At 41.2% G+C, this 72089-nt stretch overlaps 1 long non-coding RNA gene across 1 annotated transcript; it reads left to right on the plus strand.

Moving 5' to 3' along the window:
* Positions 1–544: 544 nt before the first annotated feature.
* On the plus strand, positions 545–39630 carry LOC123650590. The gene is made up of 3 exons (XR_006739424.1): positions 545–667; positions 30704–30839; positions 39564–39630. It is a non-coding gene; the product is annotated as an uncharacterized LOC123650590 (long non-coding RNA).
* The last annotated feature ends 32459 nt before the right edge of the window (positions 39631–72089 follow it).

Below are 72089 nucleotides of genomic sequence, written 5' to 3' on the forward strand. Positions count from 1 at the left end.
CAAGGAGAGTGGGCGGTTACTTCTGGTCTTCTCTGGAAAGCAAGAAAGGCCACCCTCCCATCTCCTCACTTACCCGGTATGTCCTCTGCTTGTTGACCTCAGTGCCTGACAGAGCCGCCACTGCAGTCCACTACTGGGATGAAGTCAGTTCTCAGTGGAACACCAGCTCCTCTGAGTACCACATATAAAAGGACTGTGCATGCAAATATGAATACATTTATTTTCTTTACTTTGGCACTTTTTAGACTGAACTCTTCTAATACTCTCTTGAGAATCTCAAAGAGGGAACTGGAGTGTATAGTGTACAATATTTCCTAAACATCTTTGCTCAAAGACCCTCTATTTTGTTTTATTTTGTTTGGAGGAGATGTTCATCAGAACATCCCTCAATAGGCCTTGGAGGAAGCCATTCTTTCCCCAGAAGACCCCTGCAAAGTAGCATATTACTTGGGGAAAGTACTGCATTATTGTCGTCTCTCTTCCTTCCAGAAAGCACTGGAGATACGGAGGTGAGAAGAGTGGGAATGCAAAGTGAAGAGACCAAGAATGAGAAGAAAGGAGGAAAGAAGAGTGTTGGACCAGTTGAGAAACTAGGATGAGGGAAGCGGCAATGACTGAGTGAAAGACCAGACACAGAACTTGGTAACCAAGGCAGAAGGCAGAAAAGGTCAGGATGGGTCCCTCTCCTAAATTAAGAACACACCCCTCTAACACTCTTGGGTTTTGTGGCTCTTACCTACTAAACACAAGAAAAATGGTTAATTGAGAGAGACAAGGAATTTCTTTTTCTTTTTAGTGCTAGACAATAAGAAAAAAAATGGTCCTTATGTAAGGGACATTGAATAATATAATGGGTAGTCGTCAACAGCAAATTTTCAAAAGATGCAGAAACATTCTTCATATGGCTGTTTCATCTATTGACACCCAACAAAAGCCAAGGACAGTATGAAATCAGAGCTCTTTTTGGGAATGTCTACAGTTAACTAAAGTCACACAGCCTGACACATCTCTTAGGTGATCTCAACTCACACAGGGATGGACAGGGCCTGGGGACTCTGGGAGGGACAGCTAGCAAGTTAACCCAGTGGAAACCACCGATGTGCACAGAATAGTTATCACCTTAGTTAACTGCTACTAGAGAAAGCTGAGAATAGGGTTCTGAGTGAAAGGTCTGTGAAGACAGGGCTGGAGCTGGAGCACTGGGGGAGTGTTAGTGGGAGGGTAGTGCTGTTTACTCTGAAAAAACACAAAGTACTTATAGAGGGAAAGGAGAGTACTAATAGGTTTCCTGGGTTCCTAACAAGAGAAACCACAGAAAATGGGCTATGAGTCATGCATGGGAATTTTGAGGCCACCATTAATAGCCTAATGTAGACTGTCATTTTTCTAAGGTAAGACAGTGGCAGAGCTAAGGTTAGAATTCAAACTGGCAGACTCCAAGTTCAGTGCTCTGTGTCACTGTGCTGAAGATCTGTGAGCGTGGGAGAGCTGTCTTGCTATCCTGAGAACTTGTTGACTTTGAGGGAGCTGAAAAGCGCAGGGAAGATTAGATATGCTTGGGACATTTCCCCAAATCAACAGAAAAGGAGGGAAGGAGAGTGTATGTAGACTGCATCTTTTTGAAATTTGCTTCTGGTGTCTTAATGAGCTCCTGAAAACCAGAGCTGCTGGAAAATACTGAGAATCCTCTAAGTTTGGGAGATCTAAGAGGCAGAGAAGGCTTAGGATGCATGACAGATGCCAGGCCAGGCAGGGCAGGCATGCAGCCAGCAGGCCTGGCTGTTCATATTTCAGAAAAAAAGGCAATGATATCGATGGAATCCTTCTGCAGAGGAAAAGAGGCTCCAGCATATTGAATAAGTTACACAGCTCGGCTTCTTTAGAGACAACATAAATCTGCTGTGGTCACTTGACCTCATTCTGTGGCTTTCCCATCATGGATTTTACCCACATCTACCAATTCTTTTCCCAGAGGGCCCCAGCATCTTTCTGCCACCGTGACTGGTGGACAGCTCCTACAGGAACCCGGGTCTCTACCACCATCCTTAGTGGGACTATAGTACTGTATTACCTGGCTGGAGGGGGGAAAAGTCCCTCCTAAGACTCTTTCTCTTGTCTTTTCCTTGCCCTTTTTGATTTTTACAAAACATAATGTCCCACAGAAGCAATGGCCGTCTCAGAGGTCAGACTTCCATTGTTAGCTGGCCCCTCCAAGGGGTCTTTAAGTCTCGAGCTGTTGGAAGACCTTGGGATGAAGGTTAAGGTACAACTGCAGGTATCAGAGGAACTATGACAAATGAGAATGGTGTCAAGAGAGACTGTCCAAATAAACAGTTGGATGCTTGGAAGTACAGCCTGAAGACCTCAGATCTTTCTTTCCCCTCTGTTTTTTTTTCCCTCCCCCAAACAGAAGATTAAGTTTGCTGTGAACATGAGCTGATGAAAAGAATTCAAATAGTGCTTTGAATAGGACTCCAGTCAGACACACAGGAGAGCTACAAATTGCTTTTGGAGACACCAGTCTCCCTTTACAGAAAGTTAGCAGAAAGCCCACATATCTTCTTTCTGTAAGGTACTAACTTGTAAATTAACCTTTAATGGTGTATAAATGATGTTCTGAAAGAACTGCTTATGCAGCTATATTTATGATCTAGAAAATTGCAAATATTTACAAGATTATAGGTGTTAATGGTCTGTCAAAAATGTTTGTATATTGTACATACATTAAACCCCGGTTTCAGACCACCCTGGTATAAAAGACCACCACTCTCTAGTCCCATATAGTGTTTCACTTTGATTCCATATATGCCAATCCCTATAATTAGCCTGCTCCCTAATATAGATCAAGTCTACTTTATAGAGAATTCTCCCGATAGTTTTCATTTAGTTTAAATCCAGTACCCAGGCTGCCTATGTAAACTGTTTGCTAAATGGCCCGGGATGGCCAATCGATCTTATGTCAGCAACGGCCTGTGAACTTGTCCATCTTGTTTCTGAGTTGGCCCCACTGTAGGCCCTAAGTGCCCCTTGTTTGATTGCTTTCCGGAAATAAAATTAAGCATATATGCATGCTCCCCTGACTCAGCCCCTCTGCTGATGTTTGGTCGTTCCAGCACCAATGTACATAAGCCGCAGACATAATTCATTTCAAAGAGCTGCTTAATGTTACAACAGCACCTTAACCATGGTGCTTGACAATGGGCAAGGACCTCAGACAAAGGGGAGGGGACATCTCCTTTCTCCTGTCATCGTTACACCTCCTGTGGATCTTTTCTCTGAACTATCTTGCTGTGTCACTGTTCCACGAGCGGGTATGGCAGGAAGAAAATGAAAAAAGGTCACATGTTGTTTTGAAATGGTTCTTCCATCCTAGTTTATTATTTCATTTGCACATTCTCATTAATGTCTAACTGTTTCCATGGCTGTCTCAAGATGATCGCTCTCCCGGGGCATTTGCCAGAGCTCTGTCTGCCTCATAGGAATTTATAGAGCAAGCTTATTTTCAAATGCTATGAAAGGAACTGCCCTGCCACCTACTCCGATAAAAACACGCGGGGATATGGTTGCCGAAAGTCTTGACGTGAAAAGAATAACTTTTGAATTTCTATATAAATCCCTAAATAGTCAATCCCTCGTGCTCCACTCCTCCATCCCACCCTCACAAACAGAGCAGGGAAATAATAAAATCAATTTTCCCTTAAGCTCTTTAACAAGCCCTGACGACACACACTTAATTTTCTCGAAAATAAAATAGGTGTTTGGGTGGCTGCGACGGATTGAAACCATTGAAGTCACCGCAGAGATCTAAATGGAACAGGCTGACTGGCTCCGGGCCCCAGATGAGGGGCAGAATGCCCTCAGAAGAAAGGGAGAGGCTGGTGACCGCCCTGAGGAATCAGAAACTCTGCTGCAGGGAGAGTGGTGGCCTATTCAATCCTCTTCCGCCTCTGAGATGATCCTCAGAGCTACCAAGTCTTGTGATCTGCCCAGTATTTGGGAAGGGCTGTCAAAATGGTATTAGGATTCCGGCGGGCTTGGATCTAGCGAATTCCACTGGAGCTGTCGTGGAAATCTCCCCACCTTGAAATGCCTATCAGATCCCTTAGGCTAATGACTCCCCACCTGGGATCCTGACCCTTGGGGACCCAAGCAGGGAGAAATGGGCTTCTCTGACATATTCCCAACATGTCAGAAACATTCACTGGAGTTATCACGCTAACTGGGTTCAAATTGTGACGGAGAACTAAAATATACATTTTGTTCTTTTAACTTAAATGCTATCAACTCAATGTGTTTATGTTGGTTTTCTTACATTGGCAGTTTTTGATTAATAACAAAATGAGGAAATTATTTCTCAACAACTGCATCTGGTATACAGACAATATCGTTCAGAATGTGGTATCTGAGAGGAAAGGAAAATGGCAAGGTCTATGCAGGTGAAAAGCAGGGAGCCCCCCGTTTAGGGGCGAGCTGTGTGCAGGCTACCAAGCACCAGGTCACCACTTTTTTATTCAGGTGCCTGATGAGAAAACTGTAAACACAAGATGCAGATCTCATTAAGGGACAGATTCCAATGTCTGCTCAATTACCTTTTATATTTATCTAGGAGAACAAATGGCCGAAGAGCCCCTGTACCATATTTGCATGATCTCAAGAAAGAAATAAGTTTGCCTTCTCTCTTATTCAAGAAGCGGTCCTCTTTTCTGCAGAATAGGCTTATGTTAAAATTAGGAAGCCACCCAGCACCAGGCAGGTGAGACTGCTTGGACCTGGCTGTTCCCTAGTGTTGTTGGAGAGGGGACCGGCTGGAGCAGTCGCACAAACAGCAGTGGTTTTACTGTGCCTGTTGTGGCTGGCAGGGTCTGGGAGGGATTCATCAATTGTTTCAAACAATTTTTTTTTTTAACATTACGGGTTTGGCAAAACCCCAGGCATACTTGACCAAGTGCTTTTTCCCTTCATTTTTAAATCCCATGTGTATTTCAAATGCAATCCGTATGTTACTGATTCATTTACACTTAACTCATCAAAACTGCTGGTTGGGATGAATTAGTTGATGCCCAAGGAGAAGTATGGTCCTTTTATAAAGGAGATTTTAGAAACCTTTTCTCTGTCCCATCCCTCTTTGCCAAATGCAGTTCAAAGTGAATCAGCCTCCCCACCCCGCCCCACCAATTTTTAATAACATTAGAAAAGGCAATTCCAAGGAGCCCTAAATTTGGGGAAATTCTTCATTCCACTCTCCCTCATTTAAGAATCTTGTGTATTTTAAGGGAAATCTAATCCATATGCTTCTGATTCATTTACACTTAAATCATTAGAATGTTGTTTTGAACAAGCCACTTGGTGAGCAGAAATGAGTATGAGACTTCTTTTATTATTATTTCTTCAAGCTCTTTTCTGCAAAACAGGAAGTCACATCGGAAAAGTCGAATATCCAAAAGTTTAAATTTGGTATGATAATTCTGAGGCCACCATGGCTTAGACGAATCTATTTTTGCCTATCCTCACATGGAACCCAGTGCAGCTTTCTGCTGGGATGGCAGATGTATGCTCATAATTGCATGTAATCAGCTAAATTGCATCTGTGAGTAAGTTACTTCCTTTGAGTAATTTGAATGGAGTGTGTGTGTGTGTGCATGTGCCTGTGTTTGGGGGGGAAATACCAAATCTTTTGGACCCTAAATGTACCCAGTAGAATGGGACTGAAAAAGAAATTGCATGCTGAGAAACAGGAGAGAACTGACTTGAAACTGTTTATATATTTGTCACAAGCATTAATGGGAAACACATGGGCTATAGTTTCCTTTAACTAGCACTAGTTAAGGGCTAGTTAAGGTCATTGAACTAGTGCCATCATGCTCGCTGATAAACTGGAAGGGCAGATTGTTTCTGTCTCCTTTTTCTGTGTCCCCTGTGATGACAGATGCTGATGAACTTCACTCTCTTTTTTATCCTTTATTGTTTCCCTTTCCTGAATCTCACAGTAGCTCATGGTATAAATTCTACTGGGAACACCTCCCTGCCCTAAACCATTGATTTTACAGAGGAGGAAACAGAAGTCTAAGAGTCAATGACAAAACAAGGACTAGGACACAAAAACTTGCTCTCCCCACATTGGGCACTTTCACCACTTTGCCCTAATAGTAGTTATTAAAAATCAAATGCCTGTACAAAGAGATTTGGCACATCACGTACATTAATCTCTTCCAATCCTTAAACAGGCCTAATGTAGCAGGCATTACTGCTCGTTTTTTGGATGCGGAAATGGTGATCATGAGCAAAATCACGGAGTTCATAAATAGAAGAGCCAGGACGAGCCCTGACATGGTCTTGCACAAAAGCAGCATGGCACAGACATTGAAAATGAGGACTGTGACGTGCCTTTGAGCACAGTACTGGCTTCACCATTCAATAGTTGGCAATTTTAGGCCTATTACTTAACGTTTCTGTGTCTTCCTTCCTTCAAAAGCGGGGATAATAATAGTACCTATATGATGGAGCTGGTCTGAAGATTTCTTAAGATACTCCATGTCACAGTGTCTAGCTATCATAAGAACTCAACAAATCATAGCTCATATTCTTTCTACTTTTCTATATAGACATTCCATAACTTTAATATTATACTTTGGAAATTTCATCAGGGCAAAGGAACATCTCTACCATTTTTTGAATAAAGAGGCCAGTAGTAGCTGGTATGGGTCAGATAATCTGTATACATCCTGAAGTCCTGTCTCTCTGCTGGCCTTTTATTCCAAATCCCACCCAGAGGTGGGCAGGCTCTGTGTGCACACAGTTCTGCAGCAGAAAGCATGTGGCGTTAGCATCTTCCCAACATGGAACTCTGAATAAAACCCTCACACCTGTGGGAATACGAAAGCAAAATGGAGACAATTTACAGGGAAAAAATAGCATTACAGCAACCATTTACTAATGTTGTTATTATTTTTACTTCTGGAGCCTAATGTTGTCTTTAAAATACAATTTTTAAGCCATAGTAGGGCATTAACATTTCTAGTTCGGACCATGGGTCATCAAAGTTCCTACAAGTTCATCTCACAGGTAAAGCCATCTGAGCCCCATTAGAAATGTGGAATGGATATTTCATGGCAAATCAAAATACTATATCATTTTAATAAAATCATCATGTGCAAGTGAACGTGGAGGAAAGAAGGAGCTGAATGTGTAAGTCCTTACACAGCAACTCTCACTCTGGCTGAAATTCTAAACCTCCACGAGAAGAGCTTGTTAGCAGCCTTGTCCTCAATCTGCTACAGAAGCTGGTGGAAATGTCTAGATCTTTCTTGTATCCTAGTGGAGGAATGATTACGAGGCTCCCAGGGTAGCATCTGACTAGGGAAAGGAAGCAGGTGACAAAGTTCTCTTGGAAGGGGCAGGGGTTGGTGGGAGGCAAGGAGAAGAGAAGCCTTCTCCAGGTAAGGCAATCAGCACATGCTTCCCCTTTGATTCCAAAATCCTCTCCTGGAGCTCTGGATACTGCTTGAGAAAACCCATGGCAACCTGTCTTCTGGGATGACACATCTTTTAATACTAATTTCTTAAATTATCCAAAGGAAAATATGGCTATGGCTGTTTCCACAGTGCCAAATGTCTGGATGAAGGGTGGTGCGAGGGGGTCCCCTGAGCAGGCCCCATGTCCTCACTTGCTGCCTGGAGCGTGGATGACTGTGGGTAAACTTGTAAGGAGAGAAGCTGAGCTTAGAGTGGAGGTGTTGACACACTGTTGAAAATGCTCCCCCATGTCAGTCACAGGCCTAGGCCTATGGGATTTACCCTCTTTTCCCAGATGCATGAGAAAGACAGACACCCTTAATGTTTAAGGGCCAGTGAATAACCAGGTGTGTGGCACGCCCTGTTAATGCAGCCCTATTGTTTGCAGTTCTGTTTGCAGCCAGAGGCAAGGAGCAGAGGAATCCCAGGGGTCTTTAAGGGCTCCAGGATTCAAGGATCTCTGGCCATAGTCTTAGCCTTTTAGTCTCAGCTTTTCTTAGTAGACAAATGACATCTTTATCCCCAGTACAACTGAATTATCATCTTCATCATCAGCACCACCACCATCAACATAAAACTATTAAGTGCTTACTATACCCAGGCACGAAACTAAGGATTTTAAGTGTTCATTTCATTTAGTCTACAATAACCCCCTTGAAGTTGGCCCCATCACAAAATCCTATTTATAAATTAGGAACCAAATGTTAAGTGAGTTGACCACGGTTATTAAGATAGCAAGTGACAGATCTAGGACTTGACTTCAAAGCCTATAACGTTGATCAATACGCAGTTAGGTAATCCAGGCCTAATATGAATGAATGAATGAATGAATGAATAAATAAACAAATAATTATAAAGGCCTGTTTCAATGATTCACTTCAGTGACTCTTGATGATCCAGGGAGATAGTAGCATTTGGCAAAAGAGCTAGACTTGGGTTTGAATTCCAGATATGCCACTTTCTAGATACGTGGCCATAGGCTGTCATTATATCTCTGAACTTAATTTTCTATCTATAAAATGGGGATATTAACCCCTCCCTAGATTTTTTATAAACATTCTTATGTATAATATAAAAAGTGACTGTTTCATAGGGGGTCCTTAATGCACGTTACCTATTTTTTTAAATTTTAAATTTTTCTTTTAATTGATAATTGCATGTGGCCTAAAGCTATCATTCGAGAAAACTATGAGCAGGTGACAGTCTCATTTTCTGCCCTCTCACCTCCTATAATTCTTATACCTTCAAAATGTGATGCTCCCCTCCTTCTACTCTTTACTCCTAGTTTCACAGCCTCCAATAATTCTCCGCCATGAAAAAGCAAACTCTATGAATTCCAGCCTCCTCTCACAGGGCTAGAGAACTAGAAAAGAGTTGGCTTGTGTCTGCCAAGAGGGAAGTTCCTGGGTTTTGAGAGACTAAAAGAAATAGTACATTTTTCTTATTTTGCAATTTACAAATAATTATTTTTTCTAAGCTCACAAATAAGGGATTAAAGTCAATACTTCCCTACTTCCCAATAAAATGGCTTGACTTGAGTTTTTGAAAATGTTTTCATTAATCTTTTCTAACTCCCATCAGGCTGTTCGCAGACTAACTGTAGCACTAGTGATGTACAATGCGGGACAATGAAGGAGTTCAGAATGGAAATGGACACTCTTCGGGCAGGGCTCAGCTCATGATACATTCTTTCTTCAGGCTAAATTACTATCTACTAATTTTCCTCTATAGCAATTTTGCGGTTCCTACATAAATATCTAATATTAGATTAATGATGCTTAACCAGTAATGAGAAAATGTAACCAAGGTATCCAAACGTTTTAGAATTGATGGTCTCAAATGTCTAAAATTTAACAAGCTTGTGTAAAAGCTGCATAATATAAAATAGTCCAGTGAAAATTTAACCCATTTACAAAGCATGATTGGGTTACACTGCCACACTGATCTTCTTGCTTTGTAAACAGGCTACTTTTTCACTGGGGTAACATACAGATTAAATTTCCATTAAAAATTAACTACTTCTAAATTTATACCATTAATTCTGACTTCTTTCGGATACCAAGGAAAAGACAGAAATGTACTCTTTACTTTTTGTAAGTCTGTTTCTAACAATGACCATCCCCTTCTATGTTGCTTGAGCCTAAAGAGAGTAATGAGTGTCCTTTTGGGGGGGCAAATTTCTGTGCTTGGTGGATTGTGCTGGCAGAGAGATGCATCCTACATCTCAGGTGTTTGGAGCTGGGCTGTGCCTCAAAATAGGCAGGATCCCTGAGAAAAGCTGGGGTGTATTTCCCACCTCCTCTATCCCCTCTGCACCCCAAGGCACCAATGTTCTTTCCAGTGTATTCTGTAGCCTCTGGCTCAAGGACTGTGGAGACACCACCACCAGTGTTATCTCCTCAAACACCATCAACACAGGGCTGGCTCAAAAGAGCATCATCTGACAGTCAAATGGTCATGGTCAAGGGTAGGAAGGAGTGGAGGAAGTCCTTACACGCTGTGCTTTTCCCCAGTCTCAGACCCTCCTGTGAGCATTCATCACCCCTTTCATTGCTCACTCTTCCTCTCTCCAACCCTCTTTGACCACAGTCATTTAAGCCAAGCCTTAGTGTTAATGGATTTCAGAAGCTGGACTGGTCTGGTGGCTGGAGGCAGGAGGTACAGAAGTGGTGAAGGAGCAGGGTCCTTTGTGCCTGAGGGTTGCCATATATTTGCAGCCAGGGCCATGGGATTGGGTTCCTCCCTGCCAGAGCACAGGTCCCCCATTCCTGTATCAGTCTCATTCCTCACCATCCCTTCTCCCTACATCCAGATACCAGAGATCTGGGGCCCATGCTCAAGGGGTCCTCTCTTGATCCCTAGCTCTGTCTTGTGAGGGTTCCATCCCACAGGGGCCAGCATTAGTGGTCTGAGTTGCAGCCTGGAGGGGGCTTTTTCCAAGCTTCCCTGGTGAATTTGATGTGCAGCAGGGGTTGAGAAGCCTGCTTGGACGAATCAGAAGGAGGAGGCTTGTTTCTCTCTGAGGACCAGCATGATTGCTGGGGAAATTAGACTATATGCAGTGCCAGAGGAAAACATCCTGGAGACATAACAAGGGAAAGGGAATACAGGGCAGCTCTGGCTGAGGAAAAGGAGCCTAGTCATTAACATCAGCTAGTGGACACGGACAGTTAAGCACCCGCACGTAACGTCACACTCAGGCAATGTCATCAGAGCAGCTTTGTTGTAACATCCATTGGATAAAAACACTAGCATTGTTTCATCTACCCTCAGACTCCTGTTGGCCATGTAGCACTGTCTGATTGTCGTAACTTTTAAAGTCAGCGAAAACATTACAGCTTGCACTCTCGTAGGTACTGGAGTGCTCCAAAATACTGTAAATTATTAATTACCTGTAATAATAGTGAGGGTGGGATAGTGGTTTAGGAACCCAGTGTGCTAAATTGTTCTATTTGCCTTTGCTCTTCTAAGCATTTTCTGGTACAGGCTCCGGTGTAACACTTTAATTTTCATAAAAGACTATTGGGGTCAGCATTAGAAAAATTTTCAGCAATATTGAATATCTGTTCACCAAATTCTTGACAGAATATATGACCTTTATAACCTTGAATGTTCCATTGCTCAGTCCTTATAAAAAAAAAACGCAGTTTTAAGAGATAATATTTCATAGGGCTTGCACAGAAGATATGAAGATACCTATGTAAATACTCAGAGTACAATGTCTAGGCACACTGTAAGAGCCCAATCAAAGCAAATCCTTTGATATTCCTCTAGATGGTGTAATGCTGTCCGTGAATGAAGCCTGACCCTCAGTGAGCTGTGTACCTGAACTCTACTGTTCTGGCCTCTTGTCCAAATGTTTTTGCTAACCTGGGCATTGTATTCCCACTGGCCTTAAGAATGGTTCAAGAACCATTTGGCGTCAAAATTTACTGATGAATTGATAGAAGCAATGCCTTTTCGGAGGACCCACAGGAGAAATCTCATTGAGGCTTTAGGGCCAGGAACAGTTGTTTTTCTCCTGAGAATCTAGACTGTTTTGGTCTGAGGCCTACCATGAATCATGTTTCCTTCCGTGTTCTGCTGCTAGGAAGTACAGCATTAATTGGTGACCCATTTTTAGCAATGGTGTAGAACTTTATGTGTGCATTTAGTCTACTGCTGCCACTTCTAGCTTCACCAAATTTCCCTCACTCTTTCTCAGTCCAGCTTCAATTGTTATGTTTATTTTATTATAGTATATATATTTCAGATTAAAAAGAATAACTTGTAAGAATTGAGAGGAAAGCAAACCAGCAAACAAATAAATGCAGCTGGTTTAGAAATACATTCAAATAATTCTGTTGCAGATTTAAATAATTCAAATAATTCTGTTGCAGATTTAAAGCCCTCATTTTTTCTTTAGTGAAAAGATCATATTACCAAGAATTTTAGTTGTGGTTCTATCACTGGTGAGCTGTGTAACTTGAACAAACCACTTTACTACCCTCAGGTCTTCTGTTTCTTTATCTATAGAGTGAAGAAAGGAAATACATGATTTTTAAAGTATCTAAAGTAATGACCTTAGATATATAAAGGAATTCTCTGACTATGTGTCATCAACTTGCAAAGGTTCTCAATGGCAGATGGAAGCCGGCTTGTGAATCTGTGTTCTGTAGTTAAACCGGAGTCTATAATTCACAATAAAATACCAGACTGCTAATTGCCTTGAGACAACTTGGTACCTTCCAAGGAGTTTATCATTAATGGATATCCTGAAAGCCATTCTTATCAATATCCTAAGGAGAGTGGGCATGTAGTAAGCATTTACCAAATATCTATTTAGTAAGTAAGTGGAAGGATGAATGAATAGATGGATATATTCTTGAACAGTTTTTCAAATTTAGGATTCTTTTGCAGAGACCCAAAGATCTCTTCCTACAGAATTAGGAGTACTGGTGGCTTTTTAAAATTCTCTTAACTCTCCTAATAGAATTCATATTTCCATGTTAGTTTTCAAGCTTCATCGGGGGTGGGAGTTGAAACAAATGAGATAAGGTCAAGTTGTTGGTCATTAGCGTCAAAACAGTAAGTGGAAATGAAAATGGTGCAGTTCTGAGATGGATGCTTTAATCTGGAAACTTGGAAAATGGGGAGAAAATCTTTTGGGCAGTGAGAGATTTACATTCTCTGCTAATTGCTTAATCAAAGTTTTTGCTGATCTATATGCAATTAAGTCAAATGTTGGCTTACCTAGAATAAAACCTGCCCCAAAACAGAGGCTTCATTTTTGAAAAATCAACTACATACACTTAAATAAGATTTCATTTATCACTTTACTCCCTGCATCAGAGATTGTGTTCTCAGAAGCATTTCTTATAAGCTACAGTTAAAAGATTATTTTACACCATTGCGAGGCTATCCAAAGCTCCAGTGTTAAAGGAGACCAATTAAAGAAATACTAAGTAAATACAACTGGGCTTTTTTTGGAAAAGGATGACCAGTATTTTTATTATTATTATTATGAACAAAGCTATCTTTTTAATAGAAAGATTGTATGTGGCTCTGTTGTAAGCAGTTTGAACTCATTTTTGGAAAGAGGTAAAGTATAAATACATTCAATAGATAAAATGATGTGACAGATTTAGCTTGCCCTCCAACTTGCTTGCATGGGAAACATTGCCTAAATTGTTTGAAAGTAATAAAGTCTCAGGTGATAATCAATGATAATGATACTATTTTAAATACATGATCATATGTAATTATCTATTGTACTGAGAAGGGAAACCTTGGGCTATGTACCATATTTCCTGTGTCAACTGTTGGCTTGCTGGCAGCAAATAGCTTAACTCTTAAGGGTATGCCTTCCCCTTTCAGTGGAGAAGAGCTATGTTATGATGTATAGACCTTGTTTGTGTGACATATTGCAATTAAGTGCTTTAAGAAAAAAAATACTCTGTGAGCAGAAATTGGTATTGATTCATTATCTTCAGTTATAATACCAAGCTCCCTAGATTAATGACATAATAATTATGTTTTTATTTCTGGATAGGCATATATCAATTAAAGAATGATAAATTCTTGAAAAGTGTTCTATCAAAGATTTTTTTATGTAAGACTTCAAAATCACAGGCAACCAAAGCACAAAATAGACAAATGGAATTACATCAAGCTATAAAGTTCCTGCACAGTAAAGGAAACAATCAACAGAGTGAAGAGACAGCTCACAGAATGAGAGAAGATATTTGCAAACTATTCATCTGACAAGGGATTAATAACCAGAAAATATAAGGAGCTCAAACAACTCAATAACAAAAACCCAAATAATCCAATTAAAAAATGGGCAAAAGATCTGACCAGACATTTTTCAAAAGAAGACATACAAATGGCCAACAGGTATATGAAAAAATACTCAACATCACTAATCACCAGAGAAATGCAAGTCAAAACCACAATGAGATATCATCTCACTCCAGTTAAAGTGGCTTTTATCAAAAAAAGACAGTCAATAACAGATGCTGGCAAGAATGTAGAGAAAGGGAAACCCTCATACACTGTTGGTGGGAATGTAAATTAGTACAGCTGCTATGGAGAGCAGTGTGGAGCTTCCTCAAAAAAACTAAAAATAGAACTACCATATGTCCAGCAATTTCACTACTTGGTATGTACCCGAAAGAAAGGAAATCTGCACTCCTATGTTTATTGCAGCACTATTCATAATAGCCAAGATATGGACTCAACCTAAGTGTCCATCAGTGGAGGAATGGATAAAGAAAATGTGGTATATATAGACACTGGGATATTACTCAGCCATAAAAAAGAATGAAGTCCTGTTATTTGCAACAATATGGATGGAATTGGAGGCCATTATGTTCAGTGAAACAAGCCAAGCATAGAAAGACAGATATCACATGTCCTCACTCAGATGTTGGAGCTAAAAAACTATATCTCATGAAGATAGAGAGTAGATTGGCAGTTGCCAGAGGCCAGGAAGGGGAGAGGTTTGGGATGACTGAAGGGGAAAAAAAAATACCCGTGTATTTATTACCACTGTACTATACATTTGAATATGGTAAAGATGGTAAATTATATATGTATATCTTACCTCAACAAAAAATAAAAATAATTTTTCAAAAATTCCACAGAAGTTTGTTTTTTTCTTGGAAAAAATGCAACAATGTCGTAGCAGAGACACTGGAAACTGCCCTAATGATTAAATCTCAATAAGTGCTGTAAGACAGTTGGCTTTCCATGTGGAAAAAAGTAAAATCCTCTTCTAATTCATCTCCATATGAAAAGCCAACAGACCCAGAGCACTGGACAATCCACCCCTCCTCACTGATGTCTCACAGTCTCCACGTTTATTTATAGGGCCCTGTATGCGTCTACTGCTGGGACCCCTATCCTATCCCAGCAGCCCTGTGATGATACATACTACTTTAATGAGCATGACTTTGTAAGTCTAGCTCTCTATTCATGGCAAGTTTGCCCAAACTTCATTCCTTTTCAGAATTGTCTTGGCTCTTTTGAGACTTTTATTCTATATGGAGTTTAGAGTCAGTTTGTCAAGTTCTACAAATAATCCTGCTTGGATTTTGATTAGATTTCCTTTAAATTTACAGACAAGAAGTTAGTTGACATTTTTATAATTTAGAGACTTAAGATGTGACCATTCATTCAGTGCTACTTTTATGTCTTTCAACAACATTTTCTTGTAAAAATGGCAAAGGTTTGGATGATCTTAGCTACAGGAAGCTATTTGCTGAATGATACCCCAAGTTGTTCTAGCCAGACCATAGGTGACCTGGGAATTGTTGGCTCTATTCCATGTCTTTCCCATGTGTGAGTATTCTCCTCATTTTCTCCCGTCTCTCTTGGTCCTAGTCTGTCCACTGGGATTAAGTTCAATTGGTCATAGTGTTAACTCACTTAATAACACACCTTTTTGGCTGTCTTCCCTTCTGTGGCTCACTTCCTTACTCTCTTCCTTATATTTCCCAGAATCAACTCCTAATAAACCATATGTACTTTCATCCTGCCCTTCGGGACTGCTTCTGGAGAAAGCATGACTAGAGTCAAATAGATTTCCAAATAAAATGCAACAAAATATAATTCTCAGCACCTAAAAGCAAAAACCCCTACCAGCGGTGGTAACCTCCAGGTAGAGTCATTCTTGGGAAGAGCATGGGCTTTGGGGTCTGAGAGATGCTTGAGTTCCAGCTCCTCTAACTACACTGTGTGGCCTCAATCAACCTCTGTCTTCCACCTATGTGAAAATAGGAATTGAAGCCTCGTGATATTGTTATGATTATTAAATGATGTGTTCAATCTTGCATTCATTCAACAAATATTTATTTCTCCAGGCATAACATACATAAAGAACATAGTTAAGTAACTGGCATAGACTGGTGTATAGTAAATGGAAACAATGATCATTGCTGTACACTGACAAATGAGAAGCAGAACAAAATTTGGAGAGCTGGTGACAACTGTGATATTTGGTAGTATAAGGACACACATCTGCTACAGAAGTGTCCACTACCTCTCTTTCTGCCTATGGGTGTTGAGCACCAGGCTTCTCATACTCTGTATCATGGGGTGAGCCTTTGAAGATCGACAGACCTGGGTTCAAGTACCCAGTGTATTAGTTGCATGACCTTGTTAACTTCTCTGAGTCTGTCTGTGGTATGGTGATCATGATACCTAACAAAAGGATGGGGTGAGGAGTCAATGTAATAATGGCCATAAGGGCCAGGCTCCCAGCAATGTTACTTATCTTAACCTCCCTTCCTGTGGCTCTCATGGTTGCTGACTACTGACTACATTGCATCATATTCTTCTGAAATGATAGTGTGCCACATTCAAAGGTATTTAGACAAGTTTGATTGGAGGACATTGCTCTGTTCAATTCTCCAAAATTAACAGTAGTTAAAACAATATTGCTTTTTATACATTTAATATAGGCAACAAACAGGACCCTGCTATCCATTACCTGAGAAATTTTCTAGACTGTAGCTTGAGAGAAAACATACTAAGGTCAAGTTAGACTTCTGGAAAAATGTAACAATTGTATTTAGTTTTAATAGACAGTATTAAGAAGAACAGTATGGGTGGAAAAAAGAGTATGAGTTTTAGACTCAGACTTGATTTTAATTCTAGTTCTTCCATTTTCTAGTTATGTGTGATCCTGGGCAAAGTGATTCCTCTCTGACCTTCAGTTTCTTCTGTGAAATGTAATCCTTATTTTGCAGTGTTATTAATAAGATCAAATCAGGTAATTAGGAAAAATCATGGGTAGAAAATTCCCAGTTTAATGCCTGGCACATAATGGATATTCAATAACAATAAATGGTAACAATTGCTGCTATGTAGCTATGGTATAACTGAAAATTTTTCCTAGTGGGGTTTCTTTTTTTTTTTTTTTTTTTTGTTTATTTTACCTTTTGTTTATTTTTATTTTACCTAGGGTTGTTAGCCTAAGGCCTGAAATATCTGTGAGAAATCTTTGTTACTTCTAGTATATGTGCTGCTCAACTTTTAAAAGTCTAACTTTCAAATGACCTAAAATTTTGCATATTATTTATTAAAATTCTTAAATTTCCTTTCCTGTATCAAGTTCAGGCTTGTGCCTTAGCTAATCAAGTAACCATTTCAAGTTTTCTTACGTGGTGCTGCTTGCCAATCAGGCTTTGCAGCCATGCCACTGTTGTCCGCAAAGCAGCATTTATTTGTCAATTATCTGAGTAGTTTATTGTATTTTATCTTGTTATTTTATAAAAATGAATGGGAAATGAAAAACTGATAGATATAATTCTACTGACAAGCATAGATTTAGGAAAGAAATCATTCTACATGCTGAAAGCAGCAGATCTTTAGCCTTGGTTTGATATTTTTTTTGACATAGGCTGGTTTACTGTGTCTTTTAAGTTGAAGAAAAATTAAACAGAACTGTGGGATAAGCTTGAAGCTTGTGCATAAAAGGCAAGATGTAATGAGGAATTTTATAATACTATTTCAATTCTGAATGGAAACTCCCTGATAACATGTATGACTACCCTTTAACATTTGTGTATCAGATTTTAGCATAATCATTAGTTATATCTTATATTATACACAGCAAAGGAAATTGCCTATATTTTTAAAAAGTCTAATTGAAAATGGAAGTTTGTTTATTTCTTTATGGAATTATCACAACTCACATGATAATACTAATCAAATCAGCTTAAATCAAAGTTCTGATTGGCAATTTCTCATTTTGATTAATAAAAAAGGTAACGTTTATTATTAACTATTTGTATGGTAGTCTAAACCCTTCAAAGGATGAACTCCACTAGAGAGAAAAGTAGCAAAAGGAGTTTATAAAGAAAATACCGAGAAAAGGCTGGAAAGTAAATGAGTCCAACAAACATATCAGGGCAACTTTGTAACTTTAGCTGTAAGTCATTAGCTTAAGCTACAAAAAATGGATTAGTAGATGACATTATAATGTATTTGTTAGGGATTTGATCTCTTTGAGGAAATTAATTTCTTGGGAGAAGAACAGGTAAAAGGTCTCAGTTCAATCCTCACTGAAGCCTCTGCCCATGATGCTGTATATGAAGTAGGTTTGCTCCAAACAAGCAAATTGGAAGAAGATTCCTATCTGAGTAGCATATGTCCCAAGTTATATCTCTAATGCAATTTGGAATCATTTTCTTCTCATATGATTTAGGGGCAGTGGTGATGTAGAACAATAGGAAGGTGCAACTTTTATTGCAGATGCCTATTTCTGGACAAATACATATATCTACAAAGAGATGCTATCTTGACAGGTAGGACCATTTTATTAATAACTTGATTCAAGGGAAGGGACCCATCTGCTTTTTCCTCTTCGACCTCTTAGTAGGTTGAGGCTACCTATCTTCTCTTTTAATAAATTTCAACAAAGCTCTCCTATTAAAAGAATCCAAATCCATAAAACATGACTTAGTGCTGTCGCAAAACTACAAAAACCAATTACCAGCACAGCTCCTGCGAGTCTGTATTAAAATGTCAGAATAAAAGTAGGATCCTCCAGTTTCCTTAGAGAAGTGCTTTTCTCTTGATAGTGCCTCACAGCTCCCACTTCTATTTTATCTTCATTTTAATGACATAATTAAAAAGGACTAGAATGGTTTCTCTTTTAAAACATTGTAAATGAAATGATCTTCTTTTGTACAAAGATGAAACAGTATTACTTTCAGTGTCTGCTATCAGCTTTAAAATGTTACTGATGAAATTTTAGAATTACAATGAAGTCACTGCTCATATGGGATTTTTGGCTTTAAAGTCAGCATGTAAGGTAAAAATCATCAATCTTCAAAATTAGCAGTAAAAATTCATTCAATCACCCATAAAGTACACTATGGAATCATCTTTCCATGAAGTCCAGCACGAGTGTGGCAGGAATGATCATTGTTGAGCACAGATAAAGTAGTTATCTTGTGTTTAGGTGCCATGAGGTTAGAAAACAAAACATAACAAAATAAAAACAAACCAAAAACCCCTGCTAAATACTAGAATCACTGTCCACTTGACAAGCCCTTCTCTCTATGAAGATCTGAAAGGGCAGAAAATGAATTACCTAAAGAAACCAACAGTTTCAGACTGTCCACTGCCTCTTGTGCCTGGCAAAAGATCATTGAGTGGGAAGACAGATAACATTTCTCACATCATTTAACTGTTACTTTTCTTTTTTCACCGGATATTATATAGGTAAATTTGCCTAGTCCATAAATGGACCATTGAGTATTAGAATTTTAAATACAAATAGTGTTTTGTAAAGCTATCCCAGCAAATTTCAACATTCTAACAATTCTCTCCTCCTCATTCACTTTTAACTTGAGTTTCTGATCCTTGCAGTCTTAAAAAAATTGTTAAGATACAATGAAAGAATCTTTGAGTCAATAATCAAAACTAAAGATGAAAACATTTTCATGGCGAGGGTGGTAGAAAGTAGCTTCTGAAGGCTTAGGAAATTGCCTCTGATCTTTGGCAAAACTCTAAAGGTTTTTTAAAAATTAACTTGAGAAAAAAACAACTTGTAAACATTCTCAGTACATAAATCAGTAGCATTTCTATATACTAATAACAGTCAAGGTGAGAGTCAAATCAAAGACTCAATACCATTCTCAATAGCTACAAAGAAAATAAAATATCTAGGAATATACTTTAACCAAGGAGGTGAAAGATCTCTACAAGGAGAACTACAAAACTCTGAGGAAAGAAATCGCAGAGGATACATATGGAAAAACATATCATGCTCATGGATTGGTAGAATCATCATTGTTAAAATGTTCATATTACCCAAAGTGATTTACAAATTCAGTGCACTCGCCATCAAATTACCAAAGTCATACTTCAACAGATCTAGAAAAAATAATTCTATACTTCATTTGGAACTCGAAAAGAGCCCAAATAGCCAGAGCAATCTTAAGCAAAAAGAACAAATCTGGAGGTATCACAATACCAGACTTCAAGATATACTACAAGGCGGTACCAAAAAAGCATGATATTGGTACAAAAACAGAGACATAGATCAATGGAACAGAACTGAGAACCCAGATATAAAAAACATCCTCATATAGCCATCTAATCTGTGACAAAGCAGACAAAAACATACACTGGGGAAAAGAATCCTTATTCAATAAATGGTGCTGGGAAAACTGGATAGCCACATGTAGAAGACTAAAACAGGATCCGCACCTTTCACCTCTCACAAAAATCAACTCACAGACTTAAACTTAAGGCACAAAACTATAAGAATTCTAGAAGAAAGTGTTGAAAAAACTCTTATAGACCTTGGCCTAGGCAAAGAATTTATGAAGAAGACCCCAAAGGCAATCACACCACCAACAAAAGTAAATAAATGGGACCTGATCAAATTAAAAAACTTCTACACAGCCAAGGAAACTATCACGAAAGCACATAGACAACCTACAGAATGGGGGAAAATATTCACATGCTACACATCTGATAAAAGGCTGATAATTAGAATATATAGAACTCAGGAAAGTCAGCAAGAAAAATCAAACAACCCTATCAAAAAGTGGGCAAAGGACATGAACAGAAACTTTTCAAAAGAAGACAGACTAATGGCCAACAAACATATGAAAAAATGCTCAACATCTCTAATCATCAGGAAAATGCAAATCAAAATCACAATAAGATATCACTTATCTCCAGTGAGAATGGCCTTTATCAAAAAGTCCCAAAACAATAAATGTTGGTGTGGATGTAGAAAGATAGGAACACTCATACACTGCTGGTGGGACTGCAAACTAGTGCAACCTCTGTGGAAAGCAATATGGAGGTACCTTAAACTTTTCTTTTTCACATGCAGCCTGGAGGGGCCACATTGAAATTACACAGGAAATGTAGTTTTTGTAGACATAAAAAAAAATAGACTAGTAACTTAGTAATTCTAAAGAATTGGGCATGATTAGGAGAGAAGAGGTAGGTGAGGAAAAAAGCAGCACAAGGTGAGATTTTGTTATATAGAGCAGTTAGAGAGAGAGAGAGAAAGATAAAATTTTGAGTAGTTACTACAAGGAATTTGGGTAAAGAAGTTCTTTAGAACATTTTGCCGTGGAATATGATATAATTCCCCCTTGAAGGACTTTAGTAAAAATTTACATTATTTTCATCTTTTTAGATGTTTGTAGTTTTTTAAATGCATATCTGAACTTAGATGGCCCATGAAGCAGTCAGTTGTAGTCAGGTTATACTAACATCTGATAATAAAATTATTGTTTGGAGTTAATATGGATTTACTATGAACAAGTTATGCCAAACTGGCTTTTGTTCCTCTTAGGATTGGGTGGTTACACTAGTGTATCTTAAGAATAACAAGAAAAGCAACAACAATACAACTATTACCGTTATTAATTATTGTTTTATATTATCAGTAGTTTTTCCATATTCTTTATATGGATTAATCATCACAACAACCTTAGGAGGCAGATACAAATAACTTATCACATTTTACACATCAGGAACAAATCCAGAGAGGTGGCTTAACTTGCTCCAAAGCACATAGCCTAGAAAGTCTAACAAGGTTAAATTCCAGGCAATCTAGCCCTTGAGGTCACACTATGAGTCAACACTCTAATGCTAAAAAATTGCCAAGCATTAGCAATATAGTGTAAAATTAATATTTTGCTTAGTTTCTAGAGGGTACTGATATCAATCTAATGATAAGTCCCTGTCAGGGTGTTGGAAGCTGCCTGTATTTGAGTCTATTGACTGATTTAATAAAAGCATTTACTGAGCATCTGGTTGTTTAAGAGAATGTCATAGACATTTCAGGAGAGACGAAGATGAATAAAACATGATTCCACCTTTGAGGAGCTTAAAATCCAGATATTCAGTATTTTTATCAATCTTTTGAGTGAAGTCAAGAGGCAGGTCAAACTGGGACAGGATTTAAAATAATTCAAATCAAAAAAGCTCCTAATAGTTTTCACTAATATTTTGAAACTAATCAGTGATACAGGGATAAATGTAAGGGTTTGCATAGTATTCAAAACCAAGTGCATAAATATAGGACTAGAAAAATCTGCTTTTGCAGAAGCTTTTATGTAACATATCTAGAGATTTTAGGATTAACCATGGGACTGAAGAGCTGTTACATTTTCTGATGTGATCGTAGGTTCTAGTAATAGAACTGACATGTCCAGGATGAGAGTTTTTTGGTTTTTTTTTTCTTGGAGCTCTATAATGGTCAGCCATCTCAGCAGCATTCTTTTCAGTTCAGGCTGTAATATTTTAAGAGAGACGAGGAAAAATGCCACCAGGACAACTGGAAAAGGATAACTAAACCAATTCGTATGAAGGATGGCTGAAGGAATCGGGGATGTTTAGCCTGGACAAGGAAAACTCCGAGAGTATATGGGATCAGATTCCAAAATATTTGGAGAGTTGTCATGTGGAAGAAGGAGTCAACTTCTTCTGAGCTGCTCCAGAAGGCAAAACCACCAAAAATGACCTGAAGTCATAGGGAGGTTATCTCAGGTTAGCAAAAGAAAGTTGGAGTATGGAGCTATTAAAAAATGGATGGGGTTACCATGTGAGACAGGGGAAGGGCTTCTAGGCAGGGCACTGTGAGAAGGACAATGGCTTGGGGTGGGACACTGAACTGCATCATGGTGAAAGTGTCTTCTAAAATAAAAATCCCATGATTTATGATTTCATAACAGACACAATTCCCTAAACCTTTAGAACACACACACAGTCGGATCATATTTTCACTAAATATGCAGAATTGGGGGGATTATAATTAACAGATGAGTAGCAATTATCTTTATATTCCTCTTAGAAACAAAAGAAGCAGGGACATTTAGGTCATGACAAGAGAAGAAATATGTGAGCTTTGTGCAAAGAAAGCCCATGAACTATGGGCATAAACCCTGGGAATCCACTCCGTGGAGAACAGGGGCCTGTTTTGATATAAAGAAGTGAACAGAAGAGGAATACAAGGTTAACACTGGATGCAAATTTAAATCCTTCAGCACAGTGCCTAGCAGCCATAAAAAAAGCAAACAAAAGTCTGCAAAGCCTTTCCAGAGGCGATGAATAGAAACAGAACAAATCACTCTCTCCTAGATAAATGCTTACATCCATGCACTGCCTGTGGGCCACAGACCTCCTCTGCAAAGGGCATTTCAGCCTTGGGGAAGGAGAAGAAAAGGCAACCAGAACAGAGCAAAACATTCTGGCCCATGGATCGTGAGCTAACTCACACAAACCAAGTTCATATAATTGGCAAGTGGACACTTAGAGACGGAATATTTAAAGAAAATCCCACCAAAAGAGGCTGGGGCAGCCAGTGGAAGAGACTGCTGCTCTGGGCTTGTTGAACAGAGAAGAAAGAAGAAAAGAGATTGACATTGTAACCCAGACAAAGCTCAGTGGAGAGGCAAGAAGAGTTTAGGGGAACAGACCTTTGCCAGGACAACGGAAGCCCCAGATAAAATCCTAGCCCCACCATGCAATTTTTAAAAGTTGTTTCTTCGCCTCTAACCAACCAACTTCCACTAGTCTGTAGCTGTTCTTTCAGACTAATTTCATTAACATTTCCTTCTTTTTCTGGATCAGTCAGAGCCCCAGGGAATCTCTCTCTTCCCCCCACCTCACCCCCACCAATGGGGCATTGAATGAGAGCCAGGGTGTTGTCTGTGTAAAGAGAAATTGCAAAACCACAAATTGCAGAAAATGGTTACTGCCAAAAATCGAAAGGAACACACAATATCTCCATGCCTCTTAAAAAGCAATTGCGCATTTTACAGGCCTCTGGATAATTCAGGTTTGTTTGGCAACTTTCTCACCCATACCACCCAGAAGACAATTCTCTTCCACCAGAGGCAGGGGTCCGAAAAAATATATGTAGTTGAAAAGAAACATAAAAATGTGGGTGCAAGTCTTTCCCGAGGACTGATTTGGCCCAATAGAGTTCTATTTTCTTTTGTTGTGTAGTATTAATTTTAAGGACCAAAGTTTGCCACCAGGATCCCAGGGACTTCCATTAAAACAGGGAGGTTCTCCAATAATCTGTTAAGAATCTCTTGAAGACGCAAAACAATTTCAGATGGTAAAATTTTTCCCAAACATTACCTTATGTGATCATCACAACAGCCCTGTGAAGGAGGCACGGAAACACGTCATCCTCCCCCCGCATAAACATGCTTAGAGACTGAGACGTTAACTAACATTCTCAAAACCATACCGTTTCTGAGGAAGTGAACTAGGACTTAGCCACAAGCCTGCGATGTGTACTCCTGAGTTCCTTCCGTCGCTCAGCCCTGTTTCTCTTCAGGAGTACATTTTCCTGACGTCGCTAAGTCTGTCCTCCGTTAGTGAGGTTGGGATTGCATGTGTCCCATACACCTTTCCAGGACCTTCCCTTGAAAAGCCTCCTGCCATTCACTATAGATCTAAATCTTGTCTGAATGGAGAGCTGATTAGGTCATTTTCCATTTGTATTGGTTGAATAACATAATACAATCATCAGTTGGCATTATGACATAATGCCATCCGCAGAGGGGCCGATCCAGTGTGGCTGCCAAAAGGAGCCCAAGGCACAATTGCCTGGTGATTTTAATGTGTTTCCATGACTCCGAGGGTCAGACCAACCTTCCCCAGTTGCTCAGAGATGGCTTGGGGAGTCGGGCAGACCCATTTTGTCTGGATGATGTAAAATCCCAATGCAAGTTTACTTCCCAGAATATATACTAATGAATAGGTCACCAAGCACTCAGTATGTCCTTGAGAAAAACAAATATGAAAATATAGCCATCACAAATTGAGCTCTCAAAGGTAAAATAGCCAGCTTCCTTCCTTTTTTCCCCCCAATGTGGGAGGTGAAGGGTGCTTTCAACTGAAATTTTGATAGAGAGATTGAGGGAATAATATATATGTGTTTAAATTTACATATAATGACCTAAAATGTTTTCTTAAATTGCCCTTCCTCTAATTTTCACCATGAACATATACGAGCTATCTTTTAGTATTTGACATCATCATATAAAATAGTGGCAAACCTAAATTGTCAGTAACAGTATGATAAAGAGCTACCAATATGACATGCAGGAAAGTAAACATAGCCAATTTTCCCCGAACAGCGCTCCATGTTCAAAAGAAAGAATACAGTCAAAAGTTTACGTTTGTACAAACAATATTTTCATGATGGCGCATGAAAAGGAAGACTGCTCTTAAAATCTATATGACTTCATTGGTAAAAGCTGCTTAAAACCTTCATAACATGCAGGTATCTTGATAATGCAATAAAGACTGAAGCAATATAATACAGAGATTGACATTTGAAAACATTCCAGTGAATGCATAATACCTTGACATTAAATCTGAATGATTTGAGGGTGACTATCTCTTGTGCTGATGTTGGAATATTTGGTCTACAGCAGTGAGATCAATGTATTCTAGAGAGCAAACAAAAAATACCCAGGGAAATCAGTAAAAACTAAATTTTTCTGGCCGTTCAGCTGAACATATAATTTTCTCAGTGACTGAATGATTCAAAAGAGAATTTATTAGAACTTGTCTATTATGTTCAGTTCAAGTGAGACCTCTGGATTCTGATAGGCCTAAGAATGTCTAATTAAATACGTCAGTGACTGCTTAGGTGTGTCCTCTATTGGAAATTCTATATGAATCAGGAACTGAGAGCTGATGCCCTTTCCATGGTTTACCTGGCTCAACCACCTACCTTATAGTCGTTGATCTCTTGTTTAGTGTGACAAGCAACTCACTACATTTTGAGCTGCTTTTGAACAGCTGGGATCTTTATATTGAATATAAATCTATCCCCTGCTTTTGGAATTATCAAATTATTCCAGAGACAGATGGAACTTTCTTTTTTTCATTTTTGGTTAAAATTATTCTCATCTTTATTTTATTGAAAAAGGAAAAAAAAAAAAAAACATTCACATCTAATTCCCAAGGCAAAACTCGAAAATACTCGGAACTCCCTATTCAGACCTACTGTAATTTTATTTGGTCTTTCAGAATGGAAGGGGTTTGTAACTTGGGTATAGACACGGGAAGTACCAAGAATAAAGAAACATAATACACAGGAGATTAGTTCTAGAAAGAACACTGGTTTACTGAGTGGCTGTAACACAGTACACACAGGAAGGAATTATTAAGGTAACTACTGTGCTCGTAAACAAGAAACGCTCTGTGACTATAAGGTGAAGAGCACACAGGCAAAGAGATGTAAATTAGCCATTTGAGAGAACCCGAATATTCAAATGTTTGGTGTCATATGATCATAATGTCTAAAAGAATACTGCCTAATTTTGCAATTCTCACTTAGATCTAGCTTTTTAGATGCAATATCGTCACAGCCACAATCAGTTTCAATCTGCTTCCAAAACGATTTCTAAAATGCTCCACGATGTTATACACATCAATAGTGTGAAATGTTATATTCAAACTGTGACAGCATTTGTTGAGCCAGACTTTAAAAATGCAGCAATGTGAGATGGGAGCCTTAAAGATTAGGAGGTTTTAGGAATTACAGCTGAGAAGTAGATACCATTTCAAGGAGGAAATATACTTACATTTTGCTGCAAGTGAAGTGCCCGTCTTTAAAGAGTAGCCTCTGAAACAAAGAGACAAAAAAATTATGTAAAAAAAAAAATTGTACAGTAATCAATTCAAAATGAAAAAGACACTGAATTGCCTTTGAAGGTACAGCCACTGACTAAAAAAATGAGATGCCTAAAGATGAAATTATACTTATTGGAAGACTTTTCTTGGGGATACAAGGAGCTGTAGCCCACAAAGAGAACATTGAAGTTAATTGCCGTATCTCATTGCATGCTCAGCTCCCTGGCCCTAAATATCCTAGAATTTCAAGATCACTTGATGCTCACTTTGTCTCCCAGGTTTAATCTCAGAGAGAGGAAATATGATGAGTCTGGTAGCCTAGTTCAATGTCTTACACCCACATCAGTCTCTTGCTTCTGGTTCACACTAACATTATACCTTGTTCTTGAAGGCCCTGTTTGGACACATTGTTCCATTAAACGAAACTACTCCTAAAAATTGTGATTTTCTTAATTCATGCTTATTAGGATAAATGGACAGTTTTCTTTTCCAAGAAATGAAAGCCTTTGTGGGGCGTGCAAGGAGGGGGATTGGAGCCAATGCCAGTTTTCTCTTTATTCAAGATGGCAGTGAAAGGGGAGGAGCAAGTAGACTGTGCCTGTGCTTGGAAGGAATTTGCCAATTGTGGAGGCGAATTTTTCAGTGTGGCCGCCCACACGACAATTTAGCTTGCTTCCCAAGCCATAATTTATTGGATCTATTATGGTTATGTCCAAAGGGGTAATTTTCAGCGTAGTAGGTTTAATAGGGGATGGCGAAGAAGTTCCCATGATTGATATAAACTGTTTGCTTTCTGAGATTCACATGGTTCCAGGTCATTCATCTCTGAGACTGAGCACTCAGGTCACAGTGTCCTCAGATGCACAAAAAGACCTTGCCATGCCACCCACATTGATCCGGATAGGTCAGATGAGTTACTTCAGTGAGCAATATTTCTCCAGGCTCTGCCATTTTCTAATAATAGTGTGATTTGTACAAATTGATTCAATGGTCTGAGATTGACAGAAATAATAATATTGGCTATTTCAAAGACTTACTGTAAGGGTTAAATAAGATAATGTATGTAAAATAGTTACATAAAGTAGTCCCCATAATGGAGACTTGATAAATACTACCTGTTATTGTTACTGTTGTTGTTGTTGTTGTTGTTATCAGAAGGCAAAGTTGGAAAATCAAATTAAGAACATATGATAAATCCATGAAATGGGAGCTAGGAAGGTAGCTACAGAGAGAGTCTTGCTCGGATAAGATATTTCCATTTGTGGCAGTCAAAGCTGCATCATTTTCCCCAATTCCTCTCCTGGATTGCCTTTCTCCAATCTTCATTCTTCTGACTGCTGAGTATAATTCAATGGACGTCCGCACTGGGAAATCCCTAAATGTTGTAGCAAGCCACCTAATTCCTCATTTACTATCCATGAAGATGGTTGGGACTGGGGCTCATAGACTGACAAATTGTTAAATTCTTAAATTGCTGGGCCCATAAAGAATAGGGATAATTTCTTTTTGCACAGGTAGTTGCCTCATCCATGTTTATTGGACTGAATTTCTTAAATGGATCCTATACTGTGATTCAAAAGATCCCACCTGTGTCTCTAACTGGAGGAAGCTAGGAGCACTGCTCTGATCATACCCTGACTTTTATTTCCCCCTCCCTACCTCTCGTCCCTTCAAACAAAAAAAGTGCACTGAAAATTCTTCTGAAATTGTGTACCCTTCAGCTCCTTTGAAGACCTTGTTGCTAGGAAACAAATTTAGACCGTTCTTGCCTACTGAGAAAAGTTTTTACTGCTGCCTCTGATAACGGGTTCTTCTTTAGCCACAAAAGTGTTAGCAAGGAAAATTGTCTGTCTATTACTCCATGGATTCACCGGACTAGAGCTTTTCACTTGGGCAACAGTTTCACAGCAATACCATTGATTACTTTGAAAACTATTCAAAGATGTTCCTGAGACTGCATTATGTAGCTACTTAATGCAATGTTCTGATCATTTTTCTTGGGGTACAAAATAAAGAGAGCAGTTAAACACACTGCGGTTGTGGGGTTTCACAGACCATAGAGCTACATAAAAACTCACCTTTGCTTTTTTAAAGCTTATTTCCACAATAGAAAAAGAAAAACCCGAATTCTTAAAGGAAAAAGACAAAGGATTTAAAATTAACTAACTTATTTACTGAATGCTAAATGAGCACCTACTGTGCTAGGCCTTGACAATACATTCCCTGCTCTCATGATCCATGGGCACATCTATCTGGTTGGAGAGAACAAGACGGTTTGGGGTGATCACATCACAATATAACACAAAATTACAGTGGTGGTCAGTGGGGAGGGAAGTTGGAATTTGGTGATTGATCCAGATAGAGAGGTCAAGGAAGTCTAATTTGGGGAAGCACTGGAATAATATCTGACTGAAAATTCATATTTAATAATAATAGCAACTAATAATGCTGAGTGCTTAATGCACCAGGAATGACCTAATGTACCTATTAGTTTATTCCTCATAACAACCCTAGGGAGATATTATTTTTACGCCAGAGTAGGACTTGAGAAGGCAACTGGGGAGTGTGGAGCAGACCAAGCAAAGGGATAGTATTGAGGGCATGGGCTCTGGGCAGGAGGAACTGGCTCCTTTGAGGGACTGAGAGACCAAAACCACCCTTTGCATTATTTTGTGCATACTTTGGCAGAGTCCATTCTTCTACCATATAAGAGTCTTTGAGAGATCATGGCTAGGGCTCTTCTTACATCCATTCTACCTCATTTTAGTTAGGGAAGCCTAGCCTCTCAGCTCCACCTCAGGGGGATGTACAGTACATCTTGGCTCTCTGCCCTGCATCATGCCCACCCAGCACCTTGGGACCCCCCTTCAGAAGATCTGCAGGATAAACAGGTTGCCATCTTTGGATTATGGTAGCACGTGTGCTCGATACAGTAGCAAAGCCCACATGGACAGACTTTGTTCAAAGCCCTTGGATACCTTCTTTAGTCCCTTTGTTGGAATCCACTCTTACAAGGGCTCTGATGAACACTGGGGATCTGTTTCTCTCTGTGTGCTCATGTGAGGGGCCTGGACCAAAGACAGAGACTAGGTCTACCAGCCCCCTCAGTTAACAGGGGAAGAAACAGGGCTCAGTGAGATTAAGTGGTCATCCCAAAATCACATTACAAGTGATTTGAACTAGAATACAGATTTTCTGATTTCAACGTTAATGCCTCTTAAGGTCATTTTGGATTTAAGCTTAATATTTAAGAAGTAAGAGCCTGCTAAGACCGTTACTAAAACTGCTCTGGCAATTTGTATTGGCTTTAAGTAGCCACCATTGGGGCATAGAATGACTCTCAAATAACTTACAATTGATGTATTCTTTAGTTTTGGCTTCTCAAAAACAAAACATAAAGCAACAGCAACAAATCCAGACCTGAATCCCAAAACAATAAAGGAATTTCCCTAACAATGCCAGGGTGGCATACCAGACTCTAGATTCTCATCTTCAGGATAAAGACATTAAGAAATTCACTTAAACATGGCACTTTCAGAAAGCACATCAGTATTATAAATTGTATTGTCTTGGATACTAAGATATTTTGGCAAAACAATTTTATTTGTATGCACTCTTTAAATAATATCTGTTAATTGTCGAGAGCAATAAATTATTTTTTGGCCAATAATGTATTTATTTATAAAATATATATCAGCTATTTAAAATGTTTTCTAGCTGTTGAACATATAACACTAATGAAAACAAGGTGATTATTTCATCACCAAGGCGTTTGCAGTCAGTCTATTGCATGAGAGACCCATTAGAAAACAGCCCCCCGATTATGGTGCCATGTGATAAGTACCATGATAGAGCTACACCTGGAGTATTATAGGAGCAAAGGAAGTTCTCCCTAAATTATTCTAAGGCAAAATTTTCCAAAGAAGGATGATAATGGGTTTGTGAAAAAAAAAAAAAATAAGTTCAATGCTCAAGTAAGTCTGAGAAACATTGGATCAAAGATAAATAGGTCATTCCATAGCAATCTTTTTCAGAACTTTAACATTCTAATACTTATTATAAATTCCAGGGAGGGGAAAAGTTCCAAATTTATGTGACCAAAGAACCCTTCGTGCCAAGCATTTTGAAGGACACACATGGTGAGCAATGGCCAGGTGATCCAAGAAGCTCTCCCAGAGCAATGATGTTGGAGCTGAGATTTCCAGGTGAGTAGGCAGGGGCTGGGAGAAGAGGTGGGAAGGGCCCTCCCTGCTGAGGATGGCACTGAGACAAGGCCTGTGCAGAGGTAACCCTAAGTAGCTCAAAATGGCTAGATCAAAGAATCCTACCTAGAAGAGTGAGAAGAGATGGGGGCAGGGGCAAGCAAGAGTTAGATTAGCCTAGCCAGGTAAAGGGTTGAAGATTATTCTGAAAGCCAACAGAGGTATTTAAGTTTCTAAAATAGGAACAAGGTATGAATGGATTTGTACAGCTGTGGATTGCAGTGAGGTCAGGCTGGAGAAAGGAAGAGTAGTTGGGAGGAGTTATTGAACTAACTCAGGTATCTGTGTTGATGGACTGAACTAGAGGAGAAATATAAGAAAGGGAGGGGAGAGAGGAGAGAGACATGAGAGAGAGAGAAAAAAGAGAGAGAGGAGAGAGGAGGGAGTTAGATAACTCCTCAGGAAGCGGGTGAGTGATACAGTCACCCACAGAAATGAGCAATACGAGAGAAGGAGGAGATTTGGATTGAACCCATTGACTCTCTGGGAGGTAGGATTCAAGTAACACAGGATGAAGTTCTGAGCTGAAGCTGTAGCCAAAGTGGTTTTAGACATGTTGAATTTGAGGAGCCACTGGGACATGTCACTGTTAAGTTCCTCACAAGTAATCTAGTAGAGATCACAGCAGTGCTAGAAATCTGGAGGTCATGTAATTATTCCTCGGGAAGCACAGACCTCATTAAATTCTATACTCCAAACCCCTCAACTGAGGAAATACAGGTACAAATTACTTTTCAATAAACATGGTATGGAGAAGAAAAATTCTTATTTAAAATCTAACTCAATAGCTTCTTTTGGTCTCTAAGGGGAGATGAACTTATTCAAATCAGTGGGGAAAATAAATCTCTATATCAATCTCTTGACCTTGGTTGGCACTATTGGCATTTGGGGCCTGTTGGATTCTTTGTTGTGGGGGCTGCTCTGTGCACTGTGGGGTGTTTAGCAGTGCTCCTGGCCCCTACCCACCACATGCCACTATGATCCCCTCTCCCAGTTGTGTCAACCAACAAAAATCTCTCCAAACATTGTCAAATATCACCAGAGGGGCACAATTGCTGGGCCTTCCCCCTCCAGTAGAGAAGCACTGCTCTGTACTTTCCCTTCAACATCGAGTGGTGGAATTTTGAAGAACTCTGCTAATTCCTTTGTGCCACAGAAGGGTGAAACCCTGAGGAGATGGCCTTGTTTAGCAGAGTGTATTTGCTTTTGCAAATACTCTTTCTTCTTATCTTTTTCTTTTTCTTCCTCTTCTTTCACATCCTGCAATAAAAACTTTCCTTCTCTGAGGATAATTTCTTTGAATTGAACCCCCAGTAGGCTTCATTACCCTGTGGGATGCTGAATCTATCAAGTGTGAGAGGCCAGAGAGGCCCTGTAGGCTGCCCCGGGCAGAGTTCTGCTTAGAGAGTGACATCATTAACAATGTGAGGGACTCTCATCTGATGTCTCCCTGGACAGATGGGTAAACTGAGGTACAGAGGGCCACAGTGCTGGGAACAAAACTTAGGTGTTTTGGCTTCCAATTCTGTGCTTTTGCCAGTAGAACACACTGTCTGCAGAAATCATATCTCTCTGATTAGCTGGCATCAGCACTTAGAAAGGTCTCTGATTTCTGCACTGGCCACTTCAAGATAATAACCCTGATAGAATAAAAAAAGCAGAATAGAAGCTATTTGACTAAAGCTTCACTTCAAGGATGGCTGGAAGTTCCATTTATATTCAAGTCTTTTCCCTGAGACATCAGTAAAATATGATCTGTCTCAGAATATTTTTAACTTTCAAACATTTTCCAAATTTCTGTCTTCTGTCAGCTGACAATGCAAATTCATAGAAATCTTTCCTGTCTCATAGGCTACTGTCCAAACCTTATGATTAAATAATGCATTTCTAAGCATTAATTATTCCAATATCAAAGTGGTGGTTTGGGGCAGGGAATGGAGTATCTGCTTTCGGATCTGCTGTAGATAATATGGAAGCTGATCAGTGGTCAGTGTTTACCGATCTAACTAGCAATTTTAATGGAACCTTTCCTTTGAAGTCACTTACAAAATATTATGAACTCTGCATATATAAAATCTGAAGGAAAAAAAAAACACACTGAAGTTCTTTCTCACAAAAGGTGACCTCAGTGGATATTACTGCAAAACCCCTCTAACAGGAGAGCAAATGGCTTGGATGCCTTATGCATCAGAACATGAACCCAGGCAAATTCGTATTCCTCTTTTTATCTTCTGCGGTGTCCAGCAGAGTCAGCACGTAGTGGCAGTTGGGTGAATGAACCTCTAGGCTTCTCCCACTACAGGACTCTGTCCGCCCAACACCTCCCACACTCAAACCACCTCTGGCGCCAAGACCTGTTCCCAGGATCAGCTATATAATTTGTGAAGCTCAGTACAAAAATGAAAGGGGGGACACACTCCTTGTTCTAAAATTATTAAGAATTTCAAGACAGTGACAGCAGAGCATTAGACTAAGCAGGGGCCCCTGTGTGACTGCATCAGGTGTGTGTCCACGCACCTGGCCCTGTCTGTGCTCAACCAGCTGCCCAGCCTCCCGATTCCTTCCTCCTCGCAAATCGCACTTCCTGTGCCAAATGAAAACCTAAGCTTGGACTGTCCTTAGCTCCTTCTTTCCTGGGTCAATCAGATCCTTTCTCCTCGGGTCCGTGCCCCTCATCCCTCTGTGTCTTTCCCCTCTCACTGTGCTTTCTGGAGCCCTGTTCTAAGGTGAGAAAACTCACCTCTGTCTCAGCCTTCGCAGTGGGTCTGCTCACCTTAATGGACATGGGCTTCCCTACACAACAGCCCTGCAAAGTAGGTGCTGTTATCAACCCAGCTTACAGATGAGGAAACTGGGGGTGCAGAGAGAGAGGTGAAGTACACTGCCCAGAGTCACAGCTGGTAAGTGGCAGGTTGGGGAGCTGGACCCAGGCAGCGTGGCGCCCTCACTCCTAACCACTACACTCTGCCACTGAAGGTGTCCGCCACCATCAGGGCCAAAGGGTGCAGCTTCCTGGAATTGTGCAGAACCGAACTTACTCGGCCCTATAAGGTGACCCTAAATTAGGGGCAGGAGCCTAGAGGACAGGGATGATAGATAACAATAAATGAACATAAGCATCACTTGGGAAATACTCAGAGATATTGGGAAAGTTGGTGGACTTCCTCCAGTTGTGAGGGATGGGGGCTCTATTCATTTGACTTGGTTATTTAAAAAAAAAAAAAAAGGATATTATCCCAAAAGTAAGGCCTCGGGACGCTTAGGTTATAGACATCAGTATACATTGCTCTACATCATTGTTTTTAATAGCTGTCTATTATCAATTTGCATGTTAGTCTATTTCACACAGAGGACAGCAGCACCAGGTGATGGAAACCATTAGGAGAGAGACTCTAAAGCGCTGCGAAGACAGATGGGTTAAATATCACAGAGGTCAAAGAGAATGAAGACTGAACAGTGGCCTTTGGGTTTGGTGATGAGCAGCTCGGAGGAAACCTTAGAGAAAGATATTTTGCAGAGTTTTAGGAGTGGAAATCAGATTAGAGAGAATGAGGAGTTAGTGGGAGCTACAGAGACAAGGGTGAGGGGAAGACACTAGCATTTTTTTTTTTTTTTTGCTAACTGTATGTGTATGAGGCATATAGGCTATCTAACTTAAATTTCATGATCACTTGTGCGACAGGGTGCATCAGGAATATTTTTATACATGTGAGAGTGGAATCTCAGATGTAACCCTCTCAGGCCACACTTCTGGCCCATCTATTTGCGGAACTTGCCCTTCCAAGTCTTGGACAAATTTTCTCTTAGAAAGGCAACAACCCCTCTGTGGGGCTTTCCTTGGTGGTCTCCATCCCTGACCTTCACCATCCCAGACAGAGATCATCACCCTCCACACCTGGGACATATTTTTATTAATGCATATTTGGTGCCTCTAAAATTTTCTACTAAAATAGCTCTACAGCAGAGGTGAGGTGCAGAGCATGGCCAGGGAGGTTAGAGGATATAGGCTAGGGAGACCTTCGCACATTTCTGTGGAGTCTGATGCATTCTCTTAATAAATGTAGGCCAATTATGTGCCTCTTCCCAGGTAACGTTCTGGTTTGTCCTGATATTAAAATGATTTAAATTAGTTACCGCTGAGGTTAGTCAATCCATCTTACATGAGGAGTAAGACATGCTCCAATTCTTACACCTTCTGCCACACCACTGTCTTGCATCCTGGGGTGTGGGAACCCCCATTTAGGGTGTGTGGGTATATAACATAGAGTCTACATGACTGTTCTTCCACTCTTTGTATCCCTGGGCACAGTAAAACCCCCGGCATATGAAATGTTTGGCTGAATTAAGGTGAACTCAAAGGGATTTCAGCATATACTAAATAGCCATGTGCTTATTGCCTTAAGAACAGTTTTTGGAGTTAGAGTTACGTGGGTTGAAATCTCAAATTATTTACTTCAGCCTCAATTTCCTCCGTAAACTGGAGATCCTGTTAGCCGTCCCCTGGGCTTGTTGGAAAGGTGAAATGCATTACTATATGAGCAACACTTAGGATAGCGCTTGGACCATAGTAAAGCTTTCCTGAAATGGGAAAGGCGAAGATAGCAGAAATAGTCCAAGTGGACAGGGAGAAACGTCTCTCCTGCCTCCCCCTGTTCTCCTGGAGGAGGAAGCGTCCACCCTCCCCGCCCGTGAGAGAGGGATGCTGGAGTGAGAATGTATGGCTTCTCTCCTCACCCCCTGACTTTCTCCTCTGCCCAAGAGGAGATTGTCTTACAACTGTGGGAAACCAGACGGCCACTGGGCTATGTTTCCATACTGGGTAGGCTTGCTGGTTTCAACCACTGCTTTTGTGTGCAGAGTCCTTGGTTCCTGTGTTGATGCTGAAAGTCAGGTGCCTGGTCTCTCAGGGCCAGCTTCCAAGCTGGATGTATGAGTCACGCCAGTCTGGCACCAGCTCTCTTCAATTCAGGGGACCCTAGTAAGAAGCCCTGGTTTGGCTTTTTTGGTGACGTTTCCCAGCTGCTCTGTGTTTTAAAGTTATGGGATATTCCCTAGCTATCAATAAAGTTGATACTTTGATACCCATTTAGTGAAGGAGGGGGGTGAAGGATTAGCGTCTTGATCCCCAATAAGTTAGGGCACTGCCTGGAAATCTTAAGAATAAACACGAAGAACTCAGATGTGAGACCACCGATCTTGGTACAGCTATTGTGACCGGTGTTAGCATGAATGGGCAGTGTCAACCTTTTTTTCTGACTTGCTTTCTGGCAATGGCTTATAGTTAATGTGCTGCTGAGGCCAACATTGGGTTATTTGGACTTTAAGTAGCAAAAAACAAAACAATTAAATTTCATCTAGGGAAGAGAGAAGTAGAGTGAGTGGCTTTGGCCTTCAGGTTTAGTGTGAGGCACTGGGGAACTCTAGCTCAGATGATCCAACTGGGGTTTCTTTTTATCTTGACTGGAGTTGCACAGGCCAAGGGGGAACTTTGGAAGGACTGACCTCCTCATTCATGTGGCTTGCCCACAGGCTATCAGGACTTGCTGCCAAATGGTCTCAGATTGGCTTTGTTCATAAACATGATTTCTTATGTAAGACATGATTTCTTAAATCCACATCTGATTATGACATGAATATAAAAGACCCTGACCCAGACAATAGCTAGAGAGGATTGGGGCCCTTGGTTCATTATCTTCATGCATTCAGCTAGGAAGTACGTTTAAAAGGCCGTTTCCTTGACAATCTATTTCTAGGATAAATTTGCTCAGAGAGTTAAGGAAGAATGGAATTGTTTAAAATACAGGCTTTGATCTTGAGTTTAGAACACAAGCTACTGGGAATGAGAGAAAAATGAAGGCAGATACTCTGAGTGAGTGGAAGGAAAGAGGTTACTTCTTTAGGAGAAATGATGATACTTTAGAGACTAGGTTGGATGATGTAAACCTGAAATGTTTCAAATGCTCTTAAAGTCAGGATTAGAAAAGAGGCATGATTGGGGCCTAAACATCCAACAAAAAATTAAAGAAAGCAAAGAAAGGAGATTACTGTCCCTAGAGAGTGTGCAGATATGGGGGACTATTAGGAGTAGTCCTCTTAAAACTGTTCAATTGAGGGATGGGAGAGTCACACTGAGGGGGTACATGAAATTTGTACGGGACTATTAGGGATGACCAGGAAGATTGGAGTGGAATCCTTCAGGGATTATTTCACTAGTGTCAAGATGACACAGTTACTGCAGCAGCGAGGCAGGTTCGGTGGGTGTTGTGAGGAACTGCGTGCAGTTAGTCCTCTCTCACAACGCTCGGGGAGAATGACATGGCCAGCCTACGGCAGTGGCTCTCCCCTGGGACAGTCTGCACCCCATTCCTGGGGGACAGCTGGCAATGTCTGGAGACACTTTTTTGATTATCAGGATTTGGGGCGTGGGGAGGAGCTACTGGCTGCTGAACATCCTACAGTGCACACAAAACAAAGAACTATCCAGTCCAAAATGTCAGTAGTGCTGGGATTGAGAGCCCTGTCTAAGGAAAACCAGTTTGGGCTGCAACATTTGAGTCCAGATAGAGTCAGATGCTGGGCTGATGGGTAGAATTATCTTACTTGGAGAACAGGACGTGGACGAGATTTGTTTGAACTATGGAGATTTTGGCAGCTTCTGAAGTCACTGGCTTCACATCTATTATTAAAGAGGCTCTCAAAGAACAAAATATGGAATAGGATCATGAAGAAAACAAATGAATGGGCTGAAGGCAGAGAGAAACAGAGAGGAGGGAGGTGCTGTGATCCCGCCAAAGGTATTAGCACCACATATGGAAAAGGGAGAAAGCCAACTTGGGAAGCATATTATACTTTTTGAAAAAACAGTGGAGTTTGTTTGAAAAGAGTGGAGCATGAGAGAGACAGACGAAACACGGGAGGCATTTGCTGCTGCAGCAGGGATGAAGGTGGCAGAGATCAAGGTTCTTGCTACCAATAAAGACACATAGTTCACTCCTCGAGTCCTGGAGATTTAAAGATGGAGGAAAGGCACGGTTTGTGGGAAGAGCCGTGGTACAGGATGCCATGCCCACCTGAGCAGGGCAGCTCAGGTGTGTCAAGAAGAGCTGCAGTCTTAGGATGTGTGGAGGATACTGTGTCACTCTGAGATGGATCTACAGCACTGTTTCTCAAACTCAGCGTGCATCAGCGTCAACTGCAGAGCTTGCCAATGTCCACGCTCAGGGGTCCCGGCCTCAGAGTATGTGATAAAATAGGTCTGCGTGGAGCTGGAGAATCTGCACTTTGACCAAGCAACCAGGTGATGCTGATGCTGCTTGTTCAGGAGCCACATTTAGAGAAGGACCAGTCCACAGAATTCCAATGGAGGAAGCAAAGACACTGCCTCCTGGGATCCTGCTTTGGATGTAGAAATACGGTAAGTAAGCAGAAGATTGAGCCTCTGGGGAAGGCACATCATAAACCTTGCTTGGACAGGCGCCTCTCCCTCCCAGCACTCTGCTCCAGGAGGGGAGGATGCTGGGCCATGGTAAAGAACCTGGCCTTGGTTCAGCACTGGGGAGAGGGGCAGAATATGGGGCTCAAAGCTGCAATGGAAATTAAAAGGATCAAAATATATAGCATAGAACTGAGCCACAGGAACACCTGGAGATGAAGGCCACCACAGAAATTTCTTGATTTTGTCAAGTTAACAGGAGCGTCTCTGAGAGAGGCAACAGGATATGGGGCCCTCCCTCTTCTTTGCTCCCAAGACATGGGAAGGGCAGGGTTGTAATTAACTTCATGTCTTTTGGCACAAAATGTCTATGCTCAACTGTTTATGCTCCCAGGTCACGGATTCTAGATAGGCATTCTTACAGAGCCGAAACCAAGAACATTTTCTCTTTTCTCCAGATTTTTCTGTCAACCATTCTTTTCTGGATAACACTAAGGATTTTGCTATGATCCATAGCTGATAACCACCATGCCGGTCTGGTACTTTCCACACCAGGTACTTTCCACACCATCTACTTCTTGGCTAGTTTCTGTGCATATGAAGGGGGGGTTGAGTAGTTAGCTTCAGGCACCAAACTCCATCCTGTGTTGTTTCTCAAGTCCACTAAGAGTGTTCAATTAAACTGTCCCATCTACTAAGGGACTATTATGTAACCGCTGGGGGAAAAGTCCTTTGTGAACAGCTGTAATTACTTGTAGGAAATGCTTACGATGGGAAGTGAAAATAAAACAGAATAAAATTGAATATATACTAATATCACAATGTTAGGAAGGGACCAAATCTGCAGGTGGCAGATACAGGCCGGGAGGGTGTTTCCTAGGGGTGGAGAAGCTGGGGAAGGGACTGAAGGAAAACGCAGCTCACAACCGCAATGAGCAGGAACTTGAGGTTTGAGGCACACACCTGCGGAGCTGCAACTTTGTTATAAGAACAGCTGTCAATTATGGATATCAATCATCATCATCTGGTAACATCCCACACCTCCTGTAAGCCCACCCCCGGACTAGGCCAATAAAAGGAAACCGCCTGGGAGTCCTCAACGTCTTTCTCCACTCGTGGAGACTGACTTGTTCCTCTCTGGAACGTAGTCTCGCTTTGTTTAGCTCTCTTCTTTTCTGCAATAACATCTATTTGTGTGTAATTGCTTCCTGTCTGTGGTCACTCCATTGCACCAGCCCTGCCTGAGAGTTTTCCAAGCAAAGAGCCCAAGAAGCAGGACAACGGTCCACCAGGCCAGACCTGACAACAATTGCATGAACACATAGAAGCAAATAAAATGCTATCTACAGATGAAACCATAGATGGAAACACATCGGAATGTATGCTGGGCTATCAGTAAGTGGTATGAATTTTCTCCAAAGTTTTTCATTATGAACTTGAATTTCATATATAAAGGGAAAAATAAACTTTATCAACTTGAAGTATGTTAATGCAAGTGTTAGTATTAGAAAATCATGGGGATCCTTTGTTTGTTAGTTTGTTTCTTCCTTTCTTCTAGGCTCCCTCTGTTCCCTGGGCTAGAGTGCAGTGGTGTTATCATAGCTCACTGCAACCTCAAACTCCTGGGTTCAAGGATCTTCCTGCCTCAGCCTCCGGAGTAGCTGGGACTATGGGCACATGCCACTACACCGGGATAATTTTTCTATTTTTTTTTTTTTTTTTGTAGAGATGGGTTCTCCCTATGTTGCTCAGGTTGGTCTTAAACTCCTGGTCTCTAGAGATCTTCCCAAAGTGCTGGGATTATAGGCATGAACCACTGTGTCTGGCCTTTTATTTCTTAAAGACAGGAAAAGCAGATAGGTAAACAAATTTTAAAATGGTAAGGAAGATGTGGGTGAAGGCATGCTTTGGGGAGGCTGAGAAACTTGTGACCCTAGGGGTGATTTACACAGAGGAAAGGATGATTATTGCTCCAGTAGGGGAGGGATTATTAACCCAAAGATCCTGGCATTTCTTGATATTTCAGTACTAGTGTAGATTTGATGCACAGTAACAGAACAGATGTCAGGCAAAGCCAGACTAATATTGCTAACCAATTGCAAGAAGTGTGAAAGAAAGTTTTAACACTCTATAGATGTAATGAAAATCAACAAAGTTAGAAATTGCTTTAATGAATACCACATGGGAAAATAGAATGAATTGGCTGTGGAAAAAAAATCAGAAATTTCCCTTGAAAGGATGGCTACAGTATCGCTTTCCATTATAAATGAAGAATATAAACACATTGTCAAAAATACACATTGTCAAATGAATTTGAACAAAAATATTTTAACTTTTTGTCAGTTGAGTAGAATAAATTTATATTTTAATTTAAGCATCAAGAGAAAGGGTCTAATGGTTTATGAGCAGCTTTGCAGAGAGGAGAGGAGATAAAAATTGCAAACAGATGATATGTAAATAAATATTTGCATCAACTGGTATAAATATTTAGAAGTGCTGACAACTCCCAATTATTTTGTTTTAATTGATTCACATAGAAACTAATTTTTGACAATTGTACTTGGCCAATTAACACTTCAGTAGCTCAGCTAAGGTCTTTGATCTTAAGAGTGCTTTGGGGAGACAAGTCTCTGGGTAGTCACCCCTTATTACCATAAAGAAATAAACCCTTCATTCAGTCATGAAAATATGGTGGTTTGCAAGGCTCCTTCTGCAGCCAAGGAAATCTTAGTCCAGGAGAATGGAGCCAAGAAGAGTATAATACAAAATTGTTAAAACCAGTGGTATTAAGATTTTGAGTAGGGAGGAGAGAAAGGGCCAAAGCTCACAGGAAGTGTTGGACATTGGCTTTGAAATGTCTACTTCATGACAGTGATTTCCAATCAGTAATATGTGATCCTAAATAATGTCTGGTTTCCCAACAGGGACAACTTAGATATGATTTCAGAGGAAAAAAAAACATGCATAGTATGAAAATATCTTGCCCATTTCTTGCCTCTCTCCCTCCCAATTTATATCCCACTACCAGCTTCCTTTTCTAATTATCCATTTTTACTATAACAACAGATATCCCTGGCTAGACTATGCCTGGGATTATGCCTATGACTTGTACTCTAAACTATTATCCAAATTTACTGAGCCTCATAATAATCACTCATACCCTTTGCCAACTTTTTCTGACTCTTCATGTTCTAGGCACATGGAAGACCACCTTCCTGACTCCTTAGTGAATGAATAAAGTCACACCACTAGTTCTGGCCAGTGAGTGTGAAGCACACATGAAGAGCAGGAAGTCACTTCCTCACCAGCTCATTTAATTGCCGAGACAACTCCCTTTAGGGCTTTCTGTGTCCACTGGCACGGCAACCAGTAGGGTTCAAGATGGCAGCTCTTCCTTTAGCTGGGATCCCCAAGTGACTGTGATGAGCAGAGACTCCAACAGCTATGATACACATGTGGGGTGTTTAAGCCACTTTGCACCAAGCACTGTGCCAACTACTGACACAGAAAGTATGACATAGTCCTTGTTCTCAAGGAATGTTCAATATAGTTGCAGTGAAAAGATATAAAAGAGCAAAAGTTATATAAGAGGAGTTATCTTCGGGTAGCAAATAGTTCAGGTCAACAGTAGAAAAGATGTTACAAAGTCAGATAAGACTTTAAGGAAATGAGGACCAGGCAGTAGCAAATGAGAGGAGCTTAATAAATTTGGATAATGGTTTAGAGTATAAGTCATAGGCATAATCCCAGGCATAATCTAGCCAAGGATACCTGTTGTTATAGTAAAAATACATAATTAGCAAAGGAGGCTGGTAGTGGGATATAAATTGGGAGAGAGAGAGACAAGAAATGGGCAAGATATTTTCAGACTATGCCTGTTCTTGGCTCTTTGGACATTGGCTTTGAAATGCCTACTTCATGACAGTTAGTTAGTGAGAAAGTATGTTTTCAGGAGATATTAAATAAACCAGTATCACTGGCATCAAGCTAGCCTGCATGTGGATATATAAATATTCTCAGGTAACCTGTACCTGGATATTATACTACAGTAACATGTACGTATGTTACAGCAGATTGGGGCATTGGCCTTGAATACTGTCCAGCCCAGTGGGGTTCAGTGCTGTATAGAGTCCCTTAAGGGGCCACTCAGAAGGGCAAGGGGGAGATGAATCGGGGCCCCTGGACTCATTACATCTTCTTCAACCAGAACTGTTGTACCTTTATGTGCATTAGATACTGAGGTTCCGTATAATATTTCATTTGTGAAGCACCCCACCATTAAAAAGTGTCTGACAACCACTCCTACCCCAATGGTCTCATTTTATAGATGAAGCTACCGAGGCCAGGAAAGGGAAGTGACTTGTCCATGGTCAAATAGCCAACTCATGGTGGAGTCAGAATTAGATTCCAGGTCTCCTGACTTCACTTCAGTGCTTTTGGCTCTTTCTAACAACAAAACAAAACATGATATGTTCACTTATCTTTTGAATTAAAAAAAAATGAGTTTTGAAAATATGGAAAACTAGCTGTACTTTTCTCTTTTTTCTGGATGCTTTGGCACAGACCCAGTCACACCGGTTTGTTCCTCTATTTAGGCTTCCTCACTTTTTATGGTCCATGTGTTCCAGCAACGCTTGGTAAATACTAGAGGATCTGCTTGCCATCATTCATGCATTTTTAAAATTCATTTAACAAACATACATTAAATGCCTAGGATACGTCAGCTACCACTAGGTTCTGGATATGTGAATGACCAAATTATAGCAGAATGTTAATGAAATGGGAATAGACATGTGCACATAAAGATGAGCAATCACAGCAGCGAACTTGGCTTAGGCATTGGAACAGGCACTAGGATTGCCAGATTCACCAAGTGAAAACATAAGATGCCCAGTTAAATGTAAATTTCAGATAAATGACCAATAGTCTTGTAGTATAAATGTGTTTCAAATATTGCATGGGGGCATATTTATACTAAAAATGTATGTATTGTGTACCTGGAATTCAGATTCAGCTGGGTGTCCTGAATTTTCTCGAGCCATCCCAGCAGGTGCACTTGGACCAACTAGAGGGTGAAGTTCCATGGGGTCATTGTTGGAAAAGGGATCTCTCATCCAAAACACAGAGAGATGTAGGACTGCGCTAAGGAGAGTCAGACCCACATGCCAGGAAAAGTGAGAATAGTTGAGGGTGAGGAGAGAGGTACACCAAAGTTGGGGGATCAAAGTTGAGTTTGTGATGTCACGTTGTTCTGAAAGTTCAGGGCGATGTGATGAGAACCAGAACAGAAAGGAAGAGGATGACCTTTGCCTATTGGAAAAACAAATTATTATTTTCAGAAAATATCTTCTTCAAAATCCCATAAGAATCAGCTGAGAAAATGTTGAAATAGATGAGAGAGTTGGTAAGGTCAGTAAGTATGAAATAATTGTTAAAAAGTCAGTATCTTTCTTTTGTAACAGCAATAATAGCTCTCTAGAAAATATAGTGGGGAAAGATTGTTTTTAGATTACTAACAAAAATATAAAGCAACTACAAATAAACTACAAAGCCATGAAATGTGGAAGACATATAAAGAAAAAAACAAGTGTATCAGAGAGAGACATAAAAGAAGATGAAAAAGTATACGTGGGGTTGGGACATATCATATTCCCATATGAAAGGAGCAATATGGTAAAAGTGCAAATTTTCTCAATTTTTCTTTTTTAGGATTAATGAGATTGTAACCAAGATCTCAGTAGGATATATCTGGAACTTCAAAACAATTCTAACATTTATCTTCAAGAACAGACAGTACGAACAGCTAGTGAAATTCAAGAAAAAGTATTAATTAAGGGGATAGCTGTCCCTATCTGACCTTAAACATCCCTGCAGGTACACTTCTTCCATCACAGTTGTGTTTGGGAAGGAACAGGAGGGGAAGACAACAGAATGGAGGTGACAGCCCAGAAACAGCCGCTGATGTCTGAAACATCTCCTCACACGACACGAGAGAAAGCACAGATTGGCAGGGAAGGGGAAGATCACTCAAGAAAAGGTGCTAGAAATAGTTGGATATCTAATTGGAAAAAAAAATAGTAATTTTCACCTCCTAGCAAACACTCATTTCCAGATGCACTAAGGAATTAAATGTGAAAATTAAACCAGAAAGAAGAACATAAGGGCAAATATTCATCGGATCTTTGGATTTAAATTGTTTTCTGCCTGGTATAAAGGATTTTGAGTGATGTCAATCCAGATAATCAGAAGACGTGAAGGGTTTTAAGTAGATTTGTCCTTTGCAGGGCGTATGCCAGCTGAGGAGGAAGCGTGCCTGGAGGTGGCAGGCCAGTTAGAAGGCCATTGGAATAATCGGCCAGAGACGTCAGGAGCCTAACTCAAGTTTAGCAGTGGGGAAAGGGCAAGAGAAGGATATGGAAACTAAGGGCAGCCTCCCTAGGAATTTGCTGTGCGCACCACGTGTCTAGCTAGACACAAAGGAATCTGCTAGGGATATCTCTGCCCAGTGGTTTGTAAAAGGGTAGTTTTTTTTTAGTAAGACCTATTTTTTTTATTCCCACATACAAGACCTCCCCACAATTCTGGTCTTTTAAACTCCATGCCTAGCATAATCAAATTCAGTGTTTCCCACTTTCTATGTTTTCTTTTCTCAGTCTCTGGAAACACGATATCACTAAGTTCCACTGCAATCGATAAAATATCGTACAGGGTGTGCGGAATCAGATAGGTCTGTGTTTTTGTAAATGTGCATTAGAGAGGGACGGGAGTGGAACAGAACAAGGCTGACTTGTTCCTGCTTTTTAATATAGATATGCTGTACTAAACAGCATGATATGTCATAAAACGAAACCTAATATTCGAAAATGAGATTGCAGGCTCTACATGTTTTAATGGTTTTCCTGGGAGACAAATCTTCTTTCATTTGAGCAAACACACGAAAGTGTTTTTTATGAAGTATGAGGAAATGCCCAGCAGGAGAGGCGTGAGGGCGAAGTAAGCACTGACACAGTCGTCATCGAGCCACACTCAGACCCGCTCGCAGCAGAATGTCAAACAGTCAGGTTAGAAAGGATCCATTCGTATGACACAATGTATGTGACCCTTCTGATTGGCCACAGTTTCTTCTAGTCCTTAATATTGATCTTTTATCAGGCACCAGAACAGCTACGGTGGCTCAGAATTAAAAATAAAAGGTGGGGGGGAGGGCACCAGGAATCTTCCTTCTCAGGATTTAAGGGCACTTGATCCAGTCTAACTGGATATTACTCTGATTAAACCTTAAATTCTCACACGGAACTCCCTAGTGGAATTCTTTGAGTATAGGGAGGGAATAATAATTCTTTCCCTTTACATAGCCCCAAAATGAAGTCATAACTTCAAATTTTGAATGCCCTACTCAATACTTAAATGGAATTCTTATTGAGTATCCCCTTTTATTAATATTTTAATAAGTAGAATTAAAATATTTGAGGAAAAAACTAATTAGTCTCTAATGTGACATATATGCATACTATTTTCAGGCAATGCCTAAGGATTTTTATGTCTTCTCTTTATTTTAGTAAGCTATTCGTGGGTAAACATCCATTAACAGAGATACATGCCGTATTATTGGGTGGAAGCTGGAAAGTTGTAGGCATTCACAAAGAGAATAATATGCTGAGTGATACTTTAAGGCCATTTCTCTGAGTCTGGCTACCGTTGCAGACCCTGGAGTTTACTCAATGGGGAGAAGAAAATAGGCTCAGAATTATTCTTTTTACTTTGAGTGCATAAGCATCTGCCTCCTTCTGGGTTCTGGGTTTTCCTACTGAGCCAGTTGTATAAGTAAAGATTGGACACTTAAAAGGAGGCAAAGCAGGCCAGGAGCGATGGCTCATGCCTGTTATCCTAGCACTCTGGGAGGCTGAGGTGGGAGGATCACTGGAGGTCAGGAGTTTGAGACCAGCCTGAGCAAGAGCGAGACCCCGTCTCTACTAAAAATAGAAAAATTAACCAGCCATGGTGGTGGCATGTGCCTGTAGTCCCAGCTACTTGGGAGGCTGAAGTGGGAGTATTGCTTGAGCCTAGAAGTTTGAGGCTGCTGTGAACTAGGCTGATGCCACAGCACTCTAGCCCCAGCAACGGAGTGAGACTCCAAGATAGGGGAACCAGGAGTAAGTGAGTTTGCAAAATGAAATCCCCTGTAACACATTTATCCCACAAACTTGTATCAAGGGTTCATCTGCAGGGGCCAAGTAGACCCTTGAATATACAGAGATGACATGAACACAGCCTTCAAGGAGCACAGAGTATAGTGAGGAAGGAAACATGATTTCCAGATTACATGTCAGTTTTTAACATTCAAAATGATAAGTGTTCTATTTGTGTTGTGTGCAAAGTGCACAGGAACATCAAAGATGGCACCCAACTTCCTGGGAGAGCCAAGGAAGATGCCAGTCTAGATGGAAGAGTTTGAAGGCCAAAGGAACTGAATGCTCTCAGGGTGAGCTGTTCAAATAGGGGACCAAATATTCTTTCTTACACGAAAAGGGTGGCTAAGAGACGCAAAGCAAGTGCTTGCCCCTAATATGTGTGTCTTCTCTCCCTCTCTCTCTCTCTCTCTCCCTCTCCCCCCCCCCTCTCTGTCTCCCCCTCTCTGTCTCTCATGAAATTTCTGTAGCTGTCTACATGATGCTTATTAATACAGAACAGAGATGAACAGTGGGAAAGAGGTGAAGGATGACGTGCTTACCTGTTCAGTTGATTTTTCAAAAAATAAACTTTATTTTTTAGAGCAGTTTTAGGTTCACAGCAAAATGGACAGAAAGTACAGAGATTTCCCATATATGCCCTGCTCCCACACATGCAGAGCCTCCCCCACCAGAGTGGTACATGTGTTACAATTGATGAACTCACACTGACAAATCATTATCACCCAAAGTCCATGGTTTACAGTAGGGCTTACTCTTGGTGTTGTGTATAATTATGGACAAATGTATAATGACATGCATTCACCATTATAGTATCACACAGAGTAATTTTACTGCTCTGTGCTCTGCCTACTTACCCCTCTTTCCCCACTGGTCCCTGGAAACCACTGATCTTTTTGCTGTCTCCGTAGTTTTGCTTTTTCCAGAATGTTCTATAGTTGGACTCACATAGTATGTAGACGACTTCTTCTTCTTCTTCTTCTTCTTTTTTTTTTTTTTACTTAGTAATACGCATTTAAGTTTCCCCCAGGTCTTTTCTTGGCTTGATATCTTTTTATTGCTGAATAATATTCCACTGTCTGGATGTACCACAGTTTATTTATCCGTTCACTTCCCAAAGGATGTCTTGGTTTCTTCTAAGTTTTGGCAATTATGAATAAAGATGTTATAAAAATTCCTATGCAAGTTTCTGTGTGGATGTAAACTTTCAACTCCTTAGGATAAGTACCAAGAAGTGTGACTGCTGGATAGTGTGGTAAAAGTATGTTTAGTTTTGTAAGAAACCACCAATCGGTCTTCCAAAGTGGCCGGACCACTTTGCATTGCCGTCAGCCATGAATGAGAATTCCTGTTGCTCCACATCCTCACCAGCATTTGGTGTTGACAGTGTTCTGGATTTCGGCCATTCTAATAGGTGTGTAGTGGCATCTCATTGTTGTCTTGATTTGCATTGCCCTAGTGACAGATGAGGTGCAGGATCTCTGCATATGCTTATTTCCTATCTGTGTATCTTCTTTGGTGAGGTACCTGTTAAGGTCTTTGGCCCATTTTTTTAATTGGGTTATTTGTTTTCTTACTGTTGATTTTTAAAAGTTTTTGTATATTTTGGATAACGATCCTTTGCCAGATATGTCTTTTGCAAATATTTTCTCCCAGTCTGTGGCTTGTCTTTTCATTCTCTTGGTGATGTCTTTCACAGAGCAGAAATTTTTAATTTTAATGAAATCTAGTTTATCAATACTTTCTTTCATGGACTGTGCCTTTGGTGTTGTATTTAAAAAGTCATAGCCAAACCCAAGGTCATCCAAATTTTTGCCTGTGTTTTCTTCTAGGAGTTTTATAGTCTTATGTTTTACATTTAGGTCTGTGATCCATTTTGAATTAATTTTTGTAAGGTGTGTAAGGTTTGTGTCTACATTTTTTTTTTTTAATGTAGATGTCTAGTCCTGGCACCAATTGTTGTATCTTTTCTCCACTGTATCCACTTTGCTCCTTTATCAAAGATCAGTTGATGATACTCATGTGGGTCTATTTTTAGGCTCTCTATTCTGTTCCATTGAAACCATGAGTTTTATCAATTTATGAATGATAGAGCAGAATTAAAAGTTCATTCTGAAGTTTTATTTATCTCAGTTTTGGTAGGCTGTATAATAGCCCCCCCAAATGTGTATATCCTAATCCCTGGAACCTGCGAATACGTTTCCTTATATGGCAAGAGAGACTTTGCAGATGTGATTACCTTAAGGATCTTGAAGTGGGGAGATTATCCTGCATTATCCAGGTGGGTCCAGTGTAATCACAGGAGTTCTTATAAGAGGAGGCAGGAGGATGTATTAGCAGATGTGATAATGAAAGCAAGAGGTTGGAGTTATGCAAGGGAGGAGCCACCAGCCAAGGAATGTAGGCAGTGTATAGGAGAAAGGGAAAAACTCTTTTTTCCCCCTCTGTACTTACAATACTTCACTTCTGGTCTGAAGATATGTGTGAGTTTTCTGACACTGACCAATTTTCTGATACCACCTAGATGTCCTACAATTTAATTTGATTCAGACACTATTGCCCTAGACTTAGCATGGGATCCCAGGGTTCAGTCCCACAAGACTGCTGCCCATGTCAGATGCCAATCAAAAGTCCCAGGTTGTCACCTGTGCTTCTAATCAACTGGCTATAAATTAGGGGTCCCCCCATGTTTGATAATTTTCTATAATGGCTCACAAAACTCAGGGAAACATTTATTTATGTTTACCAGTTTGCTATAAAGGGTACAACTCAGGAACAGCCAGATGGAAGATGCATAGGGCAAGGTATGAGAAAGGGGCATGGAGTTTCCATGTCCTCTCTGGGCACACCACCCTATCAGCACCTCCATGTGTTCACCAGCCCGGAAGCTCTGTGAATCCTGTAGTTCAGGGATTTTTATGGAGGCTTCATCACATAGGCATGGTCCATTAACTCAATCTACAGCCCCTCTCCCCTCCCCAGAGGATGGGGTGGGACTGAAGATTCTGAGTTTCTAATCAAGGTTTGGTCTTTCTGGTGACCAGTCCCCATCCTGAAGCTACCCAGGAGCCCACAAAGAGTTGCCTCATTAGAGCAAAAGACACTCCCATAACCCAGGGTATTCTGAGGGACTTAGGAGCTCTGCCTCAGGGACCAGGTCAAAGACCAAATATAAGCACAAAAGATTCTCCAAGCACCTCTATCACCCAGGAGATTATGAATGTTTAGGAGCTCTGTGTCAGGAATTAGGGACAGGGACCAGTGTGTGTGTGTTTCTAATTATTTCACAGGCAGCCTCTAGAAGCTGAAAAAGGCAAGGAAGAGGAAACTCTCTTGAAGTCCCCGGAGGAATGATGATACTTTGATTTTAGACTTTGATCCTCCAGAACTATGAGAATAAGTTTGCTTTAAGCCACTAAGCTTTTGGTAATTGATTACAGCAGCAATAGGAAACTAACATACCAGCCCCTCATTAATACAGACAGAAAAAGTGGTCTCAAAGCCAGTGAGTTCCTAGAAATTCTCAAAATGCACAATCACTTGCATTAGTTTCGTGCAATCTTTAACAACACCTTCAGGAAGTTGTTCCTCATTTTCCATCTGTGTCCTAAGGGCCACACAGCTAGGCTGTGTCTGCACTGTGCTGTGTGAGACCCTTAGCCCTGTGCTATTCTCCTGGTGTAGACCATTTCTGTGATATTATTTCCTGTGTCAAATGACTTTAGGGATTTTGGCTCTAGTGTATGTTATAGTTCCTGTGTGTCCCAGTGGACAACGTGGAATGCCCTGGGGCCAGAACATTGTTGGAAGACCTGACTGACTGACTGCTAGTAGCTCAAGACATTGAACAAGCACTTAACCCCTCCTGAACTGTACAATGGGATGATAACACAGATCATTCCTGATTCACAAGGTTATGGAAGATCAAATGTAATAATATACATGAAAGGGCTTTATAAGTTCTATAATGCTATTCAGATGTGAAGAATTATTATTTTTATATGCACAAGAAGGCTGGTACAGCCCTTCTCCCAGGTGACTAAAAAGCATATGTGATTTTATTTGCTCCAATAATTTTATTCTTATTAGTACTTGTTCAGTATACTACATGGGTATGCACAATGCACAAAGCATTTATTCTTCTTCTGGCTATAGTAGCTACCCCCTCCCTCTAAACTTAACCTTGTAAAAACAAATAAGACTTGTAAAACAAAATATAAGTTAAAAAAAAATGGGGAGTGGCATTATTCATATCAGTGTGTCATCAAAAGGACTCCCCTGTCACTTTGCAAATGAGCTGCCTCTGATGGTGGACAATTAATTCTTTTGACCAAACAACTCCTCAAACACACAGATCTATTGCTCTTTCTTCTCTTTTTTGCTTGAATTTTCAACGTGGTTTCCTAGCCCTCCACTTCAGGAGGTAAATACAATTCTGGCAGAGTCCCGGTCTAATTTAGTTTATTAGGGCTTTTACTACAAGTTTTTAAGCACTCGTTGATTTTCAAAAACATATTAAAATGGCCATGGCCAATCTCATAGATTGGTACAAGTCCACATTTCCCAAACGACTTAATAGTCTGCAACTTGTGCCAGACAGAGAATGATTTCACCATTCTCTTTCCCACAACTTAAAGGCTGGACATTGTTTTTTAACTCTGCGGTGGGAGGGAGCAGTTTGCTTTGCCATGCTGGTCTCCTCCCTAGAATTCCCTCCTACAAGTTTTATAGGTTCCACTGTCCTGGAGGGCACATTAAGTCCCCAAAGAACGTCTTTGTAGGCCATTTCTGGCACTACCAGCCTTACTCTGACCCATTCTTGGAAGGTGGAGCTCTTAGGGATGTTTTTCCAGACAAAGTTTAGTATTTTGGGCAAGGAGGGGTGCCGATTGTAAAGGTTATGGAGACCCTGTCCTATGGCAAAATAATTAAAACTGTAATTTATGTCTCTAAATCTTTGTCCTTTTCTATTTGTCCATTTCTTTTCCAATTGCCAATAAATTCAGCAAACATTTATGTAGAACAAATAAATGAATGGATAAATATTTGAACACCTTCCACTGCCAGGCTCTGTGCTAAAAGCTGAATCATAGAAATGAACTCACAAGCTAGTAGGGGAAATCACATCAGTATACATGCACCATATAACACAGTGGGATGACGTTCGGGATTAGAATTTAGGTCGAGTCCCAAGGCAGTGCAGGGGAGACACAGTTAACTCTGTAAACAGACACTGTGAAAGACAAAGATGGCTGATTCCCCAGGAAAGGACAAACTCACCCATGAAACTCCTGCACAAACACGGTGCCTGAGGTTCATGTTACATGGCTATTTTATTTCCATCCCTTAGCTGTGCGCAGCCCAGAATGTTATTCTTTGCCTGATGACCCATGGAAGGCAGCACAGGATTTGCATATTCTGGCATAACAGCTACAGCAGGGTTCTGGTTTGAGTTCTACCACAGTGGTGAATCGACCTTGGACACGTCACTTCATTTTTAAAATGAGACAAATAATACAGGATCTGCCAACCCCTCAGATCTAATCTGAGGATCAAATGAAATCATGAAAACTATGCTTTATATGAAATGTCTCAAAAATTTCTAGAATGACATCAAAGCACATATATGTATATGTGTATATGTATACATGTATACCCCTTGAGTTATTATAGCTACAGATATAAAGAAATTGTTTTGAATGTTAAAATCAAAGTTAACATTTATGTTTTTTCCATGCAGTAAACAGCCATACCTTGGAGATATTGTGGGTTCAATTCTAGACCATTGCAATAAAGTGAATATCATGATAATGTGAGTTGTAAGAATTTTTTAGTCTTCCAAAGAATATAAAAGTTATTTTTACACTATATTGTAGTCTATTAAGTGTCCAATAGCATTATGTCTAGAAAACAGTGTGCATACTTTAATTTAAAAGTACTTCATTGCTAAAAATGCTAATGATCATCTGAGCCTTCAGTGAGTCATACTCTTTTTGCTGGTGGAGGGTCTTGCCTTGATGTTGATCACTGCTGATGGATCAGGGTGGTGGCTGCTGAAAGTTGGGGTGGCTGTGGCAATTTCTTAAAATAAGACAGCAATAAAGTTTTCTGCATCAATTGACTCTTCCTTTCACGAAAAATTTCCCTGTAGCATGTGATGCTGTTTCATAACATTTTACCCACAGTAGAACTTATTTCAAAATTGGAGTCAGTACCCTCAAACCCTGCCTGCCACTGCTATATTCTAAATCCTTTATTGTCATTTCAACAATGTTCACAGCATCTTCACCAGGAGTAGATTCTGTGTCAAGATATTATTTTCTTTGCTCATCCTTAAGAAGGAACTCCTCATCTGTTCAAGTTCCATCATGAGATTACAGCAATTCATTCACATCTTCAGGCTCCACTTCTAATTCTATTTCTCTTGATATTCCCACCACATCTGTAGCTACTTCCTCCACTGAAGATTCTCAAAGTCATATATGAGAGTTGGAATCAACTTCTCCAAACTCCTGTTAATGTCAATATTTTGACATCCTTCCAAGACTCACAAGTGTTCTTAATGATATCTAGAATGAGGAATTCTTTCCAGAAGGTTTTCAATTTGCTTTGACATGATCCATTAGAGGAATCTGTCTGTCTGGGGCAGATAGTCTTACAAAATATATTTCTTAAATGATAAGACTTAAAAGTTGAAATTACTCCTTGATCCATGGGCTGCAGAATGGATGTTGTGTTAATAGGCACGAAAACAGCATTGATCTCCTTGCACATCTCCATCAGAGCTCTTGGGTGACCAGGTACATTGTCAATGAACAGTAATATTTTGAAAGGAATCTATTTTTCTGAGCAGTGTTCTCAACAGTGGGCTTAAAATATTCAGTAAATCATGATGTAAACACATGTGCCATCATCCAGGCTTTGTTGTTTCATTTATAGAGCAGAGTAGATTTAGCATAATTCTTAAGGGCCCTAGGATTTTTGGAATAGTGAATGAGCATTGGCTTCAACTTAAAGTCATCAGCTACATTAGTCTCTAACAACAGAGTCAGGCTGTTCTTTGAAGCTTTGAAGCCAGGCATTACTTCTCCTCTCTAGCTATGAAAGTCCTAGATGGTGTTGTCTTCCAAGAGAAGGCTGTTTTGTCTCCATTGAAAATCTGATGTTCACTGTAGCCACTTTTATCAGTGATCTTAGCTAGATCTTCTGGATAACTTACTGCAGCTTCTCCATCTGCACTTGCTGCTTCACCTTGCACTTCTGTGTTATTAAGATGGCATCTTTCCTTAAACCTCATGAAGCAACCTCTGCTAGCTTCCATCTTTTCTTCTGCAGCTTCCTCACCTCTCTCAGCCTTCATAGAATTGAAGAGAGTTAGGGCTTTGCTCTATATTAGGCTTTGGCTTATGGGAATGTTGTGGCTGGTTTGATCTTCTGTTCAGACCACTAACATTCTCTCCATATCAGCAATAAGGCTTTCTTATCATTTCTATGTTCACTAGGGTAGCACTATTAATTTCCTTCAAGAACTTTTCCTTTGCATTCACAACGTGGCTGTTTGCCACAAGAGGCCTAGTTTTCAGCCTGTCTCAGCTTTCGACGTGTGTTCCTCACTAAGCTTAATCACTTCTAGTTTTTGATTTAAAGCGAGAGACAAGAAACTTTCCCTTTCCCTTGAACACTTAAAGGCTACTGTAATGTTAGATGACCTGATATCACTATTGTTGTGTCTCAGGGACTAGGGAGGCCTGAAGAGAGGGAAAGAGATGGGGGAACAGCTGGTCCATGGAGCAGTCAGAACACACATTTATTAAGTTTGCTGTCTTATAGGTGCGTGGTTTGTGACACCCTAAAACAATGGCAATAGCACCATCATAGATCACTGATCACAGATCACCATAACAGACATAACAACAATGAAAAAGTCTGAAATAGTGTGAGAATTACCTGAATGTGACACAGAGACATGAAGTGAGCACGTGGTGTTGGAAAAATGGCAATGACACACTTGCTTGCTGCAGGGTTGCTACAAACCATCAATTTGTAAAAAATGCAATATTTGTGAAGCACAGTAAAACAAAGCACGATAAAATGAGTGTGCCTGTAAAATGTATGCATATAAATATATATGCAATATATGTATGACATATGTGTGAGTATGCATATATATAAATACACATGCATACATAATGTTTATTTACCTTAAGAAGAGAAAAGAAAACAATAGAAAAGTAGCAAGCTGTGGCCTCAGCACTGGCAGTTTCGTGAAAGGTCTACAGGTGTAATGGATGGTTAGGAATTCATCCTTGGGAGCCAGGCTGCCTGAACTTAACTAGTAGTAAGCACTACCACTTATTGCTGTGTCACCTTATGTAAGTCACTTTGCCTCTCTAAGCCTCACTTTCATCATCTGTGAAATAGAGACATAACTGTGCCTGCTTCATCAGGATGTTGCAAAGATGAAATGACATTTTATACACAAACACACACACACACACACACACACACACATACACACATGAAGTGCATTGTAAAGGGTATGGCATGCAGTAAGTACTCAATGACTAGTAGTTCTTTCTATTATCATGGAATTTTTTTTTATAACCTTTGGGGAAAATCCTCCAATTTCTGAGACCAGACTATAAGAAAGAATACTAAAAATATGTAGGAATGACTCTTAAACTTTCCAGATAAAAAGGGCATTCACGTAGGAAAGATGAAACTTCTTTGCTGTGTTATGTTACAGATATATCGACATTATACAGAATTAACATTATTTTTCTAATAACAAATAGCATCACTCATTCCCTAGACTCAAATAGCCAACCAGACTCTGGGGAGAGGCGTATATTATGTTAGCAACTTGAAATAGAAACTCCCTTTGAAAGGTGCTCAATAAAGAGCCCTTAATGTACTGCACATAATGCAGGGCAACGTGTTTTGTAGTTAATGAACCTAGAAACTGAAGCTGACGGTGTGGCTTAGAGAGCAGCACTCCTTCCTCGATGCTGCAAGGTAAATTAGCATCACGTCCTCCGTCGTGAAACTCTCAAGAAAGCACCGATTATATAAGGCATTAAGCCTTTCTCTAATTACGGTTATAAATATAGATAATCAAGTCGTTTTGAGTACTAAAATCAATTTTACTGTTTATGCTCTCGCCATGCTATATATTTAGCCGCTGACTTTTAACTTGAAGACATAAGCAGCTGGTGAAAAATATCCTTAGAATACTCATTATGCTGTCATGGGGGATACCAATAACTGTTGCTTGCAGGAAGGTTAATAAGAATGGAAAACAGTATAATTGTTTTACCAACTAAAACACCCTATGCTGGGAAAACCTATGATTTCATTTGAGAAATTAGATGCTAAATACTTTTCTCTGGCTATTTTCAATAGTGTCATCTCTATAATAAAGTTCCTTTTCGGTGCTTAGTTGCATGGGCAGGCCTGGGGCTCAGATGGAGCCTTCCACGCTGAATCTTGGGGTGTACACACCTGGATGATGTGAAGAGAAACGAATGGGCTTACAAAGGACACTCTGAATCCCTGACCCAACCATAAGTGTGGATGAAGACCACAGACAAGAGCACACACCTAGACGCAGGCATTACAAAGAATGGCAGACCTACTAAATTTGGCTCTAGTCTACTTATATCTCAGAGACAGGAAGTGACCCTGGCTCCTAGAAAAATGTGGTCCAGTAAACTATTGGAGTAACCACCCTTCTTCTCTTGGGGAGGGTCAACTCAAGGGTAGAAAGAGAGCCCAAAATGGTTCCCACCAAAACTCTACATAGGAGAAGAGGAATAGAAGGTGACATGAGTCCTCTCCATTAATCATTTCTTCTTTTATGACTCTGTGGTTCTCTTTGTTTGCTTATTTATTCCTATACAAGTATTCAGTCATGCAAAAATATTTATTAAACACTTCCTCTGGTCAGGCACCAAGTTATAGCATACATTCAGTCTACTGGTTTTCATACGATACAGTATGCCATGAATGCTCCTTGAATTGAAGTCAGATGAAGGAAAGTTGCTTCCAGATTTGGGGAAGGAAGTAAGGAATACTTTCTCAGGTTTAGTGAGTCTCTGCTAAACACCGAGCTTTGTACTGGATATCTTACAAATACGATTGCATTGATTCCTCAGAAAATCCCCATGTAGGTAGACAACTCAGTTTTTACAGAGGAAGCAACCAAGATTTAAACGGGTTAAGTGACTTGCCCAAGTTGGCACAGCTTGCAGGAAGCACAGCAGGGACTCAAATCCATGTCTCAGATGGCCTTTCTTCCTAACCTTCTGTTTCTTCGAGTCTTTGAGGCTTTGCATTCCCCCAGGCTGGTCTAGTGGTAAAAGAGCCAAAGCTCATTCCACTGCCCCTACAAATGGTTCTTGTCCCAATTTTTTTTTTCCCCTTGCACTTTGGAAAATGTATTCTCTTGTTTAAGTTGTCAAGAACACTGGGTGATGCAATTCAAACAAGGCCAGGGATGCCTCCGTCAGCACCAAGAGAGCAAGAGTGCCTGGCTGAAGTCTGGCCTTTTGCTTCTGGTTGAGGAAGCGCAAGCGGGTTGCCTTTCCACTCCCCTGTGTCACTAAGAGCTCAGAAAGTGTTAACAGGATGTCTCTCCATTTTGTCTTCTCATTTCCTAAGCCTAGAATTTCCCAAGGTATGTTTTAAGGAATGTTTATTCTATGATCAAGAAACTTATGTCAAATAGTTTTGGGAAATGCTAAATGTTGCGCCTCCCAATAATGATTCATGATGCCCACCAGCATATAAAAGGATCTGAGAAGGTCTGCAGCAAAAACCAAACAAATAAAACACATTATCTTTCTTTGACTCTTGCCTTTCAACTAAACCATTATGCCCCCGGAATGTCATTCTCACTTAATCTGAGGATAAAAATCCTACTCATCTTTGTAGGTTGAGTTTTAAAAATATATAGATTTCCCCGGACCCACTCCCAGAGAGTCTGATCTGGAGGAAGCCCAGAGAATTTTAAGCACCTTCTTAAGTACATATTTTAAGTAACTTCTAAGTAATTCTAATAACCAATGGCTGAATTAACAGCCTCTACTTTTGAGATTTTCCACGTGAAGCCTCAAGTCTGAATCTAAGTTAGCACTCTATGTATTCAGTAATACACAGGCTAAGATGTGTTCACACCAGCAAAATTGACTTATGTTAGCAATGATTGATATTGATAAGTTTGTGTATATAATGATAGAGTTTATAGTGACATATGTTTAAATGAATGTCCTCCAAATAATAACTTTATTTTACATGTTTAAAGAAGTTCTACTGATTGTCTCAGCACCCTTAATAGTCAATCTACTGGGTCAGAAAGTTCTGGGTGCTCATCAGAATTTAACCCAGGCCCAGTTCACCTATGTCTGCATCCTTCCCTTTAAAGATTCCTATACTGTTTAGGCTCTTTTAAGTTGGTTAAGATAGAGTAGGTATGGACTTTTGGGGCAAGAGTGAATGACATCCTGCCACCCACAATGAAACAATTTTGAGGGTCGGTTACATTATTATACAGAAAAGATTTGTAGACAGGAATTTCTTTAACAGTTATTCTGCATTTATAATCAATTCCATTGTGACTTTGCTTAAATAACAGTGAAATCCCAACTTAATCATGACCCTAACTGGAAAATATTGCCTAGGAAGTAACTTAAATAAATATTACAAATGTACGAAAAAAATCCCAAGATCTCAAAAAAAAACTAAAGCAAACAAAACAAAACAAAACCCTATACTGGCAGCTGCAGTAAAATTATGAGCTTAGGTGGTGAAAATATCCATATTATAGAAAATAATATTTTTGTGTCTTTCTTCCTGCTGTTGCAGACATCATGTACTTCAGCCTATAAGAGGAATGTGTTTTCTCAAACAAATGTTATTGGTCTTTTAATATATTGGTCTTTTATCTTGTGAGGCACTTCCTGATTCCAGTCAGGCAGTCCAGCCAGAGCACTGGAGTCACCGATGCGTGGGCTTGTGCGTTAGCCAACAGAGAAAAATTAATTGTAGGTGGATTATGAAAAATACTCTCCTGCCACATCTTTTAACAGAGCAGATGGGCCAGGAATCTCCATCCAGCTTGCTCTTGGCTCTTGCTCCCGAGAGACCCATTCGAGCCCAAGGTGAGAGGCTTTTCCACACCACACATATCCATCATGGAAAATGGGAATTCGTCCCCGTGCTGGGAAACCAACATTCCATCTGTGTTGTCAGGCAGTGGCAGAAGGGCGTGCACACAGTGGTCTGTGGCTGTGCCCCCTTGATTGCAGGCCCTGTCAAGCTTGGCGAGGTCACTCACGCAGCCCCGGGATAGGTCTGTGGTTAGTCGGGGACCCCTTTGGGGAAGCCGAACCAAAGTGTTGAGCACAATCCATGATGGTCAGTCAGCCCGAAACGATGTTGTCATTCACCAAGGAGAGAAGGGCAGGTGGGTCATTTCACCTGAAGGCTCTGGGGAAATGCATGTTGTTCTACAGTCAAAGAGGGCAATGGTGGTGTAAGTTCCTGGAAACTCCGATCCGACCTTCTTGGAATTACCTGGCTTGCTTGTTTTGCTCAAACAGTCGTAGGGTTGGGATGGTGTTATTTAGGGGAATATCAAGTGTTCTGACCTGGACAAGAGGCATTGTGTCCTGAGGGAATTCACATTTCAAATGATAGGATAAATCTTTTCTCTTACGATATATAGTCACAGCTGAGCCAGTAACATTATAGGAAACTAGAACCTGGGCTCCATTGCTCAGATTTTTCAGGCTCTACCCCTGTCTCTGTGCTTTGATTCAGATCATCTACTCTCTCCTCCGAGAATATTTTCCTACATATAAGACAGGTGACCTAGTTCAAGGCTTTGTTTGCACGCAAGTCTTGAGAAAGTGTTTTGAGTACCTTGGGCCAAATCCGCCCCCCACCCCGTCATTTAATGTCATTTAAGGGCCAACGACTTTCAAAATATGGGATGAAGCACAGACTTTGACACAGTGACCACAAGCAATAGTTAAGATGGCCTGCTTTGCTATAAATGGAGTTCTCTTAACTCCTTGTGCACATTGAATGGGTTCCAACATATAACAAACACTCCAATCCCATGCATTCCCAAGTGCATATCCATCAAATCCAAACTTTAAACTTGAGTAAATATCTCTGTCTTACAGAGTCCAAGGTATTTATTACAGGGATCACCCACTTTAGGAATTTAAACAATGTTCAGACGAAGGAAAAAATTCCTTACCAGGGGGGTTTTAAACTCCATTTCCCCTCTCTCCAGCTGGCTAGCAGAGCCTGGCATGAAAGCAAGTGAACCAAGCAATTCCCATTCTTCCCTCCCTCAGTCTTCCTGGACTCCCCCAGCCTCTTTAACCCATCCTTGCCCAACCACATGGATTTGCATCATTTACCAAAAAAATTGCAGTGAGTTGGTGCCAAGCTGGCTGGAGCCCCCGCCCCCTCCCCAGGACTCACAGCAGGGTGGTAAGAACAATTCCCCCTTCCCACTACCCCCCTTTACGTCACACTCTGCAAAAATCAAATAAATAGATTTAAATTAGAAGATCATAAAAAGGTATTTGCTTGTCTCTCCTTCTCCTGCCTCCCCCCACCCCACCCCCACACTATCTAATAATAGGCTATTAATTCCAGCCATTTCAGACCGTCTGAAGTGTGGTGTGTAAACCGTGGCTGCATCAATCAGAGTTGTGTGTCTAGTTATTTCAAGCATTCCCTGTTGGCATAAAGAAAGGCTGGTTTGTCCGCTCCAGCCCGACTGCAGCTGAGATCTCCATTGATTGATAACTGAATGCAAAGGGCTGGAAACTTCTACAGCTGGGACAGTAAAAGCAGGCCTGGCTGAGTGACCAGAGTGGGGAGGGAGTCAGGGAAGGTGGAAATGGACAGTGACAGGGTGTTTTATCCAGTGAAAGTAGCTGGGGATCTGGGCTTCACTGTCTCCTGCCCCACTGGCCATACTGATCTGACTTCATGAGCCGAGTGGCAGAGTGGCCGAGTGGCCAAGTGGCCGGTCCCTGGTAATGACCTGCAAGGACCCTGCAGTGTGTACAGCAAATTTCCCAAATAGTTCAGCTCACCTCCTCACAGCACTGGTTAGAGAGGCATTATTTTTGCAACACTACAAAGTTTTGGCAGAAGATTTAAAGGAGCAAGTGGCTGACAGTAGTAATGTCTTCACTCTCAACTGGCTATATCCAGGTGTTTTGTTTCTTTTTTAACCTCCCCCCTTGTAAAAACAAAAGAAAACAAAAAAAACCCACCTTAATTGGCTGGAGCTCAAAAGTCCTACCCTATGATACCTTGAGCAACCTTTTCTAGACTAAAAAACGACAACATAAAGTGGACCCCAGTATATAAAACACATATTTTGATATCTTAGTATGTGTAGCTAAAATCCTTCAGACATCACAAGACTCTAGTTTTTCTTAGAGAATAATGGTAGAAAGTAGTCTAGGTCTAAACGTGGGAAAAATACTTGTTTAAATCAAACATGGTTAGAGGTTTTTTCTTTTATTACTCTCCACCTAAAAAGGTGGGTGGGGGTGGTTAGGAAACAGGAAAAGAAATTACGGTGCAGAGAGAGGTAATTAATTCCCCCCGACTTCATTAAAAAGAATAAGTCAAGAAGGCTCACTTAAGCTTATGTGCCTTATAGACTCATTTTGACCTGAGTAAAACCCAATCCCTGCCACCCCCTGCCAGATCCCCAGGGTTGAACTTGGCTTTCCAACACTGACAGTCAGGCCTGGGGGAGGAGCAAGACAGGGAAGGAGAGAGGTGGGTGGCGGGTCCAGTGGGGAGATCAATCTTTGCTGATCTGTCTTCTCTGACTTGGGAGCCAATGAATAGATTGGAGAGGGCACAGGCAGGGACCTGAGTGTCCCTGGAGGCTTCTTTGGGCAAAATCCAAACAGGGAGCTGTGGCTTTTGTGCTCTAATTATAGGACCCTTAACAGGAATGAACAGCTGATCCATATGGCGGAAAGTGGCCATGAATCACCAAAGAGGATGGTGAGAGCAGGAGAGGCCGTCCCAAGGGCACAGGCTCTCAGGGAGAGGCCAGGCAGATAATTGCATCCGGCCAGCCAAGGAGCCCTCAGGTGATTTACTACAAAGATCACTGCTGGGGAGATTTGGAAACTAACCTCAACCCCTGCCCCCTCCTCCACCCTAGCTGTCCCCGAACGTGACTGCCGTGTACACTTGCTGGGGATTCCAAGTGGCATCAGCTCCAGTGTCCCCTGGCTCGGTTGCCAGAGCCTCTGCAAAGAATAGTGTCTCTGGAGGGTTGAGTGGGCTCACAAGCTTTGGAAGGGCTGCTGGCAAAGAGAGAACCCCATGGGCACCTGGCTCTGGGGCCAGCCCAGGAAATGGCCGGGGGAGGGCAAAGAGAGGACAGCCCCCAGGAAGGGAATGTAGTCGCTCCTCTCCCTACTGTGCCACCCACAATGTCAGGCTGATCCAGGGATTCTTGGAGGACACCTACAGCACCTGATAGCACAGCAAGCACAGGGGAACCAACTGACAGGTGGCAGGGACCTGCTGGTCCCCAGGACTCAGGTGTATCGGGGAAAGGAGGCAGGAGTCTACCCTGACAGAGAAGGAGGACTCAGGGCAGCTTGTGGAAAATGCCAGCCAAGTAATTAATATTTGGGATCAGTGGGTCCCAGAAATCTGAATTTCTACATTTCTCCAGGTAATTCTTATTCATTCATTCATCAAATATTTACTGAGTACCTTCTCTGCGCCAGGCATCATTCCAGGAGCTGGGGAGACAGTATAGTAGTAAGCAAAACAGACAAAAATCCTTGCCCCCAGGAACTTACACCTGGAGACAGTGAGGTATATGGCAAGTTGAATGTGCTGGGGTCTACAGGGAAATACACAGGAGCAGGAAGCACAGGCGTCGGTACAGTATAAAGCAGGGCGGTAGGAAGGTCAAGGACAGCCTCCTCGACTGGTGCTATTTAAGCAAAGACTTGAAAATGGTGACAAAAGGAGCCACACCAATATCTGGGGAAATACATCTGTTCAGAGGAACAGGTAGGGCAAAGGCTGAAGGCAGGGGTGTGTGATGACCACAGGCGGCAAACTGGCGGAGCCCAGGAGTCTTGGGGAGTGGTCAGAGGTGAGACCCAAGAGCTAGCAGAGGACCTGATTTGCAGGCACACTCACATTTGAGGACCCTGTTCTGAAACTGTGATTTCTTAGAGCCAACTGATAAAATATGGATAAGATCCCAATTGGGCCAGGTGAAGAATCCACTTTCACTGATTTTATTCAAGCCCAAGGAATGGGTGAAGGAAGCTGATCTGTATCTATAATTGGCGTTCTTGGTCTTGGATTGCCCTCTAGGACCTTGTGTCACAGTGGTGGGGACTGAAAACTAACCAACCACATAGCGTGGTGTTTGCCAAGAGCTAAATGTGTGGTGCCAACAACAGATGCTACAAGCACTCCAGGAAGGATCTGTCTGTCCCTCTCCGCTGGCCGGTTACAGACAACTTCCTGAAATGGGCCTTGCCTGACCGGTAGTATCAGGTGTCAGGTAGTGTCTTTAAGACAGAGTGGGACAGGAGCCAGCTGAGAAAGTGCTCCCACTCAGGGACTCTCTGGACGTGCCACGTGGGCTCCCCTTGCCAAACAGCTCATTTCAGCAAGGGCGCTCCATGCTCCTGTCTCCAGTGACTTGGTGGCATCCCTGCTTCCTGATCCTGGGCTCAGCCTCTAGACTCCGAGTTGGCACCCTCCATGTCCTGCTCTCGGGTCCTCAGTGCTATCTCCTAGCACTGACCTTGGTGGCTTTCACAGCTCTGCCTTTTGTATTGCGCCGAGCTTGTCACCTGTTTGCTGGTTCCCAGTCCTGAGTCTGCCGGATACAGTTCCTCCCAGCCCCATGTCTTGGCATTGCATTTGGGGTGATAATTAAGAATCAGATAAGTGAAAAGATAAGAAGAAGACACTGCTTACTATCCACGATGCAGAGGAAGAAAGCCACAGGAGTTTTTGAGGGAAGGAGGAGTATACCATTCTCCTTACAGTTAAAAGGCAAAAAAAAAAAAAAAAAGTGATAGTGTGTTGTGGCCTTTCCAAAGGAGCATTCTTTCGAATCAGACGGGCATGGATTTGAAATTAAGTTTTGTTACATGTAAGTGTCTGATCAGAGGCTAAGAGTTACTTAATCACCTTAAGATTTATTTTTCTCACTTGTAAAATAAGGATAATAATACTTACCTTTCAAAACAGTGGAGAGTACAAAATAGACAATCTATATAAATCATATATGTGTGACAAGAACATTTCTGTGTTTTGCTATTATTATTATTATTCCTGGCAATAACAAGTACAAAAGGATGCTGGGGGTCAAATTCTGGAAGGTCTTGATCAAGGAGGTTAAATGTTAGAGTGATAACTAGTAAAGAAGACAGACCCTGCTTAGATGCTTTGCTAGCCCTGCTACCTGGCTGTTTTCTCCTAAGACCTCAGTGTATGTCTGGATAGAGTTTGCATTTCAATCACATGTCCCCTGCTGTTTCCTGCCTTCTCATCTGTGCAGACATCTGTGCCTGGACAGTCTCAATGGGCCCGTGTGAAGACCCAGACTCGGCTGATGTGACCCAGCTGTGGACAACCTCTTGTTTCAGAGAATTGGCCTCTTCTCAGAGGGATGCCAAGATGTAGAAAACTTTTCCTTGGCAGTTTCCACAGAGTGAAATGTCAGTCTCTAGCCTTTGGATTTTTTCCCCTTCTGTTCACCCACGCTGTTTATGGAAAATGAATCATGCAACTCATTCACACACAAATGGAGAGGTAGTTTGGGGATAAACAACACAACTTCCTGGAATGCCCCAGGCTGCTCGCTGCACTGCTGTCAGAACCGTTGCTGTAGACCACTGGTTTGCAGAGAGCATGCTGGGGTATAGAAGGTGCTTCTTAGTCAGAGAGGAAAACAGGCTCCTGGCCCATCCACTGGGCTAATTAATGCCAGAGACAGGATTCCCATCTGCACATTCTTCCTTCCCTGCCATGAATCAAACCACTCCCTCCAATCTCCCCAGCTAGTCCCTCACTCCTCCAAAGGAGAGAATGAGTACAAAAGCCAGGGGAGATGGAAATAAGATGGCGCTTCTGGGTCCTTCTACTTTCAAAGGGAGGCTTCCAAGGGATGTCCCAAGGCCATTTCCCATCTAGTGCATTTCCTGGCGCCAGTCTCTGCCCTTGAGTTTCTTACTCATCTTCCTTGGAGTTCAGCTCCCACCATACTTGGTCCCAAGGAATCCTCCTGCTCTCCATCTCTTTCCAACCCCAGAAGATAAGTTTAAAAGACGTTCTTACTTCCAGGGACTTCTGTCAACTTTCAGGGACTTCTGTTCTTACTTCAATAGGGATGTGTGTGTCTTGGTGGTGGTGGTAGGGGCTGGAAACTAGATAGATAGATATGGGGACTTATGATATGTTAATGCATTTCTCAAAGACTGGAGACATCCTCGTGACCCACCTAGCTCCATCATCCTGTCTGCCTCCTACGGACTCTGTCGCTGCTCCTCCGAGTTCTCACAGCTCTCACAACTGCTCCTGGCTTGGTAGTTATTTGCTTAGTGTCTACCTCCCCTCTGGGCAGGTAACCCTGAAAGGTCTTGGAGGGGCCTTGTTACTCTTGGAGTCCTTGGCAACATCTTGAATACAGTAGGAGCTCAATAAATATTGGTAGAATGTATGAATGGGTGCCGTCACTAAGATCATTTGACCCCAAGATCATTTTTTTTTTTTTTTTGAGACAGAGTCTCACTTTGTTGCCCAGGCTAGAGTGAGGGCCGTGGCATCAGCCTAGCTCACAGCAACCTCAAACTCCTGGGCTTAAGTGATCCTACTGCCTCAGCCTCCCGAGTAGCTGGGACTACAGGCATGCGCCACCATGCCCGGCTAATTTTTTTTATATATATTTTTAGTTGTCCAGATAATTTTTATTTCTATTTTTAGTAGAGACGGGGTCTCGCTCAGGCTGGTCTCGAACTCCTGACCTCGAGTGATCCACCCACCTCGGCCTCCCAGAGGGCTAGGATTACAGGCGTGAGCCACCACGCCTGGCCCCAAGATCATTTTCTGAAGACACTTCCATTTTTATTTTTCAAGATGAAGCAAGGAAGGGGAACAGATCTCTGAGTCTCTGGACAGGCGCAAACTCTCAGGACCTGCAATGGGACCCCCAAGGTGTCTTCCTTTCAGCATGGCTTCCCTGGATCCACACAGATTTGCCAGATCAGCCATATCAGGGCTTCTTCTGTTAACCCAACCCCTGCCATCTCAGATCATCAGATCGGCCACAGTTATGAGCCCACTCCGTGAGAATTCTGGAGGGCCATCTCAGGGGTCAGCACTGCTCTCGCCTGCTGCCTTCCCAGTGCAAGTGCCATTGGGGGTCTCCATGGAGGCTGCCCGCCTGGCACACCCTCTCTGCCAGAACGCACAACAGGGAAGTTCCTCTTGCCACGGATTTCTTATCATTGCCCCCACACTGAGCCCTCTGGATGGCTTGGCCCCAGCCCCAGGGATCTTCAGAAAGCCTGTTCAGCTCTCCTCGGATAGCCCACTCATCCCACTAGTCTCCATCCCTTTCTTCCTCACTCTTGGTGGTTGCGCTACTTCATACTTCATAAAGAAATTAGAAGCTCCTGAATGGAAGCTCCATTTCTCCTGCCAGGGCCACACACCTCCCTGCCTCCTGCCCCTTGTCGCTCCTTTCCTTTTGTACAAGGGAGAGCTCGCCCCTCCTCCTGCCCAGGGCCAGGCTCTGGATGGATTCTCCATGTCTGTCCTTTGCACTCTTCAGAGACCATTCTTTTCCCCATGTTCCCTTGCACCTCCAAACTCTCCCTCCTCCTGGATCATTCCCCACGGTCCTCACGCAGGCTCCGTCATCACCATATTGAAACAAAAACAAAACGAGACTCCTTTGAGACCACATCTCCACAAGACAGCCATCTCCAATTTTCTTCACGGTCAAAATTCTAGAAATGATGGACTAAACCTGTGAGCTCCATGTACTCATTCACGCTTCAGCCTCCCCTAACAGCCTCCATGCCTCTAAAGGAACCATTCTGGCTAGGGTGATGATGGGATGTATACCCAAACCGAGAGGCAGTCAGTTGTTTGCCATTTGAGAAATTGTGGTAGCTTGGACCAGGGTGGTGGCAGTCAGGGAGGTGAGAAGCGGATTTGGGAAAGGTTTTGAAGATATGGCCAAATCCATTTGCTGTAAGATTGGACAAATAATGTAAGACAAATAGGCATCAAAGATGACTCCAAGGTTTTTAGGCAACTCAACTGGAAAGGTGGCATCGCCATTTTCTGAAACAAGGGCGACTCCCAGAGGACAGGCACTTGGAGAATGACTGTGTCCCCTAATGCACTATCAGCCATGAGGGTGGTGGCTGCTTTTCACAAGTTCACCACTGTTCCCCAAATATCCACCCCCTTGGGCTCCCAGTAATTATTTATTGAATGAGTGAGTAAATGCCGAATTTATAACTGTGTTACTTTCAGTTAGGATATTTTCAGGTGGAAGTAATAGAAACCTTGCCTTAAATTAGCTAAAAATAAGCAGTTTATAATTTTACAAAACAGAGGGTAAGCTCCAGGGCTTCATTCATCTTTGCATCTCTCTGTTCTGTTGACCTCAGTATCAGACTCATTTTTAGGCTGGCATGCAGCAGTTCCAGAAGTGACATCCACAGGAAAAGGAGGCAGCATCTCTCTGTCTGTCTGTCTCTCTCTTTCACCCTCTATCTCCCCCTCTTTCTCTCAAAAGTGAGCAAACTTTCTCCAAAAGCCACCTAGCACATTTCCCTGCTTATTTCATGGAGCAAACTGAGGCATAAACTCTTTTCTGAGCCAATCAGGGGAAAGGCAGTACAGTGTATTTAAACCTCTCAGGCTCTCCTCTGGAGATGGGGTGGGGCCAGCTTGCTCCAGACATCTGGCTACAAGAGGGTAGGGAGAATATCTGAGGAAGACTGGATTCTGTTGGAAGGAGGAATAGGGAAATTGGCACCTGTATGAAACCAACAGCATCATGCCGACAAGATGCCTTGTAATAATAATAATGAAATATAAGCTTATCAACAGGTTGTGTAAATTCTGAAAGGGTTTGTGAAAAACCCAAAACCAAATTAAACCAAACCAAAACAAGAAAAAACAAAAGCAAGCGCTTTTGATGCCTATGGATATTCTAGGTATGACAATTAATCAAAATGTTAAATTATTCTTGCAATTGACAATCACCCCACAACCACAAAAATACACTTCCTGTGAATCTAAAATAGCTTATGAAAAATCTTTGCAAATTTCTTAGTAAAATTGTTTAGTGACGATTTCTTGAGCACTATGTACAAAGACTTAAGTTTGAAATGGAAAAAGAATAACAAAAATATATACAACTTGTCCCAGTTCATCAGGAGAAAAAGGGGAGCAACACCAACAGTTGCTGAAGGCCTCTCCTATATACCTGATGAGGTTATTAATTTCTAATTTCATTCTCTTAGGAGTCCTACAAAGTAGTCGTGATTATCCTCATCAGACATTTCCAATGGTCACCAATATCTGGTTCACCTCTCCCTCTGAGTACACGGCCTGCACTTTCCAGGCCTCCTCAGGTTGGGTCTGTGACTAGAAGTGACATAAGTCACTTCTGTGTTGGGAATTAATTGCTTTTGCGAGAACCTCCACTCTCTCTCTCTTCCCCTGCTGTAGAACTGGGAGATGCATGTGTTCCAGATGAAATAGCTGCAAGATGGTGAAGCCTCCATCAGCCTGCATCCCTGAGTGGCTGTATGGATCTTACCTGCAATGAATATGTAATATGAATGAGAATTTTGGAGTTGTTACTGCACCGTAGTGTAATGATCTGAATATATGAAATGAAGAAACTGAGGAGTCAGGTAATTCACCCAAAGCACCCAAAGTGGAAGCGTGGGACTATGAACCGGGTTTCATTAGGCTCTAAAGCTTGCACTGCTTTACCACGTCATGCTGTCTTCCGTACGTATGTGAAGTTCTTGGCACAAAATTGGCACTCAAAAAATATTTTACCCCTTATTATTACTATTGATAATAACTTAGATGTTTTTAACATTTGATCCAAAGTTTTCAGTTTTGCATATATGCATGTATATATACACTTCTGCAAGTATATATAACATGTACATATACATTATATATGTATACATAACATATATATTAATAACATATAATGTGTGTATATTAATTTAACTTCTACACTAAGTTTATGAGCTAGGTCTTAGGAAGGAAGAACTGGAATTTGAACTCCTGATTTTAAATGTCAGGAGTTTATAATCTAGTAGAGGGCTAAGAAAGCTACACGAATATTAAATATAGCAGTCAAAAAGGTCAGAGATTGGTATAGAGTTTGTCCTCAGCATGTACTTATAACTGAATGAGAGAATACTATGAGGATTCAGGAATGGAGGGTGTGATCGCTTCCAGCTGGGTTTACTCACAAAGGCTTCACGGAGAGTGGAGCGTCCCTGAGCTTTGTAGGGTGGGTAGGATTTTGACTGAAGACTGTGAAATGAAAGGACATTTCAACATCCTAAAGTGTTTAAAATGCATTTGAAGGAAATATTCAAAAATGCTGCTGGCTGCAGTGTGGGCTTTGTGTTGGGAGTAGTAGGTGGTTAGGGTGAAAAAACACTGTAGAATTGTAGATGGGTAGAGCAGGAAGCAACCTCGGAGATCACCCCATCCAGGGAGGTCAAAGGCCTTTGATCTGGAAGGTTAACGCTGGCCTATTGGAAATGACTGCATGGATGATTGTGAAGCTCATTAAGCTCAGTGGGAAAAAGCCAAATATCAGTTAATGATGAATTCCAAGGGCACTATGGGAAAGTAGTGGTGCCTGAATGCCACTCATCTGGCATCTCTGATCTTGTCCAGTCGCTTCATTTCACATTCAAAGGAACTAAGATCTGGAGAGGAAAAGCAGCTCTTCAAAGTTAACTACAATCTAGAGAGGGAAAGCAGTCTGCCAAGGCCACACAGCTAGACTGTGGTACAACTGGAACTATTATAGGACAAAGACCACCTAATTTCTTTGTGTGTGCATGTATGCTTTTTTTCTCCACACTAGACATCCAGTTCTGGAAGACCTAGTGCATTTGAACTGTCATGTAGGTGAGAGGGACGCTCTGCGTGTTTTTCAACAGGGAGATTGCCCTGAAATGACGGTGAGAGTGTGCTGGGCAGAATGACCTGTGCAAAGCAGAGGGAGGAAAGGGTCAGGTCAATTCCAAAGCAGAATTAGGAATCACGTAATAGGACCTGGCTTAGGGCAGTGGAGGTAAAAGATGGATGAGTGTGATTACGACAGAGGAGGAAGAATTCTTGTTGTTAGTAACAATACTGACAATGGTGTTCATAAACAGGATCATGTCACTGTTCTGGAAACTGATGTTGAAAAGAACATTTCCCTCCAGAAAGCCCAGACTAATCTCATGTTTAAACAATCCTTGGATGCTATATTCCAAGCTGAAGTTGGCTGTTCCTCTAAGTGCCAAACACCCATATGAAAACTAAAAAAATAATGAGTCCAACATCTGAATGTTTGGTCTATATGACGCCAGGCATCCCACACAGCACATTCAGAGGCGACGACGGGGCACGTGGTGCTGATGGCTGGTGCAGGCATTTTATAGATTCCACTAGGACTCTGAAACATTTGAGTCTGCACAACACGTTACCCAGACAACACTGACTTGAATCCTTTTGGCAAATCTACTTCACTTGACAAGTAGATGAGACATAGAGAAAGCCCTATCTCATTCAAATAACATCCTGCTTAGAATACTGAGTGGTCTATGGAATAATGGTCTTGTGTAATATAGAATAACAATCCATAGTTGTTATAACAACTATAATGGCATGGAACACTGACTCTCTGGGTCATTTTGAAATAGTTTCAAAAAATATTTGTAATGGTTAACTCACGAGATGGAGAATGATGACATGTGATGGAATAGAAAGAAACAGATCCTGGGTGACCTTGAAGGAATCTGCATTTGGGTTTGCTTATCTTTAAAATGTTTAACAGAATGACTGGCATGTAGTAGGTACTCAAGTAATATCAATTTCATTTCATGATATTGACACAGAACTTAAAGTTCGTAAGACAACTTGAGTGAACTCCATTTCATTTGACGAAATCAAGTTAGGTGGGCTCTGAAACATTAGTTGTCCAGTGCCACCCAACTAGCAAATGGTGGGGACCAGGTTTGACGCCTTTTGGCTCTAAGTCCAGCATACTTTTCACTACACCATAATAACGAGCATATTATGTATAGTGCCATTTCTTCTTAGTAGGCTATAATTTTGGCAGACTGTGCTGGATTTTATTTTCCACTGTGGCTTGTGCAACAGTTATCTCCACCAAGTATTTTTAACTGACTGAAAAGATTTCTACAGAGAAACAAATTGATGCATCATCCTGAGAAATGGGCTGAAATTTATGATACGAGCCCCCAGAATGACCTGGGGATTACAGACTAATTTCAACTTGGAATCTAGGGAGCATTTAACCATATTAACAGGATTTTCCTATTTTCAAATAAAGAGACTTTCAGAACTTCCAGATTGTTGATATTAAGAAAGCCGTGTCTCCAGTTGTTCTTTTTTTAAATTTTCATTCATTCATTTGTTCATTCAATCTTTCATCTGTCCATTAAATGTTAATCATGTGCCGGGTACCATGCCAAGAGCTGGAGAATAAGAGACAAGATAGACAGTCCCCCACCTCAAGGAGCTCACAGGTTGGGTGGAAACAGACAAACAATGAATTATGATATGGTATGAGAGCAGATACAGTAGAGGTGGACAGGGTAATATGGGATGTCGAGGAAGGCATCTGACCGAGACCGAGGATCGAGGAGATTGGCAGAGAAGCACTCCCAGAGCATCTGCTGCCCAGGCTGAGATGCAAAGCATGATTCAAAGTTATCTGGGTGTAGAAGAGGGCAGGGCACAATGCCAGTCTTTCTGGGCCAAGGGAGCAGAGGGTGAAAACCATGGTGAGCAGAGTGTGTGGCCAGAGCGGAGGGGAATAAAAAGACAAGACTAGAAATGTGGATGGAAGACACATCATGCAAGGCCCTGGAGTCCAAATTTTTACTGTTTCCTTCACATAGGGGAATACTTTTTATACCAAAGTCATACCCACTGTTGCTGATAAAGATTCAACCAAATACTGTGATTATGTGTACAAACACCAAAACACACACACCACACAAAACACATCATGTTATGCCTATACAATGAGTCAACAATAATAAACAAAAACGGTTTTGCATGTCTATATGCTTTCTTCTTCATAGATGGGAGTTGGTGCTTTCAATCGTATTGCTTATGCATTTGTTTGGCTTGCCATCTAAGCCTGGTGGATTAATATTTGCAGGCATTGGAAGAGAAGGAAAAGGAAGACAAAACTGTTAAGCAGAGTTGGATGGACAAGTTCCCATCAATGGC

This window comes from Lemur catta, chromosome 15 (assembly GCF_020740605.2).
Source record: "Lemur catta isolate mLemCat1 chromosome 15, mLemCat1.pri, whole genome shotgun sequence".
In the NCBI taxonomy this organism is placed as follows: Eukaryota; Metazoa; Chordata; class Mammalia; order Primates; family Lemuridae; genus Lemur; species Lemur catta.